The sequence below is a fragment of the Mercurialis annua genome, linkage group LG2, assembly GCF_937616625.2.
Source record: "Mercurialis annua linkage group LG2, ddMerAnnu1.2, whole genome shotgun sequence".
NCBI classification, from domain to species: domain Eukaryota; kingdom Viridiplantae; phylum Streptophyta; class Magnoliopsida; order Malpighiales; family Euphorbiaceae; genus Mercurialis; species Mercurialis annua.
In genome coordinates, this window is record NC_065571.1 from 33,483,435 (window position 1) to 33,555,523 (window position 72,089).

General features: G+C 36.7%; 2 protein-coding genes across 2 annotated transcripts; one reads left to right on the forward strand and one right to left on the reverse strand.

Moving 5' to 3' along the window:
* The first annotated feature begins 4,160 nt into the window (after positions 1-4,160).
* LOC126667126 (uncharacterized) lies at positions 4,161-5,184 on the forward strand. Its single transcript, XM_050360093.2, has 2 exons — positions 4,161-4,610; positions 4,690-5,184. Exons 1-2 carry the CDS (start codon positions 4,161-4,163, stop codon positions 5,182-5,184), a joined length of 945 nt encoding a protein of 314 aa, XP_050216050.2.
* Positions 5,185-11,093: 5,909 nt separating this feature from the next.
* Positions 11,094-46,866, reverse strand: LOC126668431 (uncharacterized). The gene is made up of 6 exons (XM_050361634.1): positions 46,749-46,866; positions 46,318-46,643; positions 45,728-45,813; positions 44,771-44,899; positions 44,430-44,618; positions 11,094-11,310 (listed from the first exon to the last, which is right to left on the reverse strand). The coding sequence occupies exons 1-6, from the start codon at positions 46,864-46,866 to the stop codon at positions 11,094-11,096; spliced, it is 1,065 nt and encodes a 354-aa protein (XP_050217591.1).
* Positions 46,867-72,089: the final 25,223 nt, after the last annotated feature.

Below are 72,089 nucleotides of genomic sequence, written 5' to 3' on the forward strand. Positions count from 1 at the left end.
TAATTATTGCTGAAGATAAGTATTGATTTGATTTTTAAATAAAATTTTGCTAATAACTTAATTTATCGTGATATTGGAGTCAAATCTATTGGAAAACTTTTGTAAGTGACGCACAACTAAATTAAAAATTTGATTAAGAATGTTAAGGATAAAGTTATTAATCAAACTCATGATATAACAATTTAAAATTTTTAATGAATTAGTTATTTGACATTATATCAAACTCTCTATGATCAAAAAATTCTAAGTTCAGTTTTTTATAACTCAAATCAGATTAATTATATGTATAGAGCAAAATGAGTTTGTACTTGTTCACCTTTCAAACATTATAAACATTTGCCAGCGATAATGCAATAGAGATTGTACTTATTCACGCTTCAAGTACAATAAACACTCATGTGCCAAAATTGGAGATAATTCTATTATTGAATAGGCTTAATACCTTAAAAAGACCCAGACTTTTTAACCTCTTTTCAATTTTATCCTGACGTTGAACGTTTGTCAATTTTACTCTATTTAGCATTTTCTCATTTCAATTGTACCCTAATTTTATAATTTTTTACAACTTTTTTTATTTAAATGATGAAATCATTTAATTAACTAAATTTAAAAATAAAATAAAATTTATTTTCATTCAAAAAAGTACAAGTCTTTTATTTTTAAAAACTAACTAAAAACCATAATCAATTTAAAAGTAATTTAAATTCTTAATTAATTTAACTAAGTCTAAATAAATTTTCAACATATACAATTAATATATGCTAGACATATGGAGAACATTTTTTTAATTTTTTCCAAATGAAAAAGACGTCAATTTAATATTTCAGTGTATAACTGAAACACAAAAATGCAAAATAGGATAAAATTGACTGGTTTTCAACGTTAGGGTAGAATTGAAAATGGGCTAAAAGATCAGGATTTTCTGAGACATTAAGCCTACTGAATATTCACATGACAATCTAACATTTTGAGGAAAGAATACCGTTCGTCTTTTTCTAAAATTTATTTTTAAAAAAAATGTATAATTTTAAAAATTACACTTTATACTTAACCAATTCCACATTTTTATTTTCTTTTAATTTTATTAATAAAAATAAAGATTATCAAAACACCGGAAACACTATAAAAACATAAAGAATTCACCAACAGAATCCGGTGACCAGAGACCGGTCGCCAAAAATTGTCCGAGAAATTTTCCAATCGGCGACGGTCAACACATTGTATGCTCAATGTTGACCAGCAATCTGTTCACTTTGTTGACTGTATTGTATGGTGTATTTCAAGTGTGTTTGGGTGTATTTTTAAGTGTTTTTGTTTTTTTTTGGGTGTTTTTAGTATTGTTTTCAGTAAATTTTTAATATTGTTAAATGTTATGTATGAGTGTTTTTTAAGTGTTTATTAGGTGTAGTTAAGTGTTTTATTTGGAGTTATTTTTGTGTTTTTTCAATGTGTTTTCGGTGTAATTTCGGGATATACTAATACCGAAAAATAAACAAAAAGTAAATCTAAAATAAACCACTTTAATTTTTGTTTACTTTTATACTTTTTTCTATGTTCTTAATCCAGTTTTTTAATAAATATTTTTTTCCAGTTTCTCAAAAATTTAATTTTTCGTTAGTATTTTTGCAACCAATATTTGTTTGGGACAATTTAAAAAACAAATCTTTGATATTTTAGATAAATTGGTTATTTGATGATGATGAATATGAATTATATTTTTGATTAAGAAATTTTAATTGTAAGAATTAAAATTAAATGATTTATTTACTTGTAATAATTAATTTTTTTCACAAGATTAAATCAATTTATGCAAATACATAAAAATAAAGGCCAAACCCATCCTCAGGTCCCTCTACTCTTCACTTTTTTTTCAATAAGTCCCTCTATTTCAATTTAATGTTTAGAGGTCCTTTGAACTTCAATTTTGTTGTTATTATACCCTTTTATGGATGGAATTTGGAGAGTGTGCCACACTCTCCGTTATTGAGAGTGTGAAAAAAAAACATGACATTTTAACTTTTAAATAAAGTAAAAAATACCTTAAAATCCTTATATTTGGTCTATAATACTTTAGCATTCTTGTACTTAGTCTACAACCAAAATTAGACCATTTTTTTTAAAATTAATTAATTATGACTATAAATTCATATATTTACCAATAATTGATGGAGTCTGCCTTCTGAACCGGTGAGCGAACCTGCAAAACAGGGTAGAAGCTAACCGGACGGTGGTTGTCCGATTAACTCTCCGATGCTAAAGTCAGTTTAGAGCTTTGAGCAGCGTTTTGAGTATATGAATGTAATTGTGATTCTAGGCATACCTCGTGCTCCTTTTATAGTAGTCGAATATACCTAGTAGAGTTGTATTAGGTAGGTGAATCCTACTTTGTAGGGATTCGGCCGTATCTTAAGGATTCTCCTGATTTGTCGAGATCTACCTTAATCTGATAAGAGTCCTATTTAGGAACGTCTTCCTAAATAGTCTTATCTTCCTAAAGTAGAGCTTATCCTTCCATATGTAGTGTTTGTGTCCAAATAGGACAAGGTTTCCATATTTAGTCGTTTATCCGAATCCCGGACCTGACGCGCTCTTGGCGGATCATGTGGGATTCGGTCTTTATTAGTGTATTACCGAATCTTAGAGATTCGGTATCTCCTTCATATCTTTCCGTCTTCAGGGGGAGTCCGGTGTCGCCTGAGAGTGGATCTCCTGCAACTCGGCTCCATTATACTTTCAGTGGGATTCGGTATCCATCATTAGCCCCCCCGCAAGTGAGCTGAAGTAGTTTGGCATTTATGCCTTAGTGGATTTTAGCTCTTTTGGAGCTGAGTTCTTTTATGCGGGCGAGTCGCTTTGTATTCCGGGCGAGTCGTTTCATATGTTTGTGGGTGACGTTTCTTCTTTAGTAAGATTCTGTATTGCCACGTGTTGTCCATCAGTAGAGGGTTATGACTGGATGAACGACAAGTGTCTTCGTGCGCCATTAGTATTATGGGATCTCGTCTTTTCAGTTTCTTTGGTTCAAGCTATATAATAGTTCATTTTCTTTCATTTTCTTTCTTTTCCAACCTTTGCTTTCTCTGCAACTGCTAACCTTCAATTTCTTCAAGCTTTTCGTGGGTTTCCTTCTTCTGCTGTCAAGATTCCTCGTTTTCAAGTTGCTCCTTACCTTTCTTTTGATCCTGCGTATTTGCTTGCGAGGTATTTTACCTTTTCTTTAATTTTAATTTCCTGGTAGTTCTTCATTTTTGATTTTGTTCCTTCTGTTCTTGTTCTTCGCATTGTTCTTCGTCTTGTTCTCCTTCTTTTCCCTTCTTTTGATCTTTTAGAGTTTTAATTTTTTCATCATTCCGTGTTTCCCCCCCATTTAAAAATTTTAAAATGTCAGAAGTAACTGAGGGGGCGAAGGGTGCTCGTGATGAGCTAGAATATACGCGGAGCTCCTTGTCAAGAGAGCAGATACTCGGTTATGCCGAGGATTTTAGCTTCCCCGGGTCGTATGTTATTTTGAGGCCGGCGAAATCGTATCGGGCGAATCATAGCACGGATTCGCCTTCTAAGATAGTAATTTTTCACGAGCAACTTTTAGCGGGTCTTAGATTTCCCTTAGAGTCTTTAATCGTAGAGGTCTGTCATAATTTAGGTGTTCCTTTGGGCCAACTGCATCCGAACGCGATTCGCCTTCTTTGTTCTTTTATGGAATCGTGCAGGGTTCGGATGCAGGAGCCTTCGCTTGCTCTTTTTAATTATTTTTATGTTTTCTCCCGCCGAAAGGGTGAGGAATTTATTTTTGCTGGTGGTCGACCGAATCGGTCTCTTTTTAGTCTTCCTTCTTCTTTGAAGGGCTGGACCCCTAAGTTTTTCTTGGTTCAACACTCTTCTTTCTCCTCTTTTTCGCGGAGTTTTACTTCTAGTAAGGTTTCGCTTACTAATGTACCTGATTTGGATGATGGGGAGAAGGACTTCGCCCTGTCTTTGCTGTCGGATTGTCGTTTTGACAAGCCCAAGTACAGCGTTCTTTTAGAGCAGTATTTAAGTCGCCGTGAAATACTTTTGGCGGATCTTCCTTTAGAAGGTATTTTTCTAATCTTTGTTGTTATGTTTTGTTTTGTAGGATGTCGACTTCTCTTGAACATTTGCTTGATAATTTTCATGTCGATATGACTGTAGATATGGGCGAGGTGACTAGCGGCGTTCCTAATCCCTCTACAACTGCTGTGCCGAATCCGACGCCTGATTCGGTGAATCCGGATCTTGATCCTGCTTCTGGAGATCAAGTTCTTGTTGCGACTTCCGAGTCGCCTCTGCTTCCTTCGAAGGAGTCAGGTCCTTCTCTGAAGGGGTTGCCTACCGCCGGCCAGAAGCGTCCTGCTGAGGACCAGGCTGGGGCTTCTACCAAGCGTCCCAAGAAGAAGAAATCTTCTGGGGTGTCTTTCGAGGAGGCACCTCGGTTTGCTGCTTGGGCGGACGCGCAAAATCCGCCTCGTCTCTCAAACGTCGCCATTCTTCATGCTTGCATGGAGAATATTATGATAAAAGAGGACATTGAGTCCATTGATCGCGAACATGGCGATAATTTGGCTGAGTTCGCCTGTCTCGGCGGTTTTTCGGTATGCTTCTTTCTTTTTTATATTATGATTTGTTTCTCTTTTTTCTTTTGTTTTTCTTATTTGTTGTTTTCTTTCGCAGGTGGTCCAGTCCATCGCTGTTTTGGAGCGCCGCCGAAGGGATGCGGTGGATCAATTGAAGAAACTCCAGAGAGATTCCGAATCCTGGCTCTCCGAGAAACAAAAGATGGAGGAGGAGGCTGGCGAGGCGACCGGTCTGATCCAACAGCTGAGGTCCTCCGTATCTACCAAGACTCGGGAGATTTCCGCTTTAGAGGCTCGGGTTCGAACTTTGTCCGAGGAAGTCGAGTCTCTACAATCTTCTTCAGGTGCTCTCGCTAAGGAGAGGGATGATCTGAAGAAAGAAGAGGGGCGTCTCCGCCGGCGATTGGGTGACTCTGGGAGCTTTTATTCCCAAGTCATGACTCAATACCGGTTGGCGATCGGGGCAAAGCTGCGGGAGCAGAATCCTGGCGTCGATCTTTCTGGAGTCAATCAGTTGGATCCTGCTTCTTTAGCGAAGGAGGTGAAGGCGAAGCTTGATAAGCAGAAGCAAGACGCTTTGAATAAGGCTTAGTTTTTATTTTCTCCTTTTTGTATTTTTTGCTTTTTAGTATTTGTTGCTTTCGCCTCTTTTTTTTTTGTATTGGATCGTGGGCGGATCCTCTGTAATTTTTCTTCTGTTAATATAATGATCTTTTGACCATTGCCTTTCTTTATTTGTAGAGTTAATCTAAACTCGTTTGTTATTTTGAGAAGTTAATCTAAACTTCTGCTGGTGTAATTTATTTGTAGGTCCGAATGGATCCTTTTATTTATTTGACTCGGACGAGTCTAAATTATTTTTTAACTAAGATTCAAACGATTCTTGTTAAGTTGTATGTATTAGGTCTCGAGCGAGCCTATAAGATTTGTTTCGCCGAATCGCTTTTTATTTCAAAAATGGAAACAAGTACAAGCCCTGAATTTATTGATAATACTTTCTCAGGTGTTCTACATTCCAATATCTGGGTACCATGGACCCAGTTATTGTCTTTAGTCTATATGCGCCTTTGCCGGTAGCTTCTTCTATGATGAAGGGGCCTTCCCAATTAGCTTGCATTTTCTTTACTCCTGCGTTTCCTCTGCCAACTTCCGCGTTTCGTAAGACCAGATCGCCTCTTTGAAATTCTCTAAAATTCATTCTTTTGTTATGGTATTTTGCGGCTTGCTTCTTGTATGTAGCGGCTCGGGCTACCGCTTCATTCCTTCTCTCTTCTAGTAGGTCTAGACATAGTCTTGTTCTAGCCTCATTGGTTTCTTCTTCTAGATAGTTTACTCTGATACTGGGTATGCCAATTTCTACTGGAATTACTGCTTCAGTGCCGTAGGCGAGCCTGAAAGGTGTTTCGCCAGTTCCTTTTCTAGGAGTTGTTCTGTATGCCCATAGAACGCTGTATAATTCTTCTACCCAGTTCTCCTTGTACTGAGAAAGTCTCTTTTTTATGCCTTGTGCTATGGTTCGGTTGGTGACTTCTGTCATTCCGTTTGTTTGGGGGTGCGCCACCGAAGTAAATTTCAAATTGATCATTAGTCCTTTGCAAAATGCCTTGAACCGCTTGCAATTGAATTGTTTGCCGTTGTCTGCTATTACAGTGTGGGGTATGCCGAATCGGCATATTACTTCGTTCTTGAAGAATTCCTCTACTTTGGCTGCGGTGATGGTTGCGACAGGTGCTACCTCTACCCATTTTGTGAAGTGCTCTATTGCGACGATTAGGAATTTCGCTTGATGTTTTCCCGTTTCGAACGGTCCAACTATGTCAATCCCCCAAGTGGCGAACGGCCATGGGCTTTCCATTGATCCTTGAGGCACTGCCGGTACACGACTGATGTTGTCGTGTCTTTGGCATTTATCACATTTCTTGACTAATGCTTTTGCGTCTTCTTTGATGGTTGGCCAGTAGTATCCCTGGAGTATTGTTTTTCTTGCTATGGTGACTGCTCCTTCGTGCGCGCCGCATATTCCTTCGTGGATTTCCTTTAGGATGGATTCTCCTGTCTGAGGCGAGACACACCTAGACCATGGATGAGTTAATGAGGTTCGGTAAAGAACTCCATTGTGAAAAGAGTAGTTGGCAGATTTTCTGATGGTGCGAATGGCTTCGACTTTGTCTATTGGTAACTCGCCGCAGTCTAGATATTTGATCAGTGGAGTCATCCAGGAGTCGGCTTCCTCGATTGCCATGACCTCTGTTTTTCTGGTGCTTGGTGACTCGAGAATTTCCTTTAGCTGCATTTTAGTGAATAGATCTCCGAGTTCTGACGCTGATTTGGCGATGGCGTCGGCTTCGGTGTTTTCCTCTCTCGGGATTTGAATGATTTCCCATTGTCCTCCTTGTGCTTCTAGCTGTTGAAGCTGTGTTTTGACTTGAGTCAGGTATTCGATCATCCCTGTTTCTTTGGCTTGATATTCTCCCTTGACTTGATTTACCACCAGCTGGGAGTCGCTATAGATCTTTAGGGTTTCCGTTCTTATTTCTAATGCGAGGCCGAGGCCTGCGATTAGGGCTTCATACTCAGCTACATTGTTGCTGGCGGCGAATTGGATGTTTACTCCATATTCAATCTTGATTTTGTCGGGTCCTTTGAGGATGGCTCCAGCTCCAGCTCCTTTTTCATTTGATGCTCCATCTACGTGGAGTTCCCATACCAAGGCTGGTTTGGGTTGGCCGGTCTCGGTTGGAGTTATTTCTGCTACGAAGTCCGCCAAAGCTTGTGCTTTCAGAGTTGGGCGAGGTTCGTATCTTATGTCGTGTTCGCTGAGTTGGATGGACCAGTGGACTAATCTTCCGGAGGTTTCTGGTCGTTGGATCGCCTTTCGCAATGGTTGATTTGTCCTTACTACAACATTGTGACTTTGGAAGTAGTATCTCAGCTTTTTAGCTGTGGTTAGTACGGCAAGTGCCATTTTTTCGATCTCGGGGTATCGTGTCTCCGCGCCCTTCAGGACTCGACTAATGTAGTAGATTGGCTTCATCTCGTTATCTTCTTCCCTTACCAGCACTGTCCCGATGGTCTCGTTCGTGGTGCTGATGTATAGGTATAGTGTCTCCCCTTTCAGCGGTCTGCTTAGCAATGGTGGGGTGACGAGGAATTTCTTTATTTCTTCAAAGGCGTTCTCGCAGTCTTCATTCCATTCAAATTTTTGTGTTCCTTTGAGGGCTTTGAAGAAAGGCAAGCATCTTTTTGCTGAGCAAGACATGAATCTACCGAGTGCTGTGATTCGCCCGTTGAGTTTTTGAACTTCATTTATGCTTCTTGGTGCCTTCATGTCCATAATTGCTTTGATCTTCTCGGGGTTCGCCTCTATTCCTCTTTGAGATATCATGAATCCCAGGAATTTCCCGCCTTGTACGCCGAACGTGCATTTGTCGGGGTTCAGCTTCATTCCAAACTTATTCAGTATGCTGAATGTTTCTTCAAGATCTTTTGCATGGGTTTCTTCCTTCTCGCTCTTGATGATTAGATCGTCTACATACACCTGGACTCGCTTTCCTATCTCGTCTTTGAACATGAAATTCATAAGTCTTTGGTACGTTGCTCCAGCATTTTTCAAGCCGAAAGGCATTGCCGTGTAGCAGTAAGTTCCTCCCTCCGTGATGAATGAAGTTTTTTCTTGGTCTTGCTCCTTCATCTGGATTTGGTGGTAGCCTTGAGCTGCGTCGGCTAGGCTATACATCGCGTGTCCAGCAGTAGAGTCCACTAGTTGGTCGATATCGGGGAGAGGGTAGCTATCTTTAGGACACGCTTTGTTTAGATCGGTGTAATCCACACACATTCTATTTTTTCCGTTGGCTTTCTTTACGATAACTACGTTAGCTACCCATTCGGGGTAGTGGACTTCTCGTATGAATCCTGCTTTCTCCAGTTTTTCTACTTCTTCAGCGATTATTTTCTGTTTTTCTTCCGAGAACTTCCTTTTCTTTTGCTTCACTGGGTTCGCCGCTTCTGCTACATTTAGATCATGAGTAATGACGTGGGGGTCTATTCCGACTATTTCTGATGCGTTAGCAGCGAAGGTTTTGATGTTGTTTTTCAGCATGGCTGTGATTTCGCTTTCGATCTTTGGGTTCATGTTTGCGCCGAGATTTACTCTTTTCTCCTTGTCGAGTTGGAGTTTCTTTGTTTCGCCTTCGGGTGCTGTTTCTTTTTCTTCGATGTCGTGATTAAGGATTTCTTCTATTGCCATTGCTTCGCCTGATTCTCTTATTGCTTGTTCGTAGCACTTTTTCGCCTCGGCTCGGTTTCCTTGTATCGTGATAATTCCTTGTTTCGTCGGTATCTTCATGGTTAGCGCCTTTATGCTCGTCACGGCGGCTGAGTTGTGGAGGAAAGGTCTCCCCAGTATCGCGTTGTACGGCAGGTCGATTTCTACGACGCTAAACCGTGTAGGTAATTCCTCGCTTTTCCTTGTCCTTCCTAGCTTGACGTCGAGAGTAGTTGTTCCATTGGGCTTAATTGGCAAGCCCCCAAATCCTACCACAGGCGTGGCATTTCTCTTTAGTTCCGCTAGGTCTCCTCCTAGGCTTTCGTAGGCCTTTTTTGTTATCAGGTTTATTGCGCTTCCTTCATCGATTAGGATTCTCTCAACGTTCCAGTGTTCGATGATCATGGCCACTACCAGAGCTTCGTTGTGCTCTTCGGCTATTCTCCCGAAGTCCTCTCCGTCAAAAGTCACTGGAGGAGGAGTTGAGAGTTCTGTTGCTTTTCGTTTTCTCTGTGTCGTTTGATCCTTCAGGTTTACTCTTTCAGAAGTCATCTTCTTCAATGAGATTTGTTTTTGAGTTCAGAAAAGCTCCTTCTTTTGAAGTTTAGTTAAGCTTTTCCCACAGACGGCGCCAATTGATGGAGTCTGCCTTCTGAACCGGTGAGCGAACCTGCAAAACAGGGTAGAAGCTAACCGGACGGTGGTTGTCCGATTAACTCTCCGATGCTAAAGTCAGTTTAGAGCTTTGAGCAGCGTTTTGAGTATATGAATGTAATTGTGATTCTAGGCATACCTCGTGCTCCTTTTATAGTAGTCGAATATACCTAGTAGAGTTGTATTAGGTAGGTGAATCCTACTTTGTAGGGATTCGGCCGTATCTTAAGGATTCTCCTGATTTGTCGAGATCTACCTTAATCTGATAAGAGTCCTATTTAGGAACGTCTTCCTAAATAGTCTTATCTTCCTAAAGTAGAGCTTATCCTTCCATATGTAGTGTTTGTGTCCAAATAGGACAAGGTTTCCATATTTAGTCGTTTATCCGAATCCCGGACCTGACGCGCTCTTGGCGGATCATGTGGGATTCGGTCTTTATTAGTGTATTACCGAATCTTAGAGATTCGGTATCTCCTTCATATCTTTCCGTCTTCAGGGGGAGTCCGGTGTCGCCTGAGAGTGGATCTCCTGCAACTCGGCTCCATTATACTTTCAGTGGGATTCGGTATCCATCAATAATTAATAGTGTAGAATTAACTAATTAAAATTAATTTATCAATTTTAACTTATTTAAAAATTTAATTTTACTTTTAAAATAAAATTTAATCCATAATTTAGTCCCGCTATTGTTTTCTCCCTCTCCGACTCCGACCGACACCTATATAAAATTTATTTAATTTAACTAAAATCCAATTTATTTTGAAATTTAATTTTAATTTATTAAAATATTAATATTTTTAATGAAAAAAATTTCTCAGCCACCACTGAAAAGTGGTGGCCTTTCTCTTCTCCATTAATGGAGGAGAGACCAGCAGGTCTCTCCTCCATTAATGGAGGAAACCTCCTCGTTTCCTCAATGGAGGATCGTCTCCTCCATTGAGGAAACCCAGATCTCGTTTCTTCCATTTGGAGGAAACGAGATCTGTTCGTTTCCTCCATTATGGAGGAAACGAACAGGTTTCCTCCATTAATGGAGGAAACAAAGGTTTCCTCCATTAATGGAGGACAGACCTCTCCTCCATTAATGGAGGAAAGTGGTGGCCGGCCATACATTTTTTTTCTGTTATTTTTTTTTAAAAATAGTGTTATTTGGTCGTTGAATTTTAGTCATATTTATTTTATTTTGTTTTGACACGTCATATTTAACGGAGTTTGTGATTTAACGGAGAGTGTAGCACACTCTCCACATTCCATCCGTCTAAGGGTATAACAACAACGAAATTGAAGTTCAAGGGACCTATAAACGTCAAATTAAAGTATAGGGATCCGATGAAAAAAAAATGAAGAGTAGAGGGACCTGAGGATGGGTTTGGCTAAAAATAAATTATAAAGCTAGGAAGATGGAAGTTTCTTTGATCCGTTTTGGAAAGATTCCCAACCCTTCTAATGTTGCACCTATGAGAAGTAATACGTTTCGTAGCATACGGAGTGCACCTACCCATTCATACGTAGGAAGTGACTCTCGACCCACACCACGTCAGTAAGGACATAAGATGAGTCGACATGGATCTCGGGTTAGTGCATCAGGCACAAGATTTGGTGCCAGATCCATGAGTGACAAAGGAGGCGGAGCACCAATTTGTCTGAATTGCAACAAGAGGCATTATGGAGTGTGTTATAGTATTTCTGGAGCGTGTTTCAACTGTAGCCAACAGGGTCACTTTGCTAGAGATTGTCCGACGCAGATGCCTCAAGGTTCCATGACTATGGTAGTACAGCCTTCCTATCAGCATTAGAGAACTGCACATCAGACAGCGTCAGGATATGATCAGACGGGAAGTGCTTTCACTGGCCAGAGAGGCCGTCGTTATGTAAATCGAGGAGGAAGAAACGGCGGAGGTCGCGCTAATGGTAAGACTTCATAGGCTGGTGGAAGCCAGGCCAGAGTTTTTGCACTGAGTCCTCAGGAGGCTCATGCTTCCAATGTTGCTGTGCAAGGTACTTTTTCTATCGCTTCTCAAGACGCATTAATTTTGTTTGATCCGAACGTTACACATTCTTTTGTTTCGCCTAGCTTCGCTCGTAAGTTAGGAGTGCAACCAGCATACCTTAAGAATCCTTTATCAGTAGCTACCCCAGTAGGAGACAGTGTGGAAGTTAGTATCGTTTATCTGTCTTGTCTTGTGAGAGTTTAAGGACGAGATTTTCTTGTGGATTAGATCTTACTCGAGGTATTAGTTTTTGACGTTATACTAGGAATGGATTGGTTAGCTCATCACTACGCCAATGTGGATTGTCGGAAGAAGACGGTAACGTTCTATACGCCTGGAATTGAACCAGTTTCAATCCAGGGTGATAAGACAGAATTTCTCACGATTATCATTTCCGCTCTTAAAGTTTGTCGTATGCTAAAGAAGGGATGTCAGGAATTTCTAGCCATAGTGCGAGACGTGTAAAAGAAAAGCGTAAACATAAGCGATGTACCAGTGGTATCTGAATATCCAGACGTTTTTAAGCTGTTTTTTGATTTATTCGGATTGTGTTTGATATAGAAACTTATATGGTTTGTATTCTATAACTTGGGTTATTATTTAATAAATATTTAAATAATATTTGTTGAAATGGATTTTAAAGCGGGAACTCAATAGGCTTGTCTTGTGTTGACTTTTTTTAATTGTTTGAGTATTGTGTTTACGCTGATTGGCTTCACCTTGACTTGTTGTTTTGTGCTAGTCATGTGTGATGTCTAGTATTCTATAGAGTTAGGGTCCGTTTTTAATAATTATTTGTATTTGTTTAGACTCGTTGTCTATTCGTGCTTTTGAGGAGAACCGAGTTTAGGCTGCTTGCCAGGAGTTTTCACGTGGATTAGCAAACAATGAGTTTATATCGCTATTTACCGCTTTATTAAGTAAATTGTATTTTTGCATATATATATATATATATTGTATATACAGCTTTCGAACTGTTTTCAACATTATGGATCTGAATTGGAACGGGCTACTCGATGGGCATCATCGAGACTGCGTGCGCACCGGTATATGATCATATGGTATTGATGTAGGTTCGAGATACATCTTGCCTTAGTGAGGGCGCCGGTGGAAGATACGTCTCCTAGGACTCACGTGTTTATTTGAGTGACAGTCAGGGATCGGTTATGGAGATACGTCTCACCGACACGACAACTGGATTTAGATATTTGTAGTTTAGGGTTTCAATACTTATCCATAATGATAAATTGCTTTACAAATGTTTTAAGGTTTTTAAAGGTTTTCACTTAATAAATGTAAATAGTTGTATGAACTCATCTCAGTATATCTGACCCCTTTGTTTTCCCAATTTTTCCCAGGGTTATGATTTGACCGAGTCAACTGGTCTCCGATTCTTTATTTACTCGGAGGTCTTACTTTATTTTATTTAAGTTATTGAAGTGATTTTACTCTTAGACCGCAGTAGTAATTAGAAGTCTTACTTGTTGTAGTACTTGTTGTCAGATTAACTCAATTGAATTATTTGTTGATTGGTATTATTATATTAACTTTGGTTATTTAATATTTATGCTGTGTTAGAGACTCGGAGTTGAACGAGCATTTATTATTTATATGTCGTACATATAAACTGCTATAATAGGTTGGAGTCTCGGTTGCCCCCGAGCATGTGGTTTTATGCAGGTACAATGTTTTAAATGATTAATGTATGTTATCCGCAAGGCTTGCTACGGGTTTCAGTACAACCATACCCATACCCTAGCGCCGGTCGCGATTCATGAAAATGGGTCGTGACAAACTTGGTATCAGAGCTTTGGTTTCAAACCAAGGCCTTATGCATGATATGTGCTATATGTTTTTGGCATGATAAGTTGATGTTGTGTCATAGGAACTACCGCGGAATTAGGATTCGTGACGTGTCTTTTGAAACGTCATCTTTTGTTTTCAAACTTTCAGCTTACATCCTATAGGTGATATGTGTCAGTCGTTATTTAGTGTTGCTGCTATGATTGATAATTAATTTCACTTGGATGTTATTTGCTGTGTTTTATCATGTTGAGGTTATTTCACTTGGGTGATTATAATTGCTTTCGATTTCTCGGGAAATCTTAGGTTGGTAAATTTTTCTAAAACTCATACTCGGGTATGATGTTGTTTGATTAATTTTGGCGCTTATACCGGATACAATTTTGAGTATATGGTGTGGTTACGGCTATTTTACATGATGCGTTGAATTGGTTTTGCCTTTTTAATAAACTACATCTAGGCTTTGGCCTCGATTGTTGATTTTAAATGCGATCGCATAATGGGCGTTAGCTTTGTTTTTTATTTTATTTAAAGAGATTTTGGGTTAAACTTTTAAACATGTTTTGGTGGTCATACATTGTTTGACCACATGTTGTTTTAAAGATTTTTATTGAGAGTATTGTTTTATCCGATTTGTGTTTCGACACAGAATCATAAGAGAAGTTTGACTTTTAATTCTTTAAAGGTTTAATTTTGGTTAAGTGGCCAGTAAAATGAAATTTTTTGTGTTTTGAAATATAATGTTTGGCTTAGTGTTATCAAACGATGATTTCAAAAAGATTTTTTTAAGAGACGAGTCATTGATTTGAGAATTTAACGTTGAAGTTAATTGACCATGTTGTGGTATGTCAACATTTTGATTTTTTGGGATTTACGAAGTGGTTGTTTGAGATTAAAGATTTCTCACTTGATTTTTTGAATTGCTGTTTAACGGTTTGGTTATGTTGAACTCCTAATTTTGAAAGTATGAAAATTTTATTTGAGTACATTTTCTCGGATTTACAAATGTTTGATTACGTTTTATAAACGGTTGTTTTGGGTTCGACTTGGGTCACCCAAATTTAGGAGTTGAGCTTGGTAGTTGTAATGACTCGGCTAACTCGATGGTTTCATGGATTGAGATACTTGGGTATTCTTTTCATAAGCAATTGATTTATAAAAAGATATTTTTCCAGATATTGATTTTGTTTTAACCGTGGGACTCAATAAAATTTGGAAGTTTTGTGATTGACTTTAAATTTCAAAATGAATTTTGAAGCATACTCTTGAAAGATGAATTATTACAGGTTGATTTTGTTATAAAATTCAAAGCTTGTTGTAGCATGTCTTGATATTGTATTTAAAAATATTTGAGTTGTTTTTACTGAATGGCATGCTTATGTGGTTTATGATTTACAAATTTGGTATCTTTTGGAAATAGTTTTTCGTTGTATAACTCGCTTGTCTTTTGCACTAAGTTGATTGTTTGTGTTATATCTCTTCGTGCGGAGCAGCATGTGAGATGATTTAATCACGTGGTCATGGTTGGCTTACCTTAATGTATGGTCTTGACCTTTGAGTAAGAACTTTGTTTAGACCCTGTTTGCCTTGTTTGGTTTTGGTTGCTTGGGGTTTTACTGTTTGTTTCGTGGATCGAAACCTTTGGGTTTGGATATCGAGGAAGACGAGGGGAGTATTCCCCTGAAATGGTTGATGGTTTCTGATTATCCTAAAAAGGATATTGGAAATTTTGGCCGAGAACATAGAGCGGTGTATTAATACACTAGTGTTTTCATCAAGTTAATGATGCGATGCGGGAGCCGGCGGTAGGTTTCGCAGGAACGTATGTGATGTGTTATTTTCATTGAGTATAAGTTTCAGTTGGTTTGAAGTTAGTTGGATACTTTTACCGAAGAGTTGTAAAGAAATTATTAGGTTGAGTTGTTATATAACATCGAATGTCGGTAGACTACAAGTATGGAGTTTGAGAAATAGTTTGAGGTTATTGAGTGCACGTCTAACAGAGTGTAAAGTCTAGCAAATGTTTTATCGAGAAATGGATTTTAAAGGTTGAATTGTTAAAATATTTGAAATATTTTCAACACGTGATTGTGCCCAGTCATATCATGAACTTGCATTTTAAATGTCACGAATAGGATTGCGTTGATCAGTAAGTATGTTCACTAAATAAAAGATAAACCAATAATTGATACATGCATCACATGCATAGAAATAATTAGGGTTGGATGCAACTCTTTAGGGATGAGAGATGTCATCACCCTAGCGCACAATTATGTAAAATGGATTTTATCGATAAAGTGTTTGAGAAGGATGTTTTGAGATGAACTCGCAAGTCACATTATGATAATTTATTTTTAAAGTTGTTGGTTTTCAAATGATTTTGAAACTGTTACCGAAAGGTAGCTAGACAAATACTCCGTGATGATGGTGATGGATTTTGGACGATTACGTCGTAATGGATCAGTTCGTGTTGTCAGAATCTTGTGTTTAATAGAAGGTAAGAATAAATTTGAAGTTTCACACGAGTTTTAGTTGTGCCAAGTACGATGTATGGTTAGATTCAGATTAAGGAGTCTTAGTGATAATTTTCGATTTGTGATTTAAGGATTTGTGGATTAAGGATATTGGCTATGATCATGTGTGTGTCTACACTATATTTTTAAAAGAGACTTTATCTTTTCAGATTTGATTTTTCCAAGTGTTTTTTTGGTATATTGATATAAAGGTGATTTCATAAACAAAGAGATTTGAATTGTTAATTTTACCGTTCTAAGGAAAGGAAGACATTTCGTCAAATTTGATTTAAAAGGAATAATAAATTTTTCGGTTGAACGATTTCTTCAAATTGTATTTTATTGAGAGCAAGATTTAGAAGCGACTTAAATTTTGGATGTTTGAAACATCAATGTGTATTTTAATACAAAGGATTTTTTTTCCATGGTTTGTGTATTTTCGAGAAAGAGATAAATTTATTTTATCAAGTTTGGTTTAAAGATAACATAAATTTTGTCAATTGAACTGTTTCAAAAAACAAATTTGCAAACTTCTTTTAGAGTAAGAAAAATCTGTGAATTCAAAATGCGAATATTTTAAAAATTTTCAAGGGTTTACAAAACTTATGGTTTTTTGACGGTAAATCATTTTGATTATTGAATATAAAAAGGAGGTGTAAGACGTATAGTCTTTTAAAGTCAAATTTTTTGAATATAAATTTTTTGACCATAACTAACAATCCGGTAGAGGTGAATTGATCGTAGTGATCTCTCGTTGTATACGAGATTATAGTCATTTGATTGAATAATTTTGTTTTAGGATATATGAGCTAGCTGGTCCGAAAATCGATGATCGTGTTTGGTGAATTTCGATAACAAAGTTGGTTGGTCAATAATGTTGATTGAGGGTTTAATTCTTGAAAGTTTGTATATCGTTTTGTTCGGATATTGAACCTTTTGTGTGTGGAATAAAATTAAGTTTGTGAAACTTAGTTAGAATTAAGTTGATGGTTAGATACCTTAGGTTATTACAGGCTTTTTATTTTTGAATGATTTGAGGAATAATTATGATCGACATGGTTTGTTACTAATCTGGAGATTCCGTTATCATGAGATAGGTTCACGTATTCTTTTGAATGACGATATGAGTTTTTGTGTTTTATGATTCGCGAGATTGATGATATTATCAAATTTGGTGTTAATCATTGGACAAAATGATCCAAGTAGTGTTTGTTTTTCGCCGAAATATTATTTAGTTGTTATTGAGTATTGTTATCGATTATTTTGGTGTTGAGCTAGTTATAAGTGGACAGGTGAGTAAGTGTTGTGGAACGCAATATTTTTTCAGTGTTCCTGTTTGATACGATAGAGTTTAGAATTATAAGAACTATAGTTTGAGGTTAGGACTTGTTCTTGCGCTTTGATAATGTGGATTCGGTAATCGTTAAGATTCGAGATGGTTTTAGGAGCCATCCTAGTAAAGAGTAACTGTGATTCACAGTTGGATAATTTTTGTCTTTTCACTTTTGTGTTGATCGAGTAATTGTTAGAGCATCGAGTTGTTAGACTTAATTTTTTGTGTATATGTATATTGTGACCGTTTAAACTGCGAATCAGTTTCAGATTTAAAATTCGAGGTCGAATTTTTCATAGGTAGGGGAGAATGTAATACCCCATATGTTTTCGGCGTGTTTCGTCTTGTGTTGACCTTCTCTGGGTGAAAATTTTGTTAGAGTTATCATTAAAGAGATTCGAGGTTTCGTTCTTGATTATCCTTAGAATTTCTGTCGAGTTTTATGTGGGAGAGTTTGTATTCCTTCGTTTGGTTTCACCTAGAAATGACATTATCGTTTTATGTTAAGTGAAAGTTAGTGTTGATACTTTTTGTGATCATTTGAGATTGTTCGGTTTATGAAAGTGGTGGTTTAGAGTTATCGTTCGAGGAACAACCTTTTGAGTTTTTTTCTTACGCAAGTACATAGGCCGTTAAGCATGGAAATTCCTATGATTACAGTTTGGATTGGTTACTTGGTTGAGGAATATTTTTGAGAGACAGAGTTCATTATGGCGAATTGTTATAATTATTGTCCTTGTTCACCTTCGGTATCTTGCTTATGCGTTTTTACGTTGGTTATGTGCGTTTTGTTCAGTTTGATATGTAGTTTTATGTTATGTTATTCGTCGGTTGTTTTTCTTTTAAATTCGAGGACGAATTTTACATAAGTTGGGGAGATTGTGATATCCTGTCTTTTACGTTTGGTTTCGGCGTTGTTCCATCACCGTGTTGATCGTTTTTTTGTGTTCGTTGGGCTCCGTGTGTTCCATGTTATACTTTGGGTTTGGTCCGTCGTTGCCGTTGGGCCTTATGCAGTTTTTTGCATTTTTGTAGCTTTGTGCAGGGAGGCACGATGGAAGGCACGATGGGTCCATCGCGCCTGCCATCGTGCCCGCGCCTCGCATCGTGCCCTAGGCATTTTTTCCATTTTGCTGAGGAAGGCACGATGGGTCCATCGCGCCTCCCATCGTGCCCCTCTGTCAAATTTGATACTTTGACCTATAAATAGACCCTTAGCTCGACCTAACCTAATTTTTCCCTTTTATAAAACCCTAGAGCCGCCCTAGCATCTGAGATACTCTATTTTCCTTCATTCCCTTTGGTTTAATCATTCGGTAAGCGATTCTAATACTCCTTTCTTTGATTAATCAATTCCTTATCGCGTATATCGGCTCTTAACTTATCCGAACCTTTTTCCAGCGTATTGTGGATATTGATTTTATGTTTCCTTTCGATTCTTACGCCGATCTCGATTCATTATGGTATGTGTCGCAATCCTTTAAATTTTTGCGTAGAGATTCACGTGCTAATTCGATAGATTGTGTTCTATTGTATTGTACATATGTTGTGGCTGATTTGATCTCTGAAACGCTTAGCCTAATCTGTAATAGGGTGTTTATGATTGAATTATCATGCTATAACATTTAGATTTAAATGTTGATTATTGGGTTAAGGTGCTAGGTTGTTCGCATGATTATGGCTTGGTTATTTCGCTGTTTTAGCAATGTAAAAGAGGGCTGGAAATTCTGATTAAAGGCTGATCATATGTGTTTGAACCAATGTTACATCTTTTGTCATGCTTAGTAAATCATAGGATGATTGATTGGCTTATAAATGCATGATTTCACCTTGTTTATGTGCTGAGTACATTTCAACGATATAGTTGCTGTCCATAATCGTATTGGGGCTGTTTTGTATCGTTCTTGACATGATGGCATTGCGTTGTTTGCGTTAGACTCATTCATGTTGATTATGTCTTAGTCGACAAGTTTATGCCATGATTTGATTATCGTTTCAAATATGAGTTTAACGTTTAAATGGATAATTTAATCCTTTTTGGTTCATTTAAAAGAAGTGTAACATACTTGTGTTAGTATGGAGTGATTTGCCAATTGTTGGCTAGACGATGGATTGTGTACTTGCTTTTAAAAGACTATACTTTTCATTCAAGTAATTCAGGATTTTAACTTGGTTTAACTTTTGGGTTGGGTTAGACTTTGGTCGCCCAACAAGTGGGAAGAAGTTTGGTAGTTTGTGATAACTCGGCTGACTCACTGATACGAATTTTAACTTGGTTTATTTTTAAGCTGTTTTCTGATTTATTCGGATTGTGTTTGATATAGAAACTTATATGGTTTGTATTCTATAACTTGAGTTATTATTTAATAAATATTTAAATAATATTTTTTGAAATGGATTTTAAAGCGGGAACTCAATAGGCTTGTCTTGTGTTGACTTTTTTTAATTGTTTGAGTATTGTGTTTACTCTGATTGGCTTCACCTTGACTTGTTGTTTTGTGCTAGTCCTATGTGCTGTCTAGTACTCTATAGAGTTAGGAACCATTTTTAATAATTATTTGTATTTGTTTAGACTCGTTGTCTATTCGTGCTTTTGAGGAGAACCGAGTTTAGGCTGCTTGCCAGGAGTTTTCACGTGGATTAGCAAACAGTGAGTTTATATCGCTATTTACCGCTTTATTAAGTAAATTGTATTTTTGCATATATATATATATATTGTATATACAGCTTTCGAACTGTTTTCAACATTATGGATCTGAATTGGAACGGGCTACTCGATGGGCATCATCGAGACTGCGTGTGCACCGGTATATGATCATATGGTATTGATGTAGGTTCGAGATACGTCTCGCCTTAGTGAGGGCGCCGGTGGACGATACGTCTCCTGGGACTCACGTGTTTATTTGAGTGACAGTCGGGGATCGGTTATGGAGATACGTCTCACCGACACGACAACTAGATATAGATATTTGTGGTTTAGGGTTTCAATACTTATCCATAATGATAAATTGCTTTACAAATGTTTTAAGGTTTTTCATGGTTTTCACTTAATAAATGTAAATAGTTGTATGAACTCATCTCAGTATATCTGACCCCTTTGTTTTCCCAATTTTTCCCAGGGTTATGATTTGACCGAGTCAACTGGTCTCCGATTCTTTATTTACTCGGAGGTCTTACTTTATTTTATTTAAGTTATTGAAGTGATTTTACTCTTAGACCGCAGTAGTAATTAGAAGTCTTACTTGTTGTAGTACTTGTTGTCAGATTAACTCAATTGAATTATTTGTTGATTGGTATTATTATATTAACTTTGGTTATTTAATATTTATGCCGTGTTAGAGACTCGGAGTTGACCGAGCATTTATTATTTATATGTCGTACACATAAACTGTTATAATAGGTTGGAGTCTCGGTTGCCCCCGAGCATGTGGTTTTATGCAGGTACAATGTTTTAAATGATTAATGTATGTTATCCGCAAGGCTTGCTACGGGTTTCAGTACAACCATACCCATACCCTAGCGCCGGTCACAATTCATGAAAATGGGTCGTGACAAAGTCCTTTGGAGAAGTCTGTCCGTAGAAGAATGCACGTGGGAAACAGAAGAGGACATGAGACAGAAGTATCCGTACTTATTTACCCAAGGTATGTGGCTAAAGGTTTAAATTCGAGAACGAATTTATTTTAGGGGGGGTGAATGTAACACCTCATATGTTTTAAAGTATTTAAGTCGTGCCACGTGTCCTAACTTTCGATAAATTAAATTAAGAAGAATTTAATTTAATTATATCGAGAATTTAAAATAATTTTTATTAAGCGATTTATCGGCATATACGGAAATAACTTTGAAAATTAATATAAAATAAAATACAAATCCCGAGTTAATATTTATTTTGCCAAAGTCCGCAAAATATTTTATAGTATTTATGGTAAAAGCTGCGAGTCAATCGGAGACCGTTTAAAATTTGGACGCGGATAAGTTTTGGACTAAATTGCAACTTTTAAAACGTTTCAAGGACCAAAGTGAAAATTAGCCATGATATATATAAGATTACCTTCAAAATGAAGGTTCCAGACCTCAAACCATCATCAGCTCCATTTTTCTATTTCCTTCGAAGATCCTTTACGTTCCGTCGCTCGATCTCAGTTTCTCGTTCGTTTTCGACGTTCCATATCTCGAATCGATCGTATTTCAGTGGCGAATCACGGTAAGCGTGACGTTTTATCGTTTGGATGGATGAATTAATGGTTATATCGATTTAAAGTTTTAGGCCACGGAACGGTTTTATCGTGTTAACGATTATAGGATTGATTTATTGCGTTTTGAGTTTAGATTTTGAGTTTTTCGATGTGATTACGCGTTGTTTAGGTGTTGAGAATGCGAAATTCAATTAGAAGCACGTCGGAAACGATCCCGGGCGAAAGCCCGTGGCTGTGCGTGCGCACAGTCTGTGGACTATGCGAGCACACTATAGACTGTGCGAGCGTACTGTAGACTGTGCGAGCGCACAGTCTTGAGACTGTGGGGGCGCACAGTCTCCTGTGCAGCCGCACAAACAGTCGTGCGCACGCACAGTGAATCCGCCAGTTGACCCGTTCTGAGAAATATTTTGTACACACATATCCGGATTCGAAATCGATTAGTATTCAATCAATTACCGATTAGTTTGAATCTTTAACCTAACGAGGTTAATTGAGAATCATTTCAGTATAGAGATACGAACCGAAAACGAGTTAGATAGTCAATAAGAGTAGTACGTCGTGTCTCGAATCTAGAGTCAATCTTAGAATAGGATTCTGATGTGAGTCAATTGTTTTAAATCATTTTAGATCCGGCGAGGCAAGAAACAGCTGGACCAGGAGCTCGAGAAGCTTGACGTTTCTGAGCACCGAAGTATTTTTGGATAAGCGTTTTCGGTGAGTTTATATAAATTTACATTTAAAGTATTTACACAAGCAAATATTTTATATTGCTTTACATTTGAATTGAATACTTTCAATGCAATGTTTTTACATGAAATATGTATATGTTTAGTTCAAAACCAGTATTGATATGATGGAATGTGCCACCTTTTGGGCGGCAATAGGACTGCGCGATCACCAGTTTCGATTTATTACAGCTGTGAACTTGATTATGAATATGAATTTCAAAGTTGGATATATTTGAATGCGATACGAGTGAGAACTCGGTTAAAGTAACCTGAGCCCCGTATCTAGTGGGTTGGACCTACCACTTGGGATTAAGAGGTTGGTCGCGGCTGACGTGATTGAGTTAGAATTACTCCCGGGTCGGACCATTTGGATCATTTTGATTTGATCATATAAGTTTAGCATGTTCGAGGATTAGGGTTTTAATCGGATCTTGTACTTGGCTACACATGATTTAAATTCTATTGCATTGTTTTATGTTTTACTTGAATATTGACTAGTAAATATATGAACACACTCAGTATATTCCCATATACTGACCCCTCACAGCTTTCCCTCTCAGGTGAAAGAAGTTTTGAAGCCGCACACTTTTATCCTTGATCCAGAAGTCTGATATTTTTGAAAGTATGTAAAGAAAGAATACTTTACTCTTAGAGCTGCAGTAGATAAATGTTCCGTATTTCGGTCTGTATCAAACGGTTTTCTGTAAATAAAACATTAACGTTTTGAAATTATGAATGTATTATGCTCGCTGCGTTGTAACGGTTTGTGATTGCCAGAAGAAAATGTATAGCCTAGCATCTTTGAAGCATGACATGTGCTTATGTCTGTCATGCATGACGTATGGTATTTTAAGAAAAAATATTTTACGTTTTTAGGCTTGCTACGGGTTTTGGAGCTACCACTCCCATTCCCTAGCACCGGTCTCGGCCCATGAGATTGGGTCCTGACAGTTTTGTAACATTTGTAAACGTTTGGCTTAAATCACTAAAAAGGTGAAACGTTTGGATTTATTTCGTAACGTTTGTAAACGTTTGACTTAAATTGCTAAAAAGGTGAAACATTTGGATTTGTTCCGTAACGTTTTAAACGTTTGGCTTAAATAGCTAAAATGGGGAAACATTTGGATTTGTTTCGTAACGTTTATAAACGTTTGACTTAAATCGCAAAAAAGGTGAAACATTTGGATTTGTTTCATAATGTTTGTAAACGTTTGGCTTAAATCGCTAAAAAGGTGAAACGTTTGGATTTGTTTCGTAAAGTTTGTAAATGTTTGGCTTAAATCGCTAAAAAGATGAAATGTTTGGATTTGTTTTGTAACGTTTGTAAACGTTTGGCTTTAATCGCTGAAAAGGGAAAACGTTTTAATTAGTTTCGTATCGTTTGTAAACGTTTGGCATAAATCGCTAAAAAAGTTAAATGTTTGGATTTGTTTCGTAACGTTTTACATGTTTGGCTTAAATCGCTAAAATAGGGAAACATTTGGATTTGTTTTGTAATGTTTGTAAATGTTTGGCTTAAATTGCTAAAAAGGTGAAACGCTTGTATTTGTTTCGGAACTTTTGTAAACTTTTGGCTTAAATTTCTAAAAAGGTAAAACGCTTGGATTTGTTTCGTAACGTTTGTAAACGTTTGGCTTAAATTGCTAAAAAGGTGAAACGCTTGGTTTTGTTTTGTAACGTTTGTGTAATACCCCAAAAGATTCTAATTATCTAACTTGACCACGTGTCAAATTGTGGGTGGCTGGAGTGACGATATAGGAAGGAATTCCGAGAAATTAAAGTAAATAAGTCTTTAGTAGGTCGGTCTTGGGAAAGTAATTATGTAGAATTTAATATCATATTCCGATTCTAAAGTTGGAATTTAAATTAAAAGGAAAAATGCTAAGAAGAGTCCCAAACTAGAGTTCAGGGACTAAAGTGGTAATTTAACCAGTTAAGTCCTGAAAAGGGAAATTATTTCGCCAGGGTCCGCGAAATTTTTTATAATAATAATGGTAAAAATTTCGGGTCAATCGGAGACCTTTTAAAATTTGGATGCGGATGTGTTTGGGCTAAATTGCAACTTTTGAAAAGTTCAAGGACCAAAGTGCAAATTAGCCAATTAAATCTCGAGAATAGTAATTAAAAGATTATGGACAGGAAAATATTAATATTGGGATTCGTATTGTTTATTGGATATAAATAATACGTATACGTTATGATTAAAGTGTTAATTAGTTAAGCGAGGATTAAATTGAATAAAAGAAAAGTTCAAAAGATAAATTGTAACGAAGAAAGAAAGGAAGGATCAAAACTAACCTTCAGTCAAGCTATATAAGAAGAGAATTATGAAAGAAAGAATCAGATTAAATAAGAGGAAGAATCCAGAAAACCCTATACATTTCATCGTTCAACTTAATTTCTTCACGGTTTCTCCGTTCGATATCAGTTTCAGACAATTTTTGCGTCGATCTCTTCGGAATTCAAGCCTGTACCTTCCCCAAGCATCAAAACAAGGTAGTTACATGTTATTACCACGAAAAATGAAAAATAGGGGGCTGTTTTACAGTTTAGATCGCATTTATATTGAATTCGACGTTTTGGAGCGTTTATGGTTGATTTCGAAGTGCAAAAGTGTGTATAATGTGTTTAAATGAATTGGGTATGAGTTTTGGGAGTTTTGGAGCTCTGAAAATTTTCCGGAGACGCCGGAAAACGTCACACCCGATTGGTGCACGATGTGCTGCACTTCAGCATGTCGTGCTGGTGCGCGAGACGTGCCCCACCAGGGGTGCAAGACGTGCATAAGGAAGGGCACGACGTTCCCTTCATGAAAATTGAAGGGCACGACGTGCCAAGCTAGCACGACAAGCCCTACTTCGATCGTGACCTCCGGGGGACTTCCGGGAGCGAAAATTGGCTTCCGATGACATGATACGGGTGTAGAACTCTGACAAATGTCTTAAAATGAATATTAATAAGACATTATAGCAATGAACATTAGCATGATGAGTTATCAAGATATGAATAGAGATCTACAGAGAAAGATACGTTTAGATCACGGCGGTTATGTTTCGTGCTTTTGTCGTGTTAGGTATTTAGTGCAGTTTTTAAGAATAGGATCCTCTAAGTGTATGTTTTAACGATAGCATCCTATGATAGATGTGACGGAGTATCAAGCTACGAGTATGACGAACCAAGAAGCTCGACGAGGATTGACGGACCAGTCTCCTGGAGCTTATGTTCGGATATAAGGAATAGCGGTTTCTGTGAGTTGCATTTACTTTTGCGTATTATTTATAAAAGCTAATTTCTTATATTATGAATATTATTATTAGATACATCTTATCTATATAACTTACTCGTATAAGATATTACTATGTTTGATTGATCCGCTTGTATGAATGATGTTTTATTCATTGCTTTGAATGCATGAATCTAGTATGCGATGCGAAGAAACTAACTACCTATTGGGTGTCATTAGGCTGTGTGATCACCAGTATTGAGCCAGCCTAGAGTGTCTGACTTTGTGATTAAGATTTAATGTATTTCTGCATGATATGATACGAATGCGATACGAGAGTGAACTCGGTTACGGTGTAACTTGAGCCCCGTATCTAGTGAGTTGGACCCACCAGTGGGTTGGACCCACCAGTGGGTTGGACCCACCAGTGAGTTGGAATCACACTTTGAGATTCGATACGAGTGAGCACTCGGTTACGGTGTAACCTGAGCCCCGTATCTAGTGAGTTGGACTCACACTTTGAAATTAAGAATATTTGTTGTTTGCTTATATCATGAATTTACATACGTATTAAGCATATGATGCTATATTTTGATAATACCATTAGTAACTTGCAAACTTACTCAGTATTTTCCCAAACACTGACCCCTCACTCTGATGTTTGCAGGTAGTCGGAGTCGGATCAGACAAACCATCTCCATTGTGCCAGAAGTCATTGGACTTGCACAAGCATGAGTTCCTAGAGCTGCAGTAGTCAGTAGGTGTTAGTATTCGATAGACACTTTGACTTTAAGCGATATTTTATATTGTAAACTCTAATATGATATTTTAATAAATATAAATATATTGTCTAAAAGAGTTTCCTGAAAACATTTTAGATAAGATATTATGTTTTTAATTGCAAAAAAATTACTAGTGATTTTAGGCTTACTACGGGTTTCGGAGCTACCACTCCCATTCCCTAGCGCCGGTCTCGGCTAAATATTTTGGGTCGTGACAGTTTGTAAACGTTTGGCTTAAATCGCTAAAAAGGTTGTAAATGTTTTGCTTAAATCGCTAAAAAGGTGAAACATTTGGATTTGTTTCGTAATGTTTGTAAACGTTAGGCATAAATCGCTAATAAAGGTGAAACGTTTGGATTTGTTTCTTATGTTTGTAAACGTTTGGCTTAAATCGCTAAATAGGTGAAATGTTTGGATTTTTTTTCGTAACGTTTGTAAATGTTTGGCTTAAATTGCTAAAAAGATGAAATGCTTGGATATGTTTGGTAACATTTATAAACATTTGGCTTAAATTGCTAAATAGGTAAAACGCTTGGATTGGTTTTGTAACGTTTGTAAACGTTTGGCTTAAATTGCTAAAAAGGTGAAACGCTTGGTTTTGTTTCATAATATTTGTAAACATTTGGCTTAAATCGCTAAAAAGGTGAAACATTTGGAATTTGCTTTGTAACGTTTGTAAACGTTTAGCTTAAATTGCTAAAAGGGGAAACGCTTTGATTTGTTTCGTAATGTCTGTAAATGTTTGTCTTAAATTGCTAAAAAGGTGAAACATTTAGATTTGTTTCATAACCTTTGTAAACGTTTGGCTTAAATCGCGAAAAAGGGGAAACGTTTGGATTTGTTTTGTAATGTTTGTAAACGTTTGGCTTAAATCGCTAAAAAATGTGAAACATTTGGATTTTTTTCGTAACGTTTGTAAACGTTTGCCTTTCAATCGTTAAAAAGATGAAATGTTTCGATTTGTTTCCTAATGTTTATAAACGTTTGGCATAAATCGCTAAAAAGGTGAAATGTTTGGATTTAATTCGTAACGTTTTAAACATTTGGCTTAAATTGCTAAAATGGGGAAATATTTTGATTTGTTTCGTAACGTTTGTAAACGTTGGGCTTAAATTGCTAAACAGGTGAAATGTTTGGTTTTGTTTCGTAACGTTTGTTAACGTTTGGCTTAAATCACAAAAAAGGTGAAACGTTTGGATTTGTTTCATAACATTTCTTAACGTTTGGCTTAAATCGCTAAGAAGGCGAAACGTTTGAATTTGTTTCGTAACGTTTGTAAACGTTTGGATTCGTTTCGTAACGTTTGTAAATGTTTGACTTAAATCGCTAAAAAGGCGAAACGTTTGAATGTTTTCTTAACGTTTGTAAACGTTTGGCTTAAATCGATAAAAAGGTGAAACGTTTGGATTTGTTTCGTAACGTTTGTAAACGTTTGGATTCGTTTCGTAACGTTTGTAAACTTTTGGCTTAAATCGCTAAAAAGGCGAAGCATTTGAATTTCTTTCGTAACGTTTGTAAACGTTTGGATTCGTTTCGTAATGTTTGTAAACATTTGGCTTAAATCGCTAAAAAGGTGAAACGTTTGGATTCGTTTCGTAACGTTTGTAAACGTTTGGCTTAAATCGCTAAGAAGGCGACACTTTTGAATTTGTTTCGTAACGTTTGTAAACGTTTGGATTCGTTTCGTAATGTTTGTAAACGTTTGGCTTAAATCGCTAAAAAGGCGAAACGTTTGAATTTGTTTCTTAACGTTTGTAAACGTTTGGCTTAAATCCCTAAAAAGGTGAAACGTTTGGATTTGTTTCGTAACATTTGCAAACGTTTGGCTTAAATCGCTAATAAAGGTGAAACGTTTAGATTTGTTTGGTAACGTTTGTAAACTTTTGGCTTATATCGCTAAAAAGGTGAAACGTTTGGATTTGTTTCGTAACGTTTGTAAACGTTTGGCTTAAATTGCTAAAAAGGGGAAACATTTGGATTTGTTTCGTAACGTTTTTAAACGTTTGGCTTAAATTGCTAAAAAGGTGAAACGCTTAGATTTGTTTCGTAACGTTTGTAAACATTTGTCTTAAATTGCTAAAAAGGTGAAACGCTTGATTTTGTTTCGTAATGTTTGTAAAATTTTTTTTATATCCCTAAAAAGGTGAAACGTTTGGATTTGTTTCGTAACGTTTGTACACGTTTGGCTAAAATTGCTAAAAAGGTGAAACGCATAGATTTGTTTCGTAACGTTCGTATACATTGGCTTAAATTGCTATTAAGGTGAAATGTTTGGATTAGTTTCGTAAAGTTTGTAAACGTTTAGCTTAAATTTCTAAAAAAGTGAAACGCTTGGATTTGTTTTGTAACATTTGTAAACGTTTGGCATAAATCGCTAAAAAGGTGAAACATTTGGATTTGTTTCATAACCTTTGTAAATGTTTTGCTTAAATCGCTAAAATGGTGAAACGTTTGGATTTGTTTCGTAACGTTTGTAAATGTTAGGCATAAATCGCTAATAAAGGTGAAACGTTTGGATTTTTTTGGTAATGTTTGTAAACGTTTGGCTTAAATTGCTAAATATGTAAAACGCTTGGATTTGTTTCGTAACGTTTGTAAACGTTTGGCTTAAATTGCTAAAAAGGTGAAACACTTGGTTTTGTTTCATAATGTTTGTAAACGTTTGGCTTAAATCGCTTAAAAGATGAAACATTTGGATTTGTTTTGTAACGTTTGTAAACGTTTGGCTTAAATCTAAATCGCTAAAAAGGGAAACATTTGAATTTGTTTCGTAATGTTTGTAAACGTTTGGCCTAAATCGCAAAAAAGGGGAAACGTCTGTATTTAAATTGCTAAAAAGGTGAAACGTTTGGATTTGTTTCGTAACTTTTGTAAACGTTTGGCTTAAATCGCTAAAAAGGGGAAACGTTTGTATTTCTTTTGTAACGTTTGTAAATGTTTTGCTTAAATCGCTAAAAGGTGAAACATTTAGTTTTGTTTCGCAACGTTTGTAAACGTTTGGTTTAAATTGCTAAAAAGTTGAAAGGCTTTGATTTGTTTCGTAGCATTTGTAAACATTTGGCTTAAATCGCTAAAAAGGAGACACCTTTGGATTTGTTTCGTAACGTTTGTAAACTTTCGGCTTAAATAGCTAAAAAGGTGAAACGTTTGGTTTTGTTTTGTTGCGTTTGTAAACATTCGCCTTAAATCGCCAAAAAGGGGAAACATTTCGATTTGTTATGTAACGTTTGTAAATGTTTGGATTAAATTGCTAAAAAGGTGAAACGTTTGGATTTGTTTCGTAACGTTTGTAAACGATTGGTTTTTTTTCCGTTATGTTTGTAAACGTTTGGCTTAAATCGCTAAAATTGCGGAGTTTGGATTTGTTTTGTAATGTTTTAAACGTTTGTTTCTTGTTTTGTAACGTTTGTAAACGTTTGGCTTAAATCGCTATAAAGGTGACACGTTTGGATTTGTTTCGTAACGTTTGTAAACGTGTGGCTTATATTGCTAAAAAGGTGAAACGTTTGGATTTGTTTCATAACATTTGAAAACGTTTGGCTTCAATTGCTAAAAAGGAGAAACTTTTGGATTTGTTTCGTAACGTTTGTAAACGTTTGGCTTAAATAGCTAAAAAGGTGAAACGTTTGGATTTGTTTTGTAAAGTTTTAAACGTTTGGCTTAAATCGATTAAATGGGGAAATATTTGGATTTTTTTGTAATGTTTGACTTAATTCGCTAAAAAGGTGGAATGTTTGGATTTGTTTCGTAATGTTTGTAAACGTTTGGTTTATTTTGCTAAAAAAGGGGAAACGTTTGGATTTGTTTCATAACGTTTGTAAATGTTTGGATTTGTTTCGTAACGATTATAAACGTTTGGCTTAAATCTCTAAAAAGGGGAAACGTTTGTATTTGTTTCTTGATGTTTGCAAACGTTTGGCTTCAATGGCAAAAAAGGAGAAACGTATGGATTTGTTTCATAACGTTTGTAAACGTTTGGCTTAAATCGCTAAAATGAGGAAACGTTTGAATTTGTATCGTAACATTTGTAAACGATTGGCTTAAATCGCTAAAAAGGTGAAACGTTTGGATTTGTTTCGTAACATTTGTAAATGTTTGGCTTAAATTGCTAAAATGGGGAAATGTTTGGATTTTTTCGTAACGTTAGTAAGCTTTTGGATTTGTTTCGTAACGTTTGTAGACGTTTGGTTTGGTTTTGTAACGTTTCTAATTGTTTTGCTTAAATCGCTAAAATGGGGAAATGTTTGGATTTGTTTCTTAACGTTTGTAAACGTTTGGCTTCAATCGCAAAATAGGGGAAACATATGGATTTCAGTCATAATGTTTGTAAACGTTTGGCTTAAATCGCTAAAATGAGGAAACGTTTGGATTTGTTTCGTAACGTTTGTAAAAGTTTGGCTTAAATCGCTAAAAAGGTAAAACATTTGGATTTATTTTGTAACGTCTATAAACGTTTGGCTTAAATCGATAAAAATATGAAACATGTGGTTTTGTTACGGAACGTTTGTAAACGTTTGGCTTAATTCGCTAAAAAGTTGAAACGTTTGGATTTGTTTCGTAATGTCTGTAAACGTTTGTTTTAAGTCGCTAAAGAGGTGAAACGTTTGGATTTGTTTCGCAACGTTTGTAAAAATCTGGCTTAAATTGCTAAAAAAGGTTTCGTAATATTTTAAACGTTTGGATTAGATTCGTAACGTTTGTATACTTTTGGCTTAAATAGCTAAAAAGGTGAAACATTTGGATTTGTTTTGTAATGTTTGTAAACATTTGGCCTAAATCGCTAAAAAGTTGAAATGTTTGACTTAAAACGCTAAAAAAGTGAAATGTTTGGATTTGTTTCGTAACATTTGTAAACTTTTGGCTTAAATAGCTAAAGAGGTGAAACGTTTGGATTTAAATTGCTAAAAAGGGGAAACATTTGGATTTGTTTTGTAATGTTTGTAAACGTTTGGCTTAAATCGCTAAAAAGGTGAAACATTTGGATTTGTTTTGTAACGTTTGTAAATGTTTGGCTTAAATTGCAAAAAGGTGAAACATTTGGTTTTGTTTCCAATGTTTGTAAATGTTTGGTTTAAATTGCTAAAAAGGTGAAACGCTTTGATTTGTTTCGTAGCGTTTGTAAACATTTGGCTTAAATCGCTAAAAAGGAGAAAGTTTGGATTTGTTTCGTACCGTTTGTAAACGTTCGGCTTAAATCGCTAAAAAGATGAAACATTTGGTTTTGTTTCATAACGTGTGTAAACGTTCGGCTTAAATAGCTAAAAAGGTAAAACGCTTGGATTTGTTTCTTACGTTTGTAAACGTTTGGCTTAAATCGCTAAATAGGTGAAATGTTTGGATTTTTTTCGTAACGTTTGTAAATGTTTGGCTTAAATTGCTAAAAAGATGAAATGCTTGGATATGTTTTGTAACATTTATAAACATTTGGCTTAAATTGCTAAATAGGTAAAACGCTTGGATTTGTTTTGTAACGTTTGTAAACGTTTGGCTTAAATTGCTAAAAAGGTGAAACGCTTGGTTTTGTTTCATAATATTTATAAATATTTGGCTTAAATCGCTATGGAATTTGTTTTGTAACGTTTGTAAACGTTTGGCTTAAATTGCTATAAAGGGGAAACGCTTTGATTTGTTTCGTAACGTCTGTAAATGTTTGTCTTAAATTGCTAAAAAGGTGAAACATTTAGATTTGTTTCATAACCTTTGTAAACGTTTGGCTTAAATCGCTAAAAAGGGGAAACGTTTGGATTTGTTTTGTAACGTTTGTAAACGTTTGGCTTAAATCGCTAAAAAATGTGAAACATTTGGATTTGTTTCGTAACGTTTGTAAACGTTTGCCTTTCAATCGCTAAAAAGATAAAACGTTTCGATTTGTTTCCTAATGTTTATAAACGTTTGGCATAAATCGCTAAAAAGGTGAAATGTTTGGATTTAATTCGTAACGTTTTAAACGTTTGGCTTAAATTGCTAAAATGGGGAAATATTTTGATTTGTTTCGTAACGTTTGTAAACGTTGGGCTTAAATTGCTAAACAGGTGAAATGTTTGGTTTTGTTTCGTAACGTTTGTAAACGTTTGGCTTAAATCACAAAAAAGGTGAAACGTTTGGATTTGTTTCATAACATTTCTTAACGTTTGGCTTAAATCGCTAAGAAGGCGAAACGTTTGAATTTGTTTCGTAACGTTTGTAAACGTTTGGATTCGTTTCGTAACGTTTGTAAATGTTTGACTTAAATCGCTAAAAAGGCGAAACGTTTGAATGTTTTCTTAACGTGTGTAAACGTTTGGCTTAAATCGCTAAAAAGGTGAAACATTTGGATTTGTTTCGTAACGTTTGTAAACGTTTGGATTCGTTTCGTAACGTTTGTAAACTTTTGGCTTAAATCGCTAAAAAGGCGAAGCATTTGAATTTCTTTCGTAACGTTTGTAAACGTTTGGATTCGTTTCGTAATGTTTGTAAACATTTGGCTTAAATCGCTAAAAAGGTGAAACGTTTGGATTTCTTTCGTAACGTATGTAAACGTTTGGATTCGTTTCGTAATGTTTGTAAACATTTGGCTTAAATCGCTAAAAAGGTGAAACGTTTGGATTTCTTTCGTAACGTATGTAAACGTTTGGATTCGTTTCGTAACGTTTGTAAACTTTGGATTCGTTTCGTAATGTTTGTAAACATTTGGCTTAAATCGCTAAAAAGGCGAAACGTTTGAATTTGTTTCTTAACGTTTGTAAACATTTGGCTTAAATCCCTAAAAAGGTGAAACGTTTGGATTTGTTTCGTAACATTTGCAAACATTTGGCTTGAATCGCTAATAAAGGTGAAACGTTTAGATTTGTTTGGTAACGTTTGTAAACTTTTGGCTTATATCGCTAAAAAGGTGAAACGTTTGGATTTGTTTCGTAACGTTTGTAAACGTTTGGCTTAAATTGCTAAAAAGGGGAAATATTTGGATTTGTTTCGTAACGTTTTTAAATGTTTGGCTTAAATTGCTAAAAAGGTGAAACGCTTGGATTTGTTTCGTAACGTTTGTAAACATTTGGCTTAAATTGCTAAAAAGGTGAAACGCTTGATTTTGTTTCGTAATGTTTGTAAACGTTTGGCTTAAATCGCTTAAAATGTGAAATATTTGGATTTGTTTTGTAACGTTTGTAAACGTTTGGCTTAAATCTAAATCGCTAAAAAGGTGAAACATTTAAATTTATTTCGTAATGTTTGTAAACGTTTGGCCTAAATCGCAAAAAAGGGGAAACGTCTGTACTTAAATTGCTAAAAAGGTGAAACGTTTGGATTTGTTTCGTAACTTTTGTAAACGTTTGGCTTAAATCGCTAAAAAGGGGAAACGTTTGTATTTCTTTTGTAACGTTTGTAAATGTTTTGCTTAAATCGCTAAAAGGTGAAACATTTAGTTTTGTTTCGCAACGTTTGTAAACGTTTGGTTTAAATTGCTAAAAAGGTGAAAGGCTTTGATTTGTTTCGTAGCGTTTGTAAACATTTGGCTTAAATCGCTAAAAAGGAGACACGTTTGGATTTGTTTCGTAACGTTTGTAAACTTTCGGCTTAAATCGCTAAAAAGGTGAAACGTTTGGTTTTGTTTTGTTACGTTTGTAAACATTCGCCTTATATCGCCAAAAAGGGGAAACATTTGGATTTGTTATGTAACGTTTGTAAATGTTTGGATTAAATTGCTAAAAAGGTGAAACGTTTGGATTTGTTTCGTAACGTTTGTAAACGATTGTTTTTTTTCCGTTATGTTTGTAAACGTTTGGCTTAAATCGCTAAAATTGCGGAGTTTGGATTTGTTTTGTAATGTTTTAAACGTTTGGTTTTTGTTTTGTAACGTTTGTAAACGTTTGGCTTAAATCGCTATAAAGGTGACACGTTTGGATTTGTTTCGTAACGTTTGTAAACGTGTGGCTTATATTGCTAAAAAGGTGAAACGTTTGGATTTGTTTCGTAACATTTGTAAACTTTTGGCTTCAATTGCTAAAAAGAAGAAACTTTTGGATTTGTTTCGTAACGTTTGTAAACGTTTGGCTTATATAGCTAAAAAGGTGAAACGTTTGGATTCGTTTTGTAAAGTTTTAAACGTCTGGCTTAAATCGATTAAATGGGGAAATATTTGGATTTTTTTGTAATGTTTGACTTAAATCGCTAAAAAGGTGGAATGTTTGGATTTGTTTCGTAATATTTGTAAACGTTTGGTTTATTTTGCTAAAAAAGGGGAAACGTTTGGATTTGTTTCATAACGTTTGTAAACGTTTGGATTTGTTTCGTAACGATTATAAACGTTTGGCTTAAATCTCTAAAAAGGGGAAACGTTTGTATTTGTTTCTTAATGTTTGCAAACGTTTGGCTTCAATGGCAAAAAAGGAGAAACGTATGGATTTGTTTCGTAACGTTTGTAAACGTTTGGCTTAAATCGCTAAAATGAGGAAACGTTTGAATTTGTATCGTAACGTTTGTAAACGTTTGGCTTAAATCGCTAAAAAGGGGAAACGTTTGGATTTGTTTCGTAACATTTGTAAATGTTTGGCTTAAATTGCTAAAATGGGGAAATGTTTGGATTTTTTCGTAACGTTAGTAAACTTTTGGATTTGTTTCGTAACGTTTGTAGACGTTTGGTTTGGTTTTGTAACGTTTCTAATTGTTTTGCTTAAATCGCTAAAATGGGGAAACGTTTGGATTTGTTTCTTAACGTTTGTAAACGTTTGGCTTCAATCGCAAAATAGGGGAAACATAGGGATTCGAGTCATAATGTTTGTAAAAGTTTGGCTTAAATCGCTAAAATGAGGAAACATTTGGATTTGTTTCGTAACGTTTGTAAAAGTTTGGCTTAAATCGCTAAAAAGATAAAACGTTTGGATTTGTTTTGTAACGTCTATAAACGTTTGGCTTAAATCGATAAAAAGATGAAACATGTGGTTTTGTTACGGAACGTTTGTAAACGTTTGGCTTAATTCGCTAAAAAGTTGAAACGTTTGGATTCGTTTCGTAATGTCTGTAAACGTTTGTTTTAAGTCGCTAAAGAGGTGAAATGTTTGGATTTGTTTCGTAACGTTTGTAAAAATCTGGCTTAAATTGCTAAAAAGGGTTTCGTAATATTTTAAATGTTTGGATTAGATTCGTAATGTTTGTATACTTTTGGCTTAAATAGCTAAAAAGGTGAAACATTTGGATTTGTTTTGTAATGTTTGTAAACATTTGGCCTAAATCGCTAAAAAGTTGAAATGTTTGACTTAAAACGCTAAAAAGGTGAAATGTTTGGATTTGTTTCGTAACATTTGTAAACTTTTGGCTTAAATAGCTAAAGAGGTGAAACGTTTGGATTTAAATTGTTAAAAAGGGGAAACATTTGGATTTGTTTTGTAATGTTTGTAAACGTTTGGCTTAAATCGCTAAAAAGGTGAAACATTTGGATTTGTTTTGTAACGTTTGTAAATGTTTGACTTAAATTGCAAAAAGGTGAAACATTTGGTTTTGTTTCCAACTTTTCCATCAGCACCAATTTTACGCTTGAATATCCACGTGTTCCCTATTGGTATAATACCATCGGGTGGATCGACTAGCTCCCAAACTTGGTTACTGTAAATGAAATCCATTTCGGATTTCATAGCTTCATGCCATCTTGAAGAATCTATATCACATATAGCTTCCTCATAAGTAGATGGATCAACAATTTGATCATTTTCTCCATGAATAAACAACTCTTGTATATCATGAAGAAAACCATATCTTTTTTGTTGATGAGATACTCTACTTGATCTTCGAGGTGTTTCTGTAGATTTTACTAATTCTGGTTCACTATGGGTTTGATCAATCTCCATTGTATCATTTTGTTGATTTTTAGACGACTCCTCATCTAATTCTATATTTCTTCCTTTGCCCACTTCTTGAATAAATTGTATTTCAAGAAAGACTGCATCCCGACTGACAACAATTGTTTGCTCGGATGGAATATAGAAATAATATCCTAAACTGTCTTTAGGATAACCAACGAATCTTCCTATGATTGATCTTGATTCCAACTTGTCGGTTATCAATTTTTTAATCTATGCCGAACATCCCAAAATCTTAATATGCTTAAAACTTGGTTCCTTACCATACCATATCGCGTAAGGTATTCTCGGATCGGATTTAGTTGGTACGCGATTTAGAATATAATTTGCACTAAGAAGTGCATGACCCCATAATGAAATGGGTAAATCAGTATAGCTCATCATTTATCGTACCATGTCTAACAATGTATGATTCCTCCGTTCCGATACACCATTCAATTGTGGTGTTCCTGGAGGAGTCAGTTGGGAAATAATACCGCATTCTATTAAGAATGTACCAAATCCCGTACTCAAGTATTCACCTCCTCGATCAAATCGAAGAATTTTAATACTTTTTCCAATTTGGTTTTCTACTTCATATTTGAAGTCTTTAAATTTTTCAAAAGCTTCACTCTTGTTCTTCATAAGAACAACATACCCATACCGTGATAAATCATCGATGAAGGTAATGAAGTATAAATAACCACCTCGTGCCATTTCTTTAAAAGGACCACATACATCACTATGTATGATTTCCAAAACTTCTTTGGCTCTACCTCTTTATCCCACAAAGGGTGATCGGGTCATCTTGTCTTTAAGACATGACTCACAAGTTGAAATTGATGCGTAATCAAGATTACTCAAGATTCCTATCTTATCGAACTTGTTAAATCTATCTTCCGCAATATTCCTAATCGTTTCGAGGTTAGATCACTGACGTTATTAATTTCTAAAACATTATTTGTATTGCGAACAACTTCGTTTAAGCAATAAAGACCATTTTTTACATAACCATAACCAACGATTTCATTATTATAGATAATTTTACAAACATTCTTTGTAAATAGGAAATCATATCCTAATCTTGTCATACAAGAAATGGACATGATAGTTCTATAAGCGTTTGGTAAGTACAAAACATTGTTCAAATACAAAACATGTTTATATAACAAAATAGGAGATGATCCTATAGCTTTAGCCGCAACGCTTGCGTTATTTCCAAGCTTCAAGATCACTTTGTCCTTGTCCAACTTCCTCTCATTTGCTAGATCCTGTAAGGATGAACAAATGTGAGAACTAGCTCCGGTATCTAATACCCAAGCGTTGGACGAGATATCGTTATTGGAATTGAAATAACAAGAAATTGACACACCCTTACCGGGATTTTCATTCTTCTTGTTCTTGCCCTTGGATTCCAAATACTTGGGAAAATTTCGTTTCCAATGTCCCTCGCCTTCACAAAAGAAACACTTTCTTTTGTTCTCCGAGGTGCCCTTCTTTTTTGCAATGGCCTTTTGGGCCTTCAAAACATTCTTCTTAGTTTTCTTCTTCTTAGTCTTACTAGAAGAAGCAACCACAAGAGAAACTTCCTTTCCCTTAACATTATTCTTTTAAGCAGTTATCAACATATTTGATAACTCATCAAGTCTACATTCTATCCGATTCATATAGTAATTCGTGATGAAATTACCATACGATTCCGAAAGGGATTGAAGGATCATATCCGTTTGGAGATTGAAGTCCATGATGAAGTCTAGACCCTCTAGCCGTTCGATACATCGAATCATCATGTTCACATGTTCTCCAACACACTTTCCCTCGGAATGCTTTGCCCGAAATAATTGCTTAGATATCTCATATCTAGCAAAACGAATTGATTCACCATACAACTCTTGTAAGTGAAACAATATTTCTCGAGCTCCCGGATATTTCTCGTGTTGCTTTTGCAACTCATTATTCATAGATGCCAACATATAGCACTTGGCTTGTTCGTCATCTAACTTCCACTTGCGCAATGCCTCATGTTCCTCGAGAGGTGCCTCAATCGGCAATGGTCCCGGAACATTTGTCTCAAGAACATATGCTATGTGTTCACTTGCAAGAACTATTTTGAGATTTCTTAACCAATCAACAAAGTTAGGACCCATTAAGCGATTATTGTCGAGAATACTACTTAACGGATTCGATTTCATCTTATCTTATCAACCTATAGATAGCAAATATCTCTAATTAGTATTATTGTCTTGTATATTTAAACCATGATGATTTGGTCTTTATTAAAATGGCCTCCCACTATCTTTTTCGAATCCTACACTTTCAAAATAGGAAACGTAAATATTTGATGGAAAAGATTTCAAGCGGGTGATTGAATTCTTATAGTCAATTTTCTTTCCCTCAGGTACGCCTAATTGCCGTTATTGGGATCACAATGTAATACAAGTGAACAACAATTGTTCATGATATCTCATATGAGGTTCAATCATTTCCAGCTCCTAATATATTCACCCTCAGATACCTATTGTTGTTATTGGGTTCAAGCATTAGTTAAGTTTAACCCATTGAATCAACTAAGATGTATCAATTTGAATAATACACGACTCATGTACGCCTAATTGCCGTTATTGCCATGTACTATATCGATACACTCGTAACATCTCATGTTTAACCATAAACTCAACAATAGCCTCTTGACGATATCATCTCACCCCTATGTATCCATAGCCGACAAGATGATAACTCAAAGCGTGTTAGTTTATTGCTCCAATGGAAAGCCATTGATAAATCAATTTAATGATTAATCAATATAAACTTAATCTTTTAATATTTAGGAAGATTTCTTAGGGTTTTCAGCTATTCCGGTCTCACTAAGCACACAACACATTTTAGCATACATCTCATACATATTAAAGCTAAAATGAATCATGCAATCACACATGTATGATCATGGACTTCCTAGGTCTCATTCTTTAGCCACAAAAGAATTATCAAACTATTACTTGTTCCACATGTTCTGTTGATGACAATATAATGCACAAGCGAGTCACGCATTGTGTTAAATAATCACATTAGAAAAATTCCCAGGATAGACTGGAGAGTCACGAGCGGACCACTTAAGTACCAATCTCCTAAACATAATTTAATCAAATGTAATTAATGTCACAATACCGTTTGCTCGTTTTGCAAACAAGACCTAAGCCCTCAAAATTATAAATTACATGCCAATTAATAGTTCCTAAGTCCATGATTATTAATACATGCATTCAATACATGCATTTGGATTTGTTTCGTAATGTTGGTAAACATTTGGTTTTGTTTCGTAACGTTTATAAACATTTGGCTTAAATATCTATAATGGGGAAACGTTTGGATTTGTTTCTTAACGTTTGTAAATGTTTGGCTTCAATCGCTAAAAAGTGAAACGTTTGGATTTGTTTGGTAACATTTATAAACGTTTAGCTTAAATTGCAAAAAATGTGAAAAGATTATTTTTGTTTTGTAATGTTTTTAAACAGTTAGATTTGTTTCGTTACGTTTCTAAACGTTTTGGTTATATCGCTAAAAATATGAAACGTTTGGATTTGTTTTGTAATGTTTGTAAACGTTTGGCTTAAATCGCAGAAATGGGGAAACGTTTGATTTGTTTCGTAAAATTTGTAAATGTTTGGATTTGTTTTGTAACGTTTGTAAACGTTTGGTTTTGTTTTATATCGTTAATAAATGTTTGGCTTAAATCGCTAAAATGGGGAAAAGTTTGGATTTGTTTCGTAATGTTTGTAAACGTTTGGCTTCAGTCGCTAAAAAGGGAAACGTTTGGATTTGTTTCGTAACGTTTGTAAACGTTTAGCTTAAATTGCTAAAAATGTGAAACGTTTGTTTTTTTTCCATGATGTTTGTAAATGTTTGGATTTATTTCATAATGTTTAAAGATTTGGCTAAAATCACTAAAAAGGTTAAACGTTTGGTTTTGTTTCATAACGTTTGGCTTAAACTGCTAAAAATGGGAAACGTTTGGATTTGTTTCGTAACGTTTGGAAACGTTTGGCTTATATCGCTAAAAAGGTGAAACGTTTGGATTTGTTTCGTAACGTTTGCAAACGTTTGGCATAAATCGCTAAAAAGGTGAAATGTTTGGATTTGTTTCTTAACGTTTTAAACGTTTGGCTTAAATCGCTAAAATGGGGAAACGTTTGGATTTGTTTCGTAACGTTTGTAAACGTTTGGCTTAAATGACTAAAATGGTGAAATGTTTGGATTTGTTTCGCAACGTTTGTAAACGTTTGGCTTCAATCGCTAAAAAGGCGAAACATTTGGATTTGTTTCGTAAAGTTTGTAAACGTTAAGCATAAATCGCTAAAAAGGTGAAATGTTTGGATTTGTTTCGTAACGTTTTAAACGTTTGTCTTAAATCATTAAAATGGGGAAATGTTTGGATTTGTTTCGTAACGTTTGTAAACGTTTCGCTTAAATTGCTAAAAAGGTGAAACGCTTGGATTTGTTTCGTAACGTTTGTAAACGTTTGGCTTAAATTACTAAAAAGGTGAAACGCTTGGATTTGTTTCGTAATGTTTGTAAACTTTTGGATTAAATTACTAAAAAGGTGAAACATTTGGATTTGTTTATTAACGTTTGTTAACGTTTTGCTTAAATCGCTAAAAAGGTGAAACATTTGGATTTGTTTCGTAACGTTTGTAAACGTTTTGCTTAAATTGTTAAAAAGGTGAAACGCTTGGATTTGTTTCTTAACATTTGTAAACGTTTGGCTTAAATTCCTAAAAAGGTGAAACGTTTGGATTTGTTTCTTAACGTTTGTTAATGTTTGGCTTAAATCGCTAAAAAGGTGAAACATTTTGATTTGTTTCGTAACGTTTGTAAACGTTTGGCTTAAATTGCTAAAAACGTGAAACGCTTGGATTTGTTTCGTAAGGTTGTAAATGTTTGGCTTAAATTGCTAAAAAGGAGAAACACTTGGATTTGTTTCGTAACGCTTGTAAACGTTTGGTTTAAATTGCTAATAAGGTGAAACGTTTGGATTTGTTACGTAACGTTTTTAAACGTTTGGCTTAAATTGCTAAAAAGGGGAAACATTTGGATTTGTTTCGTCACGTTTCTAAACGTTTAGCTTCAATCGCTAAAAAGGTGAAACGTTTGGATTTGTTTCGTAACGTTTGCAAACGTTTGGCATAAATCGCTAAAAAGGTGAAATGTTTGGATTTGTTTCTTAACGTTTTAAACGTTTGGCTTAAATCGCTAAAATGGGGAAACGTTTGGATTTGTTTCATAACGTTTGTAAACGTTTGGCTTAAATGACTAAAATGGTGAAATGTTTGGATTTGTTTCGCAACGTTTGTAAACCTTTGGCTTCAATCGCTAAAAAGGCGAAACATTTGGATTTGTTTCGTAAAGTTTGTAAACGTTAAGCATAAATCGCTAAAAAGGTGAAATGTTTGGATTTGTTTCGTAACGTTTTAAACGTTTGTCTTAAATCAACAAAATGGGGAAATGTTTGGATTTGTTTCGTAACGTTTGTAAACGTTTCGCTTAAATTGCTAAAAAGGTGAAACGCTTGGATTTGTTTCGTAACGTTTGTAAACGTTTGGCTTAAATTACTAAAAAGGTGAAACGCTTGGATTTGTTTCGTAACGTTTGTAAACGTTTGGCTTAACTTACTAAAAAGGTGAAACATTTGGATTTGTTTATTAACGTTTGTTAACGTTTTGCTTAAATAGCTAAAAAGGTGAAACATTTGGATTTGTTTCGTAACGTTTGTAAACGTTTTGCTTAAATTGCTAAAAAGGTGAAACGCTTGGATTTGTTTCTTAACATTTGTAAACGTTTGGCTTAAATTCCTAAAAAGGTGAAACGTTTGGATTTGTTTCTTAACGTTTGTTAATGTTTGGCCTAAATCGCTAAAAAGGTGAAACATTTTGATTTGTTTCGTAACGTTTGTAAACGATTGGCTTAAATTGCTAAAAACGTGAAACGCTTGGATTTGTTTCGTAAGGTTGTAAATGTTTGGCTTAAATTGCTAAAAAGGAGAAACGCTTGGATTTGTTTCGTAACGCTTGTAAACGTTTGGTTTAAATTGCTAATAAGGTGAAACGTTTGGATTTGTTACGTAACGTTTTTAAACGTTTGGCTTAAATCGCTAAAAAGGGGAAACGTTTGGATTTGTTTCGTCACGTTTCTAAACGTTTAGCTTTAATCGCTAAAAAGGTGAAACGTTTGGATTTGTTTCGTAACGTTTGCAAACGTTTGGCATAAATCGCTAAAAAGGTGAAATGTTTGTATCTGTTTCTTAACGTTTTAAACGTTTGGCTTAAATTGCTAAAATGGGGAAACGTTTGGATTTGTTTCGTAACGTTTGTAAACGTTTGGCTTAAATTGCTAAAAAGGTGAAATTTTTGGTTTTGTTTCTGTCACGACCCAATCTCATGTGCCGAGACCGGCGCTAGGGAATGGGAGTGGTTACTCCGAAACCCATAGCAAGCCTAATTACGTAAAATAATTTTTCACGAATCATATACGCCATGCATGTCAGACAACAACACGTGTCATGCTAAACACATGCCATGCATACATATCCTCTGGCAATCTCAAACATTATAACGCAGCAAGCGTAAAACATTTTTAACTTTAAAACATTAAAGTTATATTTACAGAAAACCATATATTACAAGCTGACTTGCAAAATACTTGTCTACTGCAGCTCTAAGAGTAAAGTACTGTTTCTTTACATACTAAAAAATACAGACTTTTGGAAGTAGGATAGAAGTCCGTTGCTTCAAAGCATCTTTATCCTGAAAGGAAATCTGTGAGGGGTCAGTATATTGGGATATACTGAGTGAGTTCATACATTTACTAATAAGTATCCAAATAAAACGTAAAACGATATTCAATGATATGCAGCCAAGTACGAGATCCGACTGAAACCTTAGTCCTCAAACATACTAATTATCGATCAAGTAACCCAATCATTAATGTCAAATTGTGAGTCCAACTCACTGGTGGGTCCAACCCACTAGATATAGAGATTCCAGGCTACACCGTAGCCAAGTGCTCACTCGTATCGAACTATACCTCAAATCTCAAATTTCATAATCATAATCAGCTCATAGCTATATCAAATAAAAACTGGTGATCACACAGTCCTATTGCCGCTCAATAGGTAGCACGTTCCATCAGATCGATACTGGTTTTAAATCAAGCGTATGCGCAATTCATATAAAAGTTTCGCATATAAAACATGCTGTTCAAATAATAAGCAATATAAAATAATTGTTTAGATAAATACTTTAAAAGCAAATCGTATAAACTCACAGAAAACGATTATCCAAAAATATGTCGGAGCTTTATAACGTCAAGCTTCCCGAACTACTGGTCCAGCTGCTTCTTGCCTCGCCGGATCTAAAATAAATTTTAAAACATTTGACTGGTATCAGAATCCTATTCTAAGATTGACTCTAGACTCGAGACTCGACACACTGAACTCTAACTCGTTTACGGATCGTATTTCTTTTCTAATTCGACTCATGTTTCACCTTATTAGGTTAACTGTTAAAATCAATCGATTTCCAACCTCGATACGCGTATACAACGGGCATTGAACAACTGAAAATCGGGGTGCGAGGGTCGGGGGTGCACGTTCGTGCAGGGGGGTGCACGATCGTGCACCTCAGTGGTGCACGTTCGTGCACCTTGATGCACGGTCGTGCACCATGTATTGGTGCACGTTCGTGCACCTTGGTGCTCGATTGTGCACTGTCATGCATGATCCCCCGGAATCGATTTCCAGGGTTTCCGACCTGCTACATATGTAAAAATGCTCCAAAAGCATCCCAAACGCCTATTCTAGCTTCAAAACGCTATAATTTAATCATAATATCGATTAAAACGATACATTCGTTTCGTGGCCTAAAATTTTAACTCGATATAACTCAAAATATATTCGTTTAAACGATAAAACGTCGAGCTTACCGTGATTACCCGTTGAAGTACGATCGTTTGGAGTTATAGAACGTCGAAAACGGACGAGAAATAAGATCGTGCGGCGAAATCATAATCGATCGATGAAGAGAATGAAAGAAAGAGATGATGGAGGCTTATGGATCATTCTCTTCTCCTCTCATTTCTTATATAGGAATGGCTAATGTACACTTTAGTCCTTGAAACTTTTCAAAAGTTACAATTTAGCCCAAAACCTATCCGCGTCCAAATTTTAAACAGTCTCCGATTGACTCGAAATTTTACCACTAATAATATATATTATTTCGCGGACTTTGGCGAAATAATTATCATTACGGGATTTATATTTTATTTTATATTAATTTTCTAAGTTATACCCTCAAATCCCGCTAATTGACTTATTAAAATTCATTCTAAATTCTCGATATAATTAAATTAAATTCTTCTTAATTTAATTTATCGGAAATCTCGACACGTGGCACGACTTAATTACCGTAAAATATTTTGGGGTATTACATTCACCCCCCCCCCCTAAAATAAATTCGTCCTCGAATTTGAAATTTAGCTACGTACCTTGAGTGAATAGATAAGGATACTTCTGTCTCATATTCTCTTCTGTCTCTCACGTGCACTCTTCTACAGATTGACTCCTTCATAGGACTTTCACCATCGGAATTCTCTTCATCCGCAATTGTCGTATCTGCATATCGACAATTTGCACCGCCCGTTCCTCGTAGGTTAACTCTTCGCTTACATCCACCACTTGCGGTTCAATTATTCGAGAAGGGTCTGGTACATATTTCCGAAGCATGGAAATATGGAAGACAGGATGAACTTGCGATATTTCCGGTGGCAAGTCTAGCTTATAGGCAACAGAGCCTATACGTTCCACAATCAGGTATGGTTTGACGTACCTCGGAGCCAACTTGCCCTTCTTTTCGGAACGAATAACTCCCTTCATCGGTGATACCTTGAGGAAGACATAATCTTCGATCTGAAATTCGATGTCTTTTTTCTTGGGGTCCGCATAGCTCTTTTGTCGACTGAAAGCAGTAGTCAAACGCTGCTTTATCAACGGTACTTTCTCTGACGTAATCTGGATAATCTCTGCTCCAGTTAGCTTCCGTTCACCGACTTCATCCCAACAAATAGGGGATCGACATTTACGCCCGTATAACGCTTCGTATGGAGCCATCTCGATGCTCAAGTGATAGCTATTTTTGAAGGCGAATTCGACCAAAGGTAGATACGTATCCCAGCTACCCCCGAAATCTAGTACGCATAGTCGAAGCATATCTTCTAATGTTTGAATTGTCCGTTCAGACTGGCCGTCTGTCTGAGGATGAAAAGCAGTGCTGAAGTTCAATCGCCTTCCTAACGCGTCTTGTAGGCTCTTCCAAAAGTGACAGGTAAATACAAAACCTCTGTCTGAAACGATTGACACGGGGACTCCGTGTAGACTCACGATCTTATCAATGTACTCCTGAGCTAACCTTGCTGCAGAATACGTCGTCTTGATCGGTATAAAGTGTGCTGACTTCGTCAAACGATCCACGATTACCCCAATAGAATCAAAACCTTTTTGCGTCTTGGGCAATCCGACTACGAAATCCATCGTGATTTGCTCCCACTTCCACTCCGGAATGGGTAACGGTTGAAGAAATCCGTAAGGCCGCTGATGTTCCAATTTGACTTGCTGACAAGTCGGGCATTTAGCCACGAACTCCGCGATGTCCTTCTTCATTCCGCTCCACCAATACGTCGTCTTGATGTCGTGATACATCTTCGTGGAACCTGGATGAACACTATAAATCGTCCCATGAGTCTCTTCCATGATCTTCTGTCTGAAGTCTTCAATGTCTGGTACACACATTCGATTGCCATACTTCAGTATTCCGTTGACGATACTGAAATCTTGACTTTTTCCTTGTTGTACTTCCTCAATTAGATACTTTAACTGAGGGTCATCCGCTTGCAACTCTTTAATTCGATCTATTAACGTCGATCGTATCGTTAACTGGGCTATTAGGTTTCCGAGAGATGAAATCTCGAACTCCACTCCTTGGCTAAACATCGCATGAATCTCGTTAATTAATGGTCTCCGCCATGTCGTTCCAACATGCGGGAGACTTCCTGTCGACTTCCTGCTTAAGGCATCCGCCACTACGTTGGCCTTGCCTGGATGGTATTGTATCGTACAATCGTAGTCTTTTAGTAACTCCATCCACCTTCGCTGTCTGAGGTTCAACTCTCGTTGATCGAAAATGTACTTCAAGCTTTTATGATCTGTAAAGATCTCGCAGGTGGCGCCGTATAAATAATGTCTCCAAATCTTTAGCGCAAAAATCACTGCCGCTAACTCCATATCATGCGTCAGATAATTTGTTTCGTGCTTCTTAAGCTGTCGCGAAGCGTATGCAATCACTCTACCGTGTTGCATAAGGACGCATCCTAGTCCAACTCTTGACGCATCAGAGTAAACTGTAAATCCTTCAGTTCCTTCTGGTAGGGCTAAGACTGGTGCTGTCATTAGACACTCTTTCAGTTTCAGAAAACTGAGCTCACATTGATCCATCCAGTTGAATTTTGCGTTCTTCTGAGTTAATTTCGTCAATGGTACAACGATCTTTGAAAAATCTTGTACGAATCGTCTGTAGTACCCTGCCAAGCTGAGGAAACTTCGAACTTTCGTAACTGATTCAAGACGTTTCCATTCTATTACAGCTTTGATCTTCTTTGGGTCAACCTTGATGCCGCTTTGTGATACCACATGACCCAAGAAAGCCACTTCCGTTAGCCAAAATTCACATTTAGAGAATTTGGCGTAAAGCTGATGCTCTCTTAGTGTCTGTAGTACTATCCGCAGATGATGTGCGTGCTCTTCTTCTGAACGTGAATAAATCAAAATGTCGTCGATAAACACAATCACGAACCGATCTAAGTACGGTTTGAATATTCTATTCATCAGATCCATGAAGCCTGCTGGCGCATTCGTCAGTCCGAATGACATAACGAGAAATTCGTATGTCCGTATCGAGTTCAAAATGCAGTCTTTTGAATATCCTTTTCGCGAATCTTTAGCTGATGATAGCCTTATCTCAAATCGATCTTAGAGAAATACTTCGCTCCTTGTAACTGGTCGAATAAATCGTCGATTCTAGGTAACGGATACTTGTTCTTGATTGTCACCTTGTTCAACTGTCGATAATCGATACAAAGTCGAAGCGAACCATCCTTCTTTTTCACGAATAGCACTAGTGCACCCCACGGGGATACACTCGGTCTGATGAAACCGCGATCAAACAATTCTTCTAGCTGATCCTTAAGTTCTTTGAGCTCTGCTGGCGCCATTCGATAAGGAGGTATCGATATCGGCTTCGTTCAGGAGCCAATTCGATACAAAACTCAATTTCACGATCTGGGGGTAATCCAGGTAATTCCTCTGGAAAAACATCCGGATATTCTGACACCACTGGTACGTCACTTAAGTTTACACTTTTCTTCTCCACGTCTCGTACTATCGCTAAGATTCCTTGACATCCCTTCTTCAACATACGACAAGCTTTAATAGCTGAAACGATACTCGCATGAGATTCTGTCTTATCACCCTGAATTGAAACTGGTTCAATTCCAGGCTTGCTAAACGTTACCGTCTTCTTCCGGCAATCCACATTGGCGTAGTGCTGAGCTAGCCAATCCATTCCTAGTATGACGTTAAAAGCTAATACCTCGAGTAAAATCAAGTCCACTAAGAAGTCTCGCCCTTGAACTTTGACAGGACAAGACGGATAAACGATACTAACTTCCACACTCTCACCGACTAGAGTAGCTACGGACAAAGGATTCCTAAGATACGCTGGTTGCACTCCTAACTTACTAGCGAAGCTAGGCGAAACAAATGAATGCGTAATGCCCGGATCAAATAAAATTAGTGCGTCTTGAGAAGCGATAAGAAAGGTACCTTCCACCACAGCATTGGAAGCCTGAGCCTCCTGAGGATTCAGTGCAAAGACCCTAGCCTGACTCCCGCCATCCTGCGAAGTCTGGCCAGTACCACGACCTCCGCCGTTCCTTCCTCCTCGATTTGCATAACCACGGCCTCTCTGACCAGTGAAGGTACTTCCTGTTTGATCATATCCTGACGCTATTTGATGTGCATTTCTCTGCTGATGATAAGAAGGTTGCATCACAGTAGTCATCGAGCCCTGGGGCATCTGCCTCGGACAATCTCTAGCAAAATGGCCCCGTTGACCACAGTTAAAAAATGCTCCACTAGCAAGGTAACATGCGCCGTAGTGTCTTCTATTACAGTTCAGACATATGGGAACTCCGCCTCCCATATCACTCATAGATCTGGCACTAAATTCAGTGCCTGAAGTACTCACTCTAGTTCCATACCGAGCTTTCTTATTTCTCTACTGACGTGATGGGGGTTGAGAATAACTCCTAACGTATGATTGGGTAGGTGAGATTTGTACGCTGCGGAACACATCACTCCTGACAGGCGCAACATTGGAAGGATCGGGAATCTTCCCAAAACGGATCAGAGAAACTTCCATTTGCCTAGCGCTATCGATCAACTGCACTAGGGTTCTTCCAATATCAGACGTCAGACTCACAAATTCAGCTCCTAGACCCTCTACAAACCTCGAGTTCACCCTGGCTGGGTTTGCAGTCAGGTCTGGTGCAAACCTACTCACTTTGGTAAACTCTGTTACAAACTCTTGCACAGACCGATTGCCTCTACTCAAGGTCAGCCACTGACTACGATAACTCTCCGTCACTGCATATGGTAAGAAATATTCTCTAAAGTGATTTACAAATTCAGCCCAGGAAATAATATCCATGGTTGGATGATTGTGCTGTTGAAACCAATCTTTCGCAAGTCCTTTCATTGACATTTCCACCATAATGATGGTCTGTCTCTCGTTAGCTTGCAGACGTCGAGCGTTACGTTCTACTTCTTCGAGAAAATCTAAAGCATCGCCTGAGCCGTCAAACTTAGTTGGCTTGAGGCGCATATAAGCCAGGACGATATCTCGGTCAGTAAAAGCAACATTGCGTAACTGTTGCTGCTGTAGCTGTTCACGATGCATATTCTGCACCTCAGCCTGATTAGCTTGCATGGCCGCGATTCCAGTAAGAAACTTGTTCAGATCAAAACCCACAACATTAGGTTGATGGGCTTGCGCTTGCACTCCAGGTGCCTAAGCTTGGGCCTCTTGGCCACCACCTCCTCCGTGAACAAAAGACTCATCTTGAGCTTCTGGATGGACGTCATGCGCCCCTTCTATAACGTTTCGTGCTGCAGCGGCAGCTCGCTCTTCTTCTTGTCTTTGGTCAGACATCCTGACCAAGACAAACAGCGTTACTTAGCCATATAATCGCATATCATCGCAAACGCATATCGTATTAAACGCGCATCTCAACACATGCGAACACACACGTAGGACAGACTCACATCCTAGAGGGAAAGCTGAAAGTTCGAAAATCAAATGAATACGTAACAAAGCCAAGACTCAAGTCCTATGTGCTGCAGTAGAATTCCTAGGAAAATCTTAATCATATAACACTTTACTAAATAAGCAATGGTATCTGGACCATTCTCTGATACCAACATTGTCACGACCCAATCTCATGGGCCGAGACCGGCGCTAGGGAATGGGAGTGGTTACTCCAAAACCCGTAGCAAGCCTAAAAACGTAAAATAATTTTTCACGAATCATATACGCCATGCATGTCAGACAACAACACGTGTCATGCTAAACACATGCCAGGCATACATATCCTCTGGCAATCTCAAACATTATAACGCAGTAAGCGTAAAACATTTTTAACTTTAAAACATTAAAGTTATATTTACAGAAAACCATATATTACAAGCTGACTTGCAAAATACTTATCTACTGCAGCTCTAAGAGTAAAGTACTGTTTCTTTACATACTCAAAAATACAGACTTCTAGAAGTAGGATAGAACTCCGTTGCTTAAAAGCATCTTTATCCTGAAAGGAAATCTGTGAGGGGTCAGTATATTGGGATATACTGAGTGAGTTCATACATTTACTAAAAAGTATCCAAATAAAACATAAAATGATATTCAATCATATGCAGCCAAGTACGAGATCCGACTGAAACCTTAGTCCTCAAACATACTAATTATCGATCAAGTAACCCAATCATTAATGACAAATTGTGAGTCCAACTCACTGCTGGGTCCAACCCACTAGATACGGAGACTCCAGGCTACACCGTAGCCGAGTATTCGCTCGTATCAAACTATACCTCAAATCTCAAATTTCATAATCATAATTAGCTCATAGCTGCATCAAATCAAAACTGGTGATCACACAGTCCTATTGCCGCTCAATAGGTAGCACGTTCCATCGGATCGATACTTGTTTCAAATCAAGCGTATGCGCAATTCATATAAAAGTTTCGCATATAAAACATGCAGTTCAAATAATAAGAAATATAAAATAATTGCTTAGATAAATACTTTAAAAGCAAATCGTATAAACTCACAGAAAACGCTTATTCAAAAATACGTCGGGGCTTTGTAACATCAAGCTTCCCAAACTACTGGTCCAGCTGCTTCTTGCCTCGCCGGATCTAAAATTAATTTTAGACTCGAGACTCGACACCCTAAACTCTCATTAACCGTCGTGCTTTTCACGCATATCATGTTAAACGATATCTAACTCGTTTACGGATCGTATTTCTTTTCTAATTCGACTCCCGTTTAACATCGACAATCAATCGATTTCCAACCTCGACACGCGTATACAACGGGCATTGAACAACTGAAAATCGGGGTGCGAGGGTCGGGGGTGCACGTTCGTGCAGGGGGGGTGCACGATCGTGCACCTCAGTGGTGCACGTTCGTGCACCATGTATTGGTGCACGTTCGTGCACCATACGTGCATGATGTCGTGCACGATCCCCCGGAATCGATTTCCGGGGTTTCCGACCTGCTACATACGTAAAAACGCTCCTAACCATCCCAAACGCCTATTCTAGTTTCAAAACGCTATATTTTAATCCTAATATCGATTAAAACGATATATTCGTTTCGTGGCCTAAAATTTTAACTCGATATAACTCAAAATATATTCGTTTAAACGATAAAAAGTCGAGCTTACCGTGATTACCCGTTGAAGTACGATCGTTTGGAGTTATAGAACGTCGAAAACGGACGAGAAACGAGATCGTGCGGCGAAATCGTAATCGATCGATGAAGAGAATGAAAGAAACAGGTGATGAAGGCTTCTGGATCATTCTCTTCTCCTCTCATTTCTTATATAGGAATGGCTAATGTACACTTTGGTCCTTGAAACTTTTCAAAAGTTACAATTTAGCCCAAAACCTATCCGCGTCCAAATTTTTAACAGTCTCCGATTGACTCGAAATTTTACCACTAATAATATATATTATTTCGCGGACTTTGGCGAAATAATTATCATTACGGGATTTATATTTTATTTTATATTAATTTTCTAAGTTATACCCTCAAATCCCGCTAATTGACTTATTAAAATTCATTCTAAATTCTCGATATAATTAAATTAAATTCTTCTTAATTTAATTTATCGGAAATCTCGACACGTGGCACGACTTAATTACCGTAAAATATTTTGGGGTATTACAGTTTCGTAATGTTTGTAAACGTTCGGCCTAAATCTCTAAGAAGGTGAAAAATTTGGATTTCTTTTGTAACGTTTGTAAACGTTTGGCTTAAATTGCTAAAAAGGGGAAATGCTTGGATTTGTTTCCTAATGTTTGTAATCTCTTGGCTTATATTGCTATAAATAAGAAACTCTTGGGTTTGTTTCGTAATGTTCATAAACGTTTGGCTTAAATTGCTAAAAAGGTGAAACATTTTTGATTTGTTTCGTAGCGTTTATAAACGTTTGGCATAAATCGCTAATAAGGTGAAACGTATGGATTATTTTCGTAACATATGTAAACGTTTCACTTTAAAAGGTGAAACACTTTGATTTGTTTCGTAACATTTGTAAACTCTTGGCTTAAATTGCTAAAAAGGAGAAAATTTTGGATTTGTTTTGTAACGTTTGTAAACGTTTGGCTTAAATTGCTAAAAAGGTGAAACGTTTGGATTTGTTTCGTAGCGTTTATAAACGTTTGGCTTAGATAGCTAAAAAGGTGAAACGTTTGGCTTAGATAGCAGTGTAAACGTTTGGCTTAAATCGCTAAAAGAAGGAAACATTTGGATTTGTTTCATAACATTTGTAAACAATTGGCTTAAATTGCAAAGAAGGTGAAACACTTGGATTTTTTTCGGAACATTTGTAAACGTTTGGCTTAAATTGCTAAAAAGTTGAAACGCTTCGATTTGTTTCGTAACGTTTGTAAACGTTTGGCTTAATTTGCAAAAAAGGTGAAACGCTTGGTTTTGTTTCGTAATGTTTGTAATGGTTTGGCTTAAATCGCTAAAAATGTGAAACGTTTGGATTTGTTTCGTAACATTTGTAAAGGCTTTGCTTAAATCGCTAAAAATGTGAAACATTTGGATTTGTTTCGTAACGTTTTAAACGTTTGGTTTTATTTCGTAACGTTTGTAAACGTTTGGCTTAAATTTCTAAAAATGGGAAACGTTTGGATTTATTTTGTAACGTTTGTAAACGTTTGGCTTATATTCCTAAAAAGGTAAAACGCTTGGATTAGTTTCGTAACGTTTGTAAAGGTTTGCCTTAAATTACTAAAAAGGTGAAACGCTTGGATTTGTTTCATAACGTTTGTAAACGTTTGGCTTAAATTGCTAACAAAGGGAAACGCTTGGATTTGTTTCGTATCGTTTATAAACGTTTGGTGTAAATGATCAAAATGGTGAAACGTTTGGCTTTGTTTCGTAACGTTTATAAACGTTTGGCTTCAATTTCTAAAAAGGCGAAACGTTTGGATTGGTTTCGTAAAGTTTGTAAACGTTTAGCATAAATCGCTAAAAAGGTGAAATGTTTGGATTTGTTTCGTAACGTTTTAAACGTTTAGCTTAAATCGCTAAAATAGGGAAATGTTTGGATTTGTTTCGTAACGTTTGTAAACGTTTCACTTAAATTGCTAAAAAGGTGGAACGCTTGGATTTGTTTCGTAACGTTTGTAAACGTTTCACTTAAATTGCTAAAAAGGTGGAACGCTTGGATTTGTTTCGTAACATTTGTAAACGTTTGACTTAAATAACTAAAAAGGTGAAACACTTGGATTTGTTTCATAAAGTTTGTAAATGTTTGGCTTAAATTACTAAAAAGGTGAAACGTTTGGATTTGTTTCTTAACGTTTGTTAATGTTTGACTTAAATCGCTAAAAAGGTGAAACGTTTGGATTTGTTTCGTAACGTTTGTAAACGTTTGGCTTAAATTGCTTAAAAGGTGAAACGCTTGGATTTGTTTCGGAACGTTTGTAAACGTTTGACTTAAATTGCTAAAAACGTGAAACGCTTGGATTTGTTTCATAAAGCTTGTAAACGTTTGGCTTAAATTCCTAAAAAGGCGAAACGTTTGGATTTGTTTCGTAAAGTTTGTAAACGTTTGGCTTAAATCGCTATAAAGGTGAAACGTTTGAATTTGTTTCGTAACGTTTGTAAACGTTTGGCTTAAATCGGTAAAAAGGTGAAACGTTTGGATTTGTTTCGTATCGCTTGTAAATGTTTCGTTTAAATCGTTAAAAAGGTGAAATGTTTGGATTTGTTTCGTAACCTTTGTAACATTTGGCTTAAAGTGCCTAAAAGGTGAAACGTTTGGATTTGTTTCGTAACGCTTGTAAACGTTTGACTTAAATTGCTAAAAAGGTGAAAAGTTTGGATTTGTTTTATAACATTTGTAAACGTTTGGCTTAAATAGCTAAAAAGGGTAAACTTTTGTAAAAGTTTGGCTTAAATCGCTGAAAACGTGAAAAATTTGGATTGGTTTCGTACCGTTTGTAAACGTTTGGCTTAAATCGCTAAAAAGATGAAATGTCTGGATTTCTTTCGTAATGTTTGTAAACGTTTGGCTTTAATTGCTAAAAAGGTGAAACACTTGGATTTGTTTCGTAACTTTTGTAAACGTTTGGCTTAAATTGCTAAAAAGGTGAAACATTTGGATTTGTTACGTAAAGTTTGTAAACGTTTGGCTTAAATCGCTAAAAAGGTGAAACGTTTGGATTTGTTACGTAACATTTGTAAACGTTTGGCTTAAATCGCTAAAAAGGTGAAAAGTTTGATTTGTTTCGTCACGTTTGTAAACGTTTAGCTTCAATCGCTAAAAAGGTGAAACGTTTGGATTTGTTTCGTAACGTTTGCAAATGTTTGGCATAATGTTTGGATTTGTTTCGTAATGTTTTAAACGTTTGGTTTAAATCGCTAAAATGGGGAAACGTTTGGATTTGTTTCGTAACGTTTGTAAACGTTTGGCTTAAATTGCTAAAAAGGTGAAATGTTTTGTTTTGTTTCATAATGTTTGTAAACGTTCGGTTTAAATCTCTAAAAAGGTGAAACGCTTGGATTTCTATTGTAACGTTTGTAAACATTTGGCTTAAATTGCTAAAAAGGTGAAACACTTGGATTTGTTTCCTAATGTTTGTAATCTCTTGGCTTACAGTGCTATAAAGGAGAAACTCTTGGAGTTGTTTCGTAACGTTTGTAAACGTTTGGCTTAAATTGCTAAAAAGGTGTAACATTTGGATTTGTTTCGTAGCGTTTATAAACGTTTTGGCTTAAATTTCTAATAAGGTGAAACGTATGGATATTTTTCATAATCTTTGTAAATATTTTGCTTAAATTGCTAAAAAGGTGAAACACTATGATTTGTTTCGTAACATTTGTAAACTATTGGCTTAAATTACTAAAAAGGAGAAACTCTTGGATTTGTTTCGTAACTTTTGTAAATGTTTGGCTTAAATTGCTAAAAAGGTAAAACGTTTTGATTGGTTTCGTAGCGTTTATAAACGTTTGGCTTAAATCGCTAAAAAGGTGAAACGATTGGTTTTTTTGTAACGTTTGTAAACATTTGGCTTAAATCGCTAAAAAAAAGGGAAACGTTTGGATTTGTTTCATAACTTTTGTAAACAATTGGCTTAAATTGCAAAGAAGGTGAAACACTTGGATTTGCTTCGCAACGTTTGTAAACGTTTGGCTTAAATTGCTAAAAAGGTGAAACGCTTCGATTTGTTTCGTAACTTTTGTAAACGTTTGACCTAATTTGCAAAAAAGGTGAAACGCTTGGTTTTTTTTCGTAACGTTTGTAATGGTTTGGCTTAAATCGTTAAAAATATGAAACGTTTGGATTTGTTCCGGAACATTTGTAAAGGTTTTGCTTAAATCGTAAGAATATGAAACATTTGGATTTGTTTCGTAACATTTTAAACATTTGGTTTTGTTTCGTAACGTTTGTAAACGTTTGGGTTCAATAGCTAAAAATCGGAAACGTTTGGATTTGTTACGTAACTTTTGTAAACATTTGGCTTATATTGCTAAAAAGGTGAAACGCTTGGATTTGTTTCGTAACGTTTGTAAAGGTTTGGCTTAAATTACTAAAAAGGTGAAACGCTTGTATTTGTTTCTTAACGCTTGTAAACGTTTGGCTTAAATTGCTAAAAAAGGGAAACGCTTGGATTTGTTTCGTAACGTTTGTAAATGTTTTGCTTAAATGACTAAAATGGAGAAATGTTTGGATTTGTTTCGTAACGTTTGTAAACGTTTGGCTTCAATCGCTAAAAAGGCGAAACGTTTGGATTTGTTTCGTAAAGTTTGTAAACGTTTAGCATAAATCACTAAAAAGGTGAAATGTTTGGATTTGTTTCGTAACGTTTTAAACGTTTGTCTTAAATCGCTAAAATGGAGAAAAATTTGGATTTTTTCGTAACGTTTGTAAACGTTTCGCTTAAATTGCTAAAAAGGTGAAACACTTGGATTTGTTTCGTAATGTTTGTAAACGTTTGGCTTAAATTACTAAAAAGGTGAAACACTTGGATTTGTTTCGTAACGTTTGTAAACGTTTGGCTTAAATTACTAAAAAGATGAAACGTTTGGATTTGTTTCTTAACGTTTGTTAACGTTTGCCTTAAATCGCTAAAAAGGTGAAACGTTTGGATTTGTTTCGTAACGTTTGTTAACGTTTGCTTAAATTGCTAAAAAGGTGAAATGCTTGGATTTGTTTCGGAATGTTTGTAAACGTTTGGTTTAAATTGCTAAAAACGTGAAAGGCTTGGATTTGTTTCGGAACGTTTGTAAATGTTTGGCTTAAATTGCTAAAAGGGGAAACACTTGGATTTGTTTCGTAACGCTTGTAAAAGTTTGGCTTAAATTCCTAAAAAGGCGAAACATTTGGATTTGTTTCATAACGTTTGTAAATGTTTGGCTTAAATCACGATAAAGGTGAAACGTTTGAATTTGTTTCGTCACGTTTGTAAGCGATTGGCTTAAATCGGTAAAAAGGAGAAACGTTTGGATTTGTTTCGTATCGTTTGTAAACGTTTGGCTTAAATTGCTAAAAAGGCGAAACATTTGGATTTGTTTCGTAACGTTTGTAAACATTTGGCTTAAATCGCTAAAAAGATGAAACATTTGGATTTGTTTCGTATCGTTTGTAAATGTTTCGTCTAAATCGTTATAAAGGTGAAACGTATGGATTTGTTTCGTAACCTTTGTAACATTTGGCTTAAACTGCTAAAAAGGTGAAACGCTTTGATTTGTTTTGTAACGTTTGTAAACGTTTGGCTTAAATTGCTAAAAAGAAGAAACGCTTGGATTTGTTTCGTAACGTTTGTAAACGTTTGGCTTAAATTGCTTAAAAGGTGAAATGTTTGGATTTGTTTCATAGCGTTTATAAACGTTTGGCTTAAATCGCTAAAAAGGCGAAATGTTCGGATTTGTTTCGTACCGTTTGTAAACGTTTGGCTTAAATCGCTAAAATGGTTAAACCTTTTGATTTGTTTCGTAACGTATGTAAACGTTTGGCTTAAATCGCTAAAACGGTGAAACATTTAGATTTCTTCCGTAACTTTTGTAAACGGTTTGCTTAAATTTCAAAAAAGGTGGAACGCTTGGATTTGTTTCGTTACGTTTTTAAACGTTTGTCTTACATTTCTAAAAATGTGAAACGCTTGGTTTTGTTTCGTAACGTTCGTAAACGTTTGGCTTAAATTGCTAAAAATATTAAACGTTTGGATTTTTTTCCTATTGTTTGAAAACTTTTGGCTTAAATTGCTAATTAAAAAGGTAAAATGTTTGGATTTTTTCCGTAACGTTTTAATCGTTTGGCATAAATCACTTAAATGGGGAAACGTTTGAACTTGTTTCGTAATGCTCATTTGGATTTGTTTTGTAACGTTAGTAAACATTTGGCTTAAATTGCTAAAAAGGTAAAATGCTTGTAATTGTTTCGTAACGTTTGTAAATGTTTGACTTAAATTGTTAAAAAGGTAAAACGCTTGGATTTGTTTCGTAACGTTTGTAAACGTTTCTCTTAAATTACTAAAAAGGTGAAACATTTGGATTATTTTTATAACCTTTGTAAACGTTTGGCTTAAGTCGCTAAAAAGGTGAAACATTTGGATTTTTTTCGTAATGTTTGTAAACATTTGGCTTAAATTGATAAAAAGGTGAAACGCTGGGATTTGTTTCGTAATCTTTGTAAACGTTTGGCTTAATTTGCTAAAAAGGTGAAACGCTTGGATTTGTTTCATAACGTTTGTAAACGTTTGGCTTAAATCGCTAAAAAGATGAAACGCTTGGATTTGTTTCGTAACTTTTGTAAACGTTTGGCTTAAATCGCTAATAATATGAAACGTTCGGTTTTGTTCCTTAACGTTTGTAAACGTTTGGCTTAAATCTCTAAAAGTGTTATTCGTTTGGATTTGTTTTGTAACGTTTTAAATGTTTGGTTTTGTTTCATAACGTTCTTAAATGTTTGGCTTAAATCGCTAAAAAAGGGGAAACGTTTGGATTTGTTTCGTATCGTTTATAAATGTTTGGCTTAAATTGCTAAAAAGGCAAAAAGTTTGAATTCGTTTCGTAACGTTTGTAAACGTTTGGCTGAAATCGCTAAAAAGGTGAAACGTTTGGATTTGTTTTATGACATTTGTAAACGTTTGGCTTAAATCGCTAAAAACGTGAAATGTTTTGATTTGTTTCGTAACGTTTGTAAACGTTTGGCTTAAATCGCTAAAAAGGTGAAATGTTTGAATTTGTTTCGTAACGTTTGTAAACGTTTGGCTTAAATTGCTAAAAAGGTGAAATTCTTGGATTTATTTTGTAACTTTTGTAAACGTTTGGCTTAAATTGCTAAAAAGGTGAAACGCTTGGATTTGTTACGTAACGTTTGTAAACGTTTCGCTTAAATCACTAAAAAGATGAAACGTTTGGATTTGTTACGTAACGTTTGTAAACGTTTGGCTTAAATCGCTAAAAAGGTGAAACGTTTAGATTTGTTTCGTAACGTTTGTAAACGTTTAGCTTTAATCTCTAAAAAGGAGAAACGTTTGGATTTGTTTCGTAACGTTTGCAAACGTTTGGCATAAATTACTAAGAAGGTGAGATGTTTGGATTTGTTTCTGTCACGACCCATTTTCATGAATCGCGACTGGCGCTAGGGTATGGGTAATGTAGTACCAAAACCCGTAGCTAGCCTTTCAATTAACATACAAACACATAAACCTGCAGAAATCCAATGCTCTGGGCATCCGAGACTTCAGCCTAAATCTAGCAGTTATAATATTCAAAAGTTAATATAACATGCTTATCCAATTCTGAGTTTAAAATAGATTTATCATAAACCAATGTAAATAATATAACATGCCAAAGCAATATAACCAGTCGAACCAATCCGACAAAAATTATAATAATTATAAAGACATCTAATTACTACTGCGGTCTAAGAATAAAACAGTTTTACAGTTTATCAAAAATAAATGGAACCTCCGAAGAAAAGTAAATTCGGAGATCACCAGACTCTCTTACATCATAACCTGGGAAAAATTGGGAAAACAACGGGGTCAGATATACTGAAATGAGTTAATACCACTATCTACATTTATTAAGTGGAAAACCTTTAAAACCGTTTAAAACATTTAATAATGATATTACGAATAATAGTTGGAACCCTAATCCACAATTCTAAATACATAACATAATCCAATAGGTCTGGTCCCGAGAGCTGACCTACACCGAGTTACCACTGACCACTCTTATACCAGAGTCCCGAGAGCTGAGCTACACCGAGTTACTCTACCTGGTCCCGATTGCTACGCTCACACCGAGTTACCACATTTCCATATATACCTTACCCAGATCAATACCGGTGCGCACGCAGTCCTAAATGATGCCCATTAGGTAGCATGTTCCAACTAAGAGCCATAATATAAAAACAGTTCGAAATATACGTACAGTATATATATTTAATATTAAAATAACAATTTACTTAATAAAGCGGTAAATAGTAAGTACAAACTCACTGCTTGCTAATCCACGTGATAACCGGCAAGCGCCTCTGGAGCACGAACAATATACGGGTCTAGACAAATAAAATAATTATTAAAAATAGACCCTAACTCTAGAGAGTACTAGACACCACATAGGACAAGCACAATTAACACGTCAGAATTAAATAATCCAGAGCAACACAAAAATACCCAAAAGGTAACAGTGTACAATTAATACAAGTCTATTGAGTTCTCGCTTAAAATCCAATTTATAAATATTATTTAATAATCTTTAAATAATAATTAATTTCCAAATAGTGGGTTAGCCGAGTTATCATTAACTACCAAGCTAACCTCACTTGTCGGGTGACCCAAGTCTAACCCGACTCAAAACGTTTATCAAATATAAACCCGAGTTTATATTTATAAAATAATTCGATAAAATAATAATTCATTTTAAAAGCGGAACTCAACAACTTCAATTTCAAGTAACCCGAGTTACAACCAAAACTTAACCGTTTTAAGTTTATAAAGTTTAGGGACTAAACTATACTTTATCCAATTAGGGACTAAACTGTACTTTAGCCAATTTGATATTTGAAATCAAATTAATTACTTTTGTTTATAATTAAAACAAAATATAAAGTTACTAATCAAAAACTTACTTATATAAGTTATAAAAATGTTCAGGGGCTAAATTGTAATTTAGCCATATTCACGCCAATTTGAATTTTTGATATAACTATCCGAGTAATTACATTAATTTAAGTTGTAAATTATATAACGTATTCAAATTGTCTATATAAGAACAAGCCGAGTTCAAGTTATTATCCAAACCAAAATCAATAGGTAAAACTAAGTTGAAGGATTAAATTTATTTAACCAAAATAATGAAATGATCATTTTGGTCTTTTGACCATCCCCTTCATTGAAAGCAGATTATGAACAACTACCCTTACACAGTACTGCAATAACGAAAGCAACACATTCGGGCAACTTCTTGACAGAACCAAATCTTGAACCCTTAACCACAAACACATCAATGATTCTCAAACAATAAACACCAATTCAAGGCCTAATAATCAACTACAACATCAAGAACTCGCAGCCTAAGTAACGGCAGAAAAACAAAGTAAGGTTACAGTGAACCATAATGCATAGAACGAAGGATTTTAACGTACCGTTATCGATTTCAAAACGTGAGGTTCGTAGCGATCGTTGGATCGATAAGGATCGACGAAGAACAAACCCGATAAGGCTAAAATAACAACATAGAAATCAAGAACTATTCGACAGTAATGAAACTCACAACACGTAACCGTAATCGCAGCTCAAGCCAAGAGATTTACGTACCGACTTGTATTATAATGAAGCTCAGTGATTCCGGGGGCAATATGAATCGGTTTGGACGTGAAGTTATGTTAATACGCAAGCTAAACAATGAACACCACGAGTTACGAGCGGCGAGACGATATCGTACATAACATAAAGAGCATAGGTGAAGAGCTTATCGAATTTGGGATGATTTGAATGATGAAGATGAAGTTTCAGGATTGCAAAGGAAGAGTGTCGGCTAGGGTTTTAGTAGAAATGGAAAAAATACGATTAGGTTAGGTTAGGGGGTCTATTTATAGACCCCACGTCGGAATTTACTCGCAGGGCATGATGGCAGGCGCGTCGCGAGGCGCGACGGGCCATCGTTGTAAGTAGTTTGTGCCCTAGGGCCATTTTGTATTTATTCTTGTATAAACAAATCCCATTGGAAATGATATATATGTTTTTATTTGAAATAAGTGTCTCATCAACTAAGTGTTTATTTAATACATATTGTCCTTATCACATTGTGATAGAATCTATTCTTAAGGTAGTAAGAATATGAGTGACAGATTCTATTATACAAGTGATCTAAATAATCGTTCACGATCGATGGGGTCCTACGAATAAGGGCATCGCATTATCCCGAAAAGATCGTCACCTCTGTTTATTCTCATGATTAGTAAAGAGTTACTAATTATAGGAAGTAGTGAGTCTCATACTACTTAATGGGGATCAGAATAAACATGTGGGCACTCAAGTTGTTGAGTGAGTCGAACAAGTGACGATAGATGACTTATACATGGTAATTCATCAAAGTCAATTTAATGTCATCTGGTTCATAATTGTACATATATCCTTTGACTTGCAGTGACAGTATCTTGTATATAGGTGATTAGAGTTTGATACTCCTTAACCCTAGATCTTTCATGAGCTAGGGCCGCGGGATGTGTTGGCTCTAATTAGTTGTATATGGAGATAGTGGTTTAACCTAGAAAGGATTCATCACTCTGGATGAACGGAGACAAGATTTTATGCTATCTCGAATTGTTCTTGATGGAGGATAAAACCTGAGCAGGTGTATATGACTTACATAGAAAGTTGTTTCTAGAATTAGACAAACAGTGTTTGACTTAACCGTGACCCTAGTCGAGATTGGAATCTTAGATGAAGGGAATTTTGAGTGTACGGTATTATGAACATTGGTTCATAAAGAATGCATCGAAACATTCATCTCTATTTGGGGGTCGTGATATGTTGCTAGACGTCACTCTCGATCTACGAGAATTAATAATTAAATGGGATTTAATTATTTAATATAAGATATGCGTTTCTTATGTCTCTCGTTGCCATATAGATGTGAACCTAGTTAGTCACACTCAATAGAGTGTGCAACCGATTGAGTTTACGAAAGATCAATTTCATATGGATACTAGCATATCTCGGAAATTAATCTAAGATGAAAAACAAGTACAAATTAGGGACTAATTTGTAAGAGTTATAAATTAGTAGGAACCTAATTGTACTATGTTCAAGTTAATTAGGGACTAATTTATAAGAGTTATAAATTAGTAGGAACCTAACTATATTTTTAACCAAGTTTTATGATTAAAAGGCTTAAGTAATTAATTAGTGTAATTAATGATACTTAAATAATTAATCATAAGCTAATGGAATGATGATGTCATGGTGATGATGTAATGAGATAAACTTATGTCATATATGGGATGTCATATGATGACATCACCTATATGATGTCACCTATGTGATGTCACCACATGAAAAGTGTCATGTGGTGGCAACACCTTTGCTTGGTGTGTGACACCTAGCATGCAAGGTGTTGCATTCTTAAGACATGCTCTAGCCTATAAATAGAGCATGTCCTTGCTCATTTCACACCATACAACACACATCTCACTACAAAGTTGTAGAGAGAGAAATCACTTGAAGGAGTTCAAGTAGTCATCAATCACAGGAAAAACTTGGCGACGTTTTTCATACATCCGAGCAAGGTAGTGTTCGTGGTGAGAGTTTGAGCTTAGGGCTGCTCAACAAGAGGAACTCTTGCAGATTACTTCAAGGCGAGGATTCAATCGGACGCATACTCGTGTGGACGAGCTTGAGGTCACCGTACTTTCGGGACTACAAGAATCGTTGGAGAATCGACATAGGTATTCTTCTTATGATTCCTAGATGCGTCCTTTAATTACTAAATGATACGACGATCCATTTGTTGTTGGTATGATCAACTTTAGGATTCGGATTGTTGGAATTTCGATTTTGAATTGAAATATATGATCCGTAGCCGCGCCTCCTGCTGCGCCAAGAATCGTGCCGTCTTATCAAATTTTAAGGCAGGGCGCGACGCGAGGCGCGACGGAGCTGTGGTGCCTTTCGTCGCGCCCTGCAGGCAAAATTTTAAAACGGCCCAAACTTGGGCCCGAACCCGCCGACGAAACGAAACCGATTCCGAACTTCAAAAATGAACTATTCGAGCCCAAACACGCGAGATACGGACGATGAAACGAACGAACAACTACCGGAAATATAAACAGAAAACACGGGGTATTATATTCTCCCCAACTAATTAATAATTCGTCCTCGAAGTTAACACGATAAACAATTAATACCAGAATAACACGTATACAGATAACAGCCATTTAATCACATAAAAATAAAGCATCGTACCTCATGGAAAAAGAAAAGGATAGCGATTCCGCATATCCGACTCGGTCTCCCAAGTGCACTCACAGAATGATTGTGCCAAAGAACTTTGACCATCCGAATCTCCTTGTTTCGCAATTTACGCACTTGCGTATCAACAATCTCAACTGGATGTTCCTCATAGGACAGCTCTTGGTCAATCTCAACGCTCTGAGGCACAATCACGTGCGAAGGATCAGAAATGCACTTTCTCAACATAGAAACATGAAACACAGGATGTACTAAAGACATGTCTGGCGGCAAAACCAGACGATAAGCCACCGCTCCAATTCTCTCTGAAATGTCATAAGGATCAATATACCTCGGTGCCAACTTTCCCTTGACACCAAAATGAACCACACCTTTCATAGGCGAAACCCGAAGAAACACGAAATCACCAACATGAAATTTAATGTCTTTTCTCTTCGGATCAGCATAACTCTTATGCCGACTAAAAGCGGTCTCTAATCTCCGCTTAATCAACGGTACTTTCTCTGAGGTAATCTGAATAATCTCTGCTCCCGAGAGTTTACGCTCTCCAACCTCCTCCCAATAGATAGGAGATCTACACTTGCTCCCGTACAAAGCCTCATACGGCGCCATCTCGATACTCGCGTGGTAACTGTTGTTGTAAGACTCAATCAACGGCAAATGAGTATCACAGCTATCCTGAAAATCGAGAACACACATCCTGAGCATATCCTCCAATGTCTGAATAGTCCTCTCAGACTGACCGTCAGTATGAGGATGAAAAGTTGTACTGAAATCCAATCGAGAAACCAAGGATTCCTATAACGCTTTCCAGAACCTCAAAGTAAACACAGAACCTCTGTCTGAAACAATAGAAACCAGTACACCATGCAAACTGACAATCCTGTCGATGTACAACTGAGCCAACCTCGAAGCAGGATACGAAACCTTAATCGGAAGGAAATGAGCTGACTTGTTCATACAGTCAACTATAACCCAGATGGAATCATACCCCTATCGAGTACGTGGTAAAACAACCACAAAATCCATGGCAATCCGCTCCCACTTCCACTCTGGAATAGGTAGTGGTTGCAAATAGCCAAAACGTCTCTGATGCTCCAGCTTCACCTGCTGGCACGTCAGACACTTAGAAACATACTCAGCGACATCCTTCTTCATCCCGCTCCACCAGTAGGTACCCTTAAGATCATGGTACATCTTAGTAGAACCCGGATGAACACTATAAGTAGACGTGTACGCTTCTTCCAGAATCTGGTCTCTCAAACCATCTGAATCCGGAACACACAATCTCGAACCATGTCTCAGAAGACCATCCACAAAAGTAAACTCAGAGTTACCGTCCTGCTGAACCTCCTCAATAATCCGTTTTAACTGTGGATCCTCAGCTTGTAAAGCTTTGATCCGATCAATCAAAACAGGATGTACTTGCAACTGTGCCAATAAACAATCAGCCTGAGAAACCTGAAAACCATAGCCTAAAGCTATCAAACTGTGCCACTCTCTAACCATGGGTCTACGCCCAATCTCAGAAATATGGGACAAACTGCCCGAAGACTTGCGACTCAACGCATCGGCTACCACATTAGCCTTACCAGGATGGTACTGAATAGTACAGTCGTAGTCTTTCAGCAATTCTAACCACCTCCTCTGTCTCAAGTTCAACTCTCTCTGATCAAAGATATACTTCAAACTCTTGTGATCAGTGAAAATCTCACAAGTAGCACCATACAAATAATGTCTCCAGATTTTCAGCGCAAAAACCACAGCTGCCAACTCTAAGTCATGAGTAGGGTAATTCACCTCATGCTTCTTCAACTGACGGGAAGCATATGCAATCACCTGTCCATGTTGTATCAGAACGCAACCCAAAACAATCTGAGACGCATCATAATACACTATGAAATCGTCGATGCCAGAAGGCAATGCCAAAACCGGAGCTGTAGTCAAAATCTCCTTGAGTTTCTCAAAACTCGCCTCGCACTTGTCAGTCCACTCAAACTTAACACCCTTCTGTGTCAGTTTAGTCAACGGTGCAAATATTCTGGAGAAATCTTGCACGAACCGACGATAGTAGCCAGCTAAACCCAGAAAACTTCTGATCTCGGTAACTGACCTCGGCCTCTGCCAATCCATCACTGCCTCAATCTTCTTCGGATCAACCTTGATCCCATCTTTCGACACTACGTGTCCTAGAAGGGTAACCTGATCCAACCAGAACTCACATTGTGAGAACTTAGCATACAACTGATGCTCACGCAATGTCTGTAGTATAGTCCTCAAATGGTAAGCATGCTCCTCCTCACTCCGAGAGTAGATCAAAATGTCATCAATGAAAACGATAATGAATTGATCCAGAAACGGCTTGAACAGTCTGTTCTTCATATCCATAAACGCTGCTGGTGCGTTTGTCAGACCAAAGGACATAACCAGAAACTCAAAATGTCCATACCGCGTCCGAAAAGCAGTCTTAGGCACATCTACATCACGGATCCGAAGTTGATGATACCCAGACCTCAAATCAATCTTGGAAAAACACTTCACACCCTGCAACTGGTCAAACAAATCATCGATGCGAGGAAGAGGATATATGTTCTTGACAGTAGCCTTGTTCAATTGTCTGTAGTCGATACACAGTCGAGAGGAACCGTCTTTCTTCTTCACAAACAGAACTGGAGCACCCAATGGGGAAGTACTCGGTCTGATGAACCCGCTATCCAACAACTCTTGTAACTGGTCCTTCAACTCCTTCAGCTCTGCAGGAGTCATCCGATACGGCGGTATCAAAATCGGAGCTGTACCAGAAACCACATCAATGCAAAACTCAATCTCACGGTCAGGTGGTAATCCAGGAAATTCCTCTGGAAACACATCAGTGAACTCATTCACTATTGGAACACTATGCATATCACCACTACCAGTCTCCAAATCACAAACCACAGCAAGAAAGCCCTGGAAACCCTTGCCTACCATCCGCTTCGCCTTGATGGCGGAAATCAGATTCTTAGGTGTCTCCGCCTTTTCTCCCTGAAAGGAAAAAGGTAGATCACCTGGAATCCGAAACTCGACTGACTTCCCTCGACAGTCAATAGAAGCAAGATGACGTGACAGCCAATCCATCCCCAAGATGACATCAAAAGAAAGAACGTCAAGCACAATCAAATTAGCATATAATTCTCTACCCTGAATAACCACTGGACAAGAAGGATAAACGACGTTCACTACTACACCTTAAGACATAGGTGTAGACACAGCTAGAGGTTCACTCAAAACAGATGGTGCAATACCCAATTTTCCCGCAAAACAAGTAGAAACAAACGAATGGGTTGCACCCGCATCAAATAACACCAAAGCACCAGTAAAAGAAATCGAAATGGTACCTTGCACAACAGCGTTTGATGCATGCGCATCCTGAGGAGTAAGAGCAAACACTCTGGCCTGACCCTGCGGCTGCTGCTACAAACTCTGCCCAGTACCATAAATGTTGGAACCTCTACCATCGTTACCACGGTCACCAAAACCCCTGCCACCAGAACCTCGGCCTCGCTGGCTACCAAAAGATGCTGCAGGTTGAGAGTACCCTACAGACTGTGTAAACGCAGGTCTCTGCTGCTGGTAAGACGACTGCGCCACACTGGAGTTAGACATCTGTTGCCCAGATGTCGGACACTCCCTGGAAAAATGACCCGGTTGGCCACAAGAGAAACAACCTCCAGGAGCTAACTGACACTGACCCTTCGATCCACCACTGTACCCGCGTCCTGAACCACGATTACTCCCACTGCTACTAGAACTGTACGGAGCACTCCTAGTACTATGCCTCCCTTTGTTGTGAGTACGGCGACTCCCTTATTGGCCTGAGAAGAGCCACTATAGTAGTTTCCACTACCATGCTGCGCTGGGGCCTGTTGCCCCCAACTAGGAAGATCACTCTTTCCCTTCTGATTCTGGAAAGGGTCAGAGATCGTCCCAAACTGAATCAACGAATTCTCCATCCGTCGAGCACTATCCACTACCCGAGCAAACTCCATGGCTGTCCCTATCAGCAAAGGAAGGAACTAGTCGTTCACTCGCCCTCGATCACCCTGTAGATCTGTAGCAAACCGCCCCAAACAGACAAACTTAGTAGTGTAGTCTGTCACTGATCTATCCCCTTTCTTCAAATTTAGCAGCTTTTCTCTGAAATTCCCAGTAACAGAGAAGGGTAGATAGTAACCTCTGAACCTGTTCACAAACTCAGCCCAAGTCAATGTAGCCATCTCTGGCCTGATGTTATCGCGAAACCAGTCCTTAGCTGGACCCTTCAGCGACATCTCCACAAGCATCACTGATTGACGATCAGTAGCTTGAATTCTCTGACTATTGTACTCAAACTCTTCCAAAAAGTCAAGAGCATCCCCAGTACCATCAAAAGAAGTCGGATTCAACTTCGTGTAGGTCATCACCATCTCTCTGTCTGTCGGAATGTGACCAACACCAGCAAGTCCACCCATACCAGCTACAGCACCAGCCTGAGGTTGCTGTTGCTGCGCTAACTGACCCAGTACAGTACACTGATTCTGTAGAAGAGCCTGGTTGTTTTGCATCTCGACAATCCCAGCAAAGAAAGTAGTGAAGTCGAACGCCAGCATATTCGGTGCCTGTTGCACCTCCGGTGCCTGCTGCACATTTGGTGCCTGAACACCTGTTGCACCACGTCCTCTAGCTCCACCTCTACCAGCACCAGCTCCTCTGCCTCTACCTCTACCTCTGCCAGCACCTCTACCTCTACCACGTCCAGCATTGGCCGCAACTGGTGGTACGTTCTGATCGACTTCCATGGAAATCGCATCATCAGCCACAGCTTCTTGCTCTGCCGCAGCACGAGCACGAGTATGAACAACGTTGTCCATATCGTAAGGATTTAACAAAAAAAATTTAAATACACAGATATTTCATACCCAAGTATGAACAAAACAAGCAACATATAGTATTTCCTAAGAATCAACAGCAACAAAATATTCACCCAAGTGAAATAACATTAACAATTAACAGCATCAAATCAACATATAATGACTAACTCGACACAATCCTATTGGTGTAGGCAGAATATTTTAAAATCATAAGATGACGTTTTTAAAGACATGACAGAAGCCTATATCCGCAGTAGTTCCTAAGATATAGCCTTACTTTAACAGAGTAAACACATAGCAAGCAAATGGCCTTGGTTTGAAACCAAAGCTCTGATACCATGTTTGTCACGACCCATTTTCATGAATCGCGACCGACGCTAGGGTATGGGTAATGTAGTACCAAAACCTGTAGCTAACCTTTCAATTAACATACAAACACATAAACCTGCAGAAAACCAATGCTCGGGGGCATCCGAGACTTCAGCCTAAATCTAGCAGTTATAATATTCAACAGTTAATATAACATGCTTATCCAATTCCTAGTCTAAAATAGATTTATCATAAACCAATGTAAATAATATAACATGCCAAAGCAATATAACCAGTCAAACCAATCCGACAAAAATTATAATAATAATAAAGACGTCTAATTACTACTGCGGTCTAAGAATAAAACAGTTTTACAGTTTATCAAAAATAAATGGAACCTCCGAAGAAAAGTAAATTCGGAGATCACCAGACTCTCTCAGATCATAACCTGGGAAAAATTGGGAAAACAACGGGGTCAGATATACTGAAATGAGTTAATACCACTATCCACATTTATTAAGTGGAAAACCTTTAAAACCGTTTAAAACATTTAATAATGATATTACGAATAATAGTTGGAACCCTAATCCACAATTCTAAATACATAACATAATCCAATAGGTCTGGTCCCGAGAGCTGACCTACACCGAGTTACCACTGACCACTCTTATACCAGAGTCCCGAGAGCTGAGCTACACCGAGTTACTCTACCTGGTCCCGAGAGCTACGCTCACACCGAGTTACCACATTTCCATATATACCTTACCCAGATTAATATCGGTGCACACGCAGTCTTAAATGATGCCCATTAGGTAGCATGTTCCAACTAGAAGCCATAATATAAAAACAGTTCGAAATATACGTACAGTATATATATTTATTATTAAAATAACAATTTACTTAATAAAGCGGTAAATAGTAAGTACAAACTCACTGCTTGCTAATCCACGTGATAACCGGCAAGCGCCTCTGGAGCACGAACAATAGACGGGTCTAGACAAATAAAATAATTATTAAAAATAGACCCTAACTCTAGAGAGTACTAGACACCACATAGGACAAGCACAATTAACACGTCGGAATTAAATAATCCAGAGCAACACAAAAATACCCAAAAGGTAACAATGTACAATTAATACAAGTCTATTGAGTTCTCGCTTAAAATCCAATTTATAAATATTATTTAATAATCTTTAAATAATAATTAATTTCCAAATAGTGGGTTAGCCGAGTTATCATTAACTACCAACCTAACCTCACTTGTCGGGTGACCCGAGTCTAACCCGACTCAAAACGTTTATCAAATATAAACCCGATTTTATATTTATAAAATAATTCGATAAAATAATAATCCATTTTAAAAGCGGAACTCAACAACTTCAATTTCAAGTAACCCGAGTTACAACCAAAACTTAACTATTTTAAGTTTATAAAGTTTAGGGATTAAACTGCACTTTAGCCAATTAGGGACTAAACTGTACTTTAGCCAATTTGATATTTGAAATCAAATTAATTACTTTTGTTTATAATTAAAACAAAATATAAAATTACTAATCAAAAACTTACTTATATAAGTTATAAAAATGTTCAAGGGCTAAATTGTAATTTAGCCATATTCACGCCAATTTGAATTTTTGATATAATTACCCGAGTAATTACATTAATTTAAGTTGTAAATTATATAACGTATTCAAATTGTCTATGTAAGAACAAGCGAGTTCAAGTTATTATCCAAACCAAAATCAATAGGTAAAACTAAGTTGAAGGATTAAATTTATTTAACCAAAATAATGAAATGATCATTTTGGTCTTTTGACCATCCCCTTCAATGAAAGCAGATTATGAACAACTACCCTTACTCAGTACTGCAATAACGAAAGCAACACATTCGGGCAACTTCTTGACAGAACCAAATCTTGAACCCTTAACCACAAACACATCAATGATTCTCAAACAATAAACACCAATTCAAGGCCTAATAATCAACTACAACATCAAGAACTCGCAGCCTAAGTAACGGCAGAAAAACAAAGTAAGGTTACAATGAACCATAATGCGTAGAATGAAGGATTTTAACGTACCGTTATCGATTTCAAAACGTGAGGTTCGTAGCGATCGTTGGATCGACAAGGATCGACGAAGAACAACCCGATAAGGCTAAAATAACAAGATAGAAATCAAGAACTATTCGACACTAATGAAACTCACAATACGTAACCATAATCGCAGCTCAAGCCAAGAGATTTACGTACCGACTTGTATTATAATGAAGCTCAGTGATTCCGGAGGCAATATGAATCGGTTTGGACGTGAAGTTATGTTAATACGCAAGCCAAACAATGAACACCACGAGTTACGAGCGGCGAGACGATATCGTATATAACATAAAGAGCATAGGTGAAGAGCTTACTGAATTTGGGATGATTTGAATGATGAAGATGAAGTTTCAGGATTGCAAAGGAAGAGTGTCGGCTAGGGTTTTAGTAGAAATGAAAAAAACATGATTAGGTTAGGTTAAGGGGTCTATTTATAGACCCCATGTCGGATTTTACTCGCAGGGCGCGATGGCAGGCGCGACGCGAGGCGCGACGGGCCATCGCGCCCTCTTATCAAATTTTAAGGCAAGGCGCGACGCGAGGCGCGACAGGTCTAGGAAAAATTTTAAAACGGCCCAAACTTGGGCCCAAACCCGCCGACGAAACGAAACCGATTCTGAACTTCAAAAATGGATTATTCGAGCCCAAACACGCGAGATACGGACGATGAAACGAACAAACAACTTCCGGAAACATAAACAGAAAACACTGGGTATTACAGTTTCATAACTTTTTAAACTTTTGACTTAAATCGCTAAAATGAAACGTTTGGCTTAAATTGCTAAAAAGGTGAACTGTTTGGATTTGTTTCGTAGCGTTTATAAACGTTCGGCTTAAATTGCTAAAAAGGAGAAACGTTTGGATTTGTTTCGTAACGTTTGTAAACGTTTAGCTTAAATTGCTAAAAAGGTGAAATGTTTGGATTTGTTTCGTAGCGTTTATAAACGTTTGGCTTAAATCGCTAAAAAGGGGAAACGTTTGATTTGTTTCGTACCGTTTGTAAATGTTTGGCTTAAATCGCTAAAAAGGTGAAACCTTTTGATTTGTTTCGTAACTTGTGTAAACGTTTGGCTTAAATCGCTAAAATGGTGAAACATTTGGATTTCTTTCGTAACGTTTGTAAACGTTTTGCTTAAATTTTAAAAAAAGTGGAATGCTTGGATTTGTTTAGTTACGTTTTTAAACGTTTGGCTTAAATTGCTAAAAATGTAAAACGCTTGGTTTTGTTTCATAACGTTCGTAAACGTTTGGCTTAAATTGCTAAAAATATTAAACGTTTGGAATTTTTTCATATTGTTTGAAAACTTTTAACTTAAATCTGTAAAAAGGTGAAATGTTTGGATTTTTTCCATAATGTTTTAATTGTTTGGCATATATCTCTTAGATGGGGAAACGTTTGAATTTGTTTCGTAACGTTCATTTGGATTTGTTTCGTAACGTTTGTAAACATTTGGTTTAAATTGCTAAAAAGGTAAAACGCTTGGAATTATTTCGTAGCGTTTGTAAATATTTGACTTAA

Bases quoted from the DNA above. Each gene is read 5' to 3' on its own strand.
- LOC126667126 (XM_050360093.2), top strand. From the start codon at position 4,161: ATGACTGTAGATATGGGCGAGGTGACTAGCGGCGTTCCTAATCCCTCT. The intron at 4,611-4,689 runs GTATGCTTCTTT...TTTCTTTCGCAG, and splicing joins CCTGTCTCGGCGGTTTTTCG to GTGGTCCAGTCCATCGCTGT.
- LOC126668431 (XM_050361634.1), bottom strand. From the start codon at position 46,866: ATGTCATTCGGACTGACGAATGCGCCAGCAGGCTTCATGGATCTGATG. The intron at 46,644-46,748 runs GTTCAGAAGAAG...GGCTAACGGAAG, and splicing joins CGACATTTTGATTTATTCAC to TGGCTTTCTTGGGTCATGTG. The intron at 45,814-46,317 runs GTTGGACTAGGA...GATGACCCTCAG, and splicing joins TTTACTCTGATGCGTCAAGA to TTAAAGTATCTAATTGAGGA.